The sequence below is a fragment of the Spodoptera frugiperda genome, chromosome 24 (genome assembly GCF_023101765.2).
Source record: "Spodoptera frugiperda isolate SF20-4 chromosome 24, AGI-APGP_CSIRO_Sfru_2.0, whole genome shotgun sequence".
NCBI classification, from domain to species: Eukaryota; Metazoa; Arthropoda; class Insecta; order Lepidoptera; family Noctuidae; genus Spodoptera; species Spodoptera frugiperda.
In genome coordinates this window covers 7,017,350-7,068,167 of record NC_064235.1, presented here as the reverse complement: position 1 = coordinate 7,068,167, position 50,818 = coordinate 7,017,350, and the positions used below count along the sequence as shown (strand labels likewise).

General features: G+C 40.5%; 6 protein-coding genes across 8 annotated transcripts in view; 4 read left to right on the top strand and 2 right to left on the bottom strand.

Moving 5' to 3' along the window:
- Positions 1–4,073: 4,073 nt before the first annotated feature.
- Positions 4,074–11,069, top strand: LOC126912237 (uncharacterized; the record flags this gene model as incomplete). Its single annotated transcript, XM_050703390.1, has 2 exons — positions 4,074–4,190; positions 4,522–11,069. Coding segments are annotated over 2 exons (2,951 nt in total), but the record flags the coding sequence as incomplete, so codon positions are not given.
- Positions 7,425–11,069, top strand: LOC126912302 (uncharacterized). The gene is made up of 2 exons (XM_050703885.1): positions 7,425–8,982; positions 9,082–11,069. Exons 1-2 carry the CDS (start codon positions 7,839–7,841, stop codon positions 9,123–9,125), a joined length of 1,188 nt encoding a protein of 395 aa, XP_050559842.1. The 5' UTR covers positions 7,425–7,838; the 3' UTR covers positions 9,126–11,069.
- A 2,401-nt stretch (positions 11,070–13,470) lies between these two features.
- On the top strand, positions 13,471–20,424 carry LOC118278459 (cell surface glycoprotein 1-like). Of its 2 annotated transcripts, none has more exons than XM_050703857.1 (3): positions 13,471–13,588; positions 16,665–16,781; positions 17,437–20,424. In XM_050703857.1, the coding sequence occupies exons 1-3, from the start codon at positions 13,534–13,536 to the stop codon at positions 20,367–20,369; spliced, it is 3,105 nt and encodes a 1,034-aa protein (XP_050559814.1). In that variant the 5' UTR covers positions 13,471–13,533; the 3' UTR covers positions 20,370–20,424. The 2 variants fall into 2 exon arrangements, with proteins under 2 accessions (XP_050559814.1, XP_050559813.1); XM_050703856.1 differs by having other exon boundaries at positions 17,434–20,424.
- A 9,721-nt stretch (positions 20,425–30,145) lies between these two features.
- LOC118278471 (uncharacterized) lies at positions 30,146–31,979 on the top strand. The gene is made up of 3 exons (XM_050703897.1): positions 30,146–30,306; positions 30,818–30,883; positions 31,552–31,979. Exons 1-3 carry the CDS (start codon positions 30,252–30,254, stop codon positions 31,923–31,925), a joined length of 495 nt encoding a protein of 164 aa, XP_050559854.1. The 5' UTR covers positions 30,146–30,251; the 3' UTR covers positions 31,926–31,979.
- A 4,664-nt stretch (positions 31,980–36,643) lies between these two features.
- Positions 36,644–38,081, bottom strand: LOC126912304 (uncharacterized). Its single transcript, XM_050703899.1, has 3 exons — positions 37,921–38,081; positions 37,290–37,355; positions 36,644–36,911 (listed from the first exon to the last, which is right to left on the bottom strand). The coding sequence occupies exons 1-3, from the start codon at positions 37,973–37,975 to the stop codon at positions 36,661–36,663; spliced, it is 372 nt and encodes a 123-aa protein (XP_050559856.1). The 5' UTR covers positions 37,976–38,081; the 3' UTR covers positions 36,644–36,660.
- A 2,831-nt stretch (positions 38,082–40,912) lies between these two features.
- Positions 40,913–50,818, bottom strand: part of LOC118278673 (serine protease snake) — a 10,401-nt gene continuing 495 nt past the window's right edge. Inside the window, exons 2-10 of one of the 2 annotated variants that reach the window (XM_050703883.1) lie at positions 49,922–50,019; positions 48,901–48,971; positions 47,923–48,050; positions 47,155–47,294; positions 45,876–45,988; positions 44,944–45,102; positions 43,803–43,929; positions 41,917–42,048; positions 40,913–41,156 (exon numbers count right to left, since the gene is read on the bottom strand). In XM_050703883.1, coding sequence (XP_050559840.1) covers positions 40,986–41,156; positions 41,917–42,048; positions 43,803–43,929; positions 44,944–45,102; positions 45,876–45,988; positions 47,155–47,294; positions 47,923–48,050; positions 48,901–48,971; positions 49,922–50,019 — 1,139 coding nt within the window. In that variant the 3' untranslated portion in view covers positions 40,913–40,985. Of the gene's footprint in view, positions 41,157–41,916; positions 42,049–43,802; positions 43,930–44,943; positions 45,103–45,875; positions 45,989–46,975; positions 47,116–47,154; positions 47,295–47,922; positions 48,051–48,900; positions 48,972–49,921; positions 50,020–50,818 lie in introns of both variants that reach the window. The other variant, XM_050703884.1, reaches the window with a different exon arrangement.

Here is a 50,818-nt window from a genome sequence, read left to right as displayed (position 1 = left end):
TATATTGAAAAAATCGTTGACAATTGTATAACATTGACTTCAGGGTCCGACATTGCAAATAGATTTAATAACTTTTTCATTGATATAGCAAAAAACAACTGTTCAACTACAACTAATAGTAATGGAAATTATATGCATAACATAGATATTCACAATAACAGTATATTCCTTGAACCTACAAATACATTAGAAATCTATCGGATCATAATGGCGCTGAAAAATTCTAAGTCAGCAGGGTATGACAATATATCAACAGAGCTGCTCAAATCTATATCTAAATATATCTCTTCTCCTTTAGCTCATATTATTAACTTATCTCTACAACAAGGATGTTTTCCAGAAAAATTAAAACTGTCACTAATCAAACCATTACATAAAAAGGGCTCGAAACTAAATGTAGATAATTATAGACCGATAGCATTAACTCCGGTGCTCTCGAAAATATTTGAAAAAGTTATGTATAGTCGTGTTCTTAAATTTCTTGATAAACATAATATACTAGTCAATCAACAGTACGGTTTTAGGCAAAATAAATCAACTACACTAGCGATTTATGCATTAGTAAAAGCCATTATTAGTAATATTAATGATAAAATACCTACTTGTGCTCTATTTCTTGACCTAAGTAAAGCGTTTGATCTTGTTAACCATGACAGGCTCATAGAAAAAATGGAAAAATATGGCATTAGGGGTCCTGCCAAGGATTGGTTTCAGTCATACCTAAGCAACCGTAAACAGATTACAAGAATAACCAAACTCAATCAATCAACTAATTGCCTAGAATACTTTGATTCTAATCCAGATACCAATGACTGTGGCGTTCCTCAAGGTAGCATTTTAGGTCCTCTACTTTTCCTTCTCTATATTAACGACCTGCCAAAATCAATAAAGCATCAGAGTGTCTTATTTGCTGATGACACCACAATAATTGTTAAATTTAGCAATCCTGAAAACTACGATATGGAGATTAATCAAACTTTGAACGATGTAATACAATGGCTAGATGCTAATAAACTAAAAATAAATATTTCTAAAACTAACTTGCTTCACTTTAAATCGTGTCAAAGTAAACCTATACGCTTTAATGTAATATATAATAATAGTAAGATTAATCAGGTCAATGCTTCAAAATTTCTTGGAGTCACACTGGATGAATGCTTCACTTGGAAAAACCACATCGATATAATTAGTAGGAAAATCAATCAATTTGTATTTGCATTACGGAAAGTAAAAGATGTAACGTCTCGACAAACCGCCTTGATGGTGTATCACGCCTACATCTGCTCAGTGATTCGCTATGGTATCGTGGTATGGGGAAACTCTTGCGAAATAGAAAGAATCTTTATTGCCCAAAAAAAATGCATCCGGACAATTTTTAACATGCAGTGGTCCGAATCCTGCCGGCCTGTATTTAAGTCAGAGAGCCTTTTAACGGTACCCTGCATATACATTTACGAGGTTGCTAAGTTCTTACGATCCTATCCTATGCTTTTTAAACCGAAAGATAACACAAATAAAAGGAAGGTTACACATTTGTTATATGAAATGCCTGTTCCTAGACTACAAATCTTTCGAAAAAACTGTGTTTACATGGCTCCTTTAATATATAATGCACTACCTAAACGTATAACGCAACTTCCTTTTAAAAAATTTTGTGATGAACTCCGAAAATGGTTGGTATCTGAAAGTTTTTATTCAATTAATGAATTTTTTTACAAATATCCATGTAAAAACTACAGTCTTGACCTAGCCTCTAAATATCGGCCTAAATATATAAGCATAAGTCCAAATAAATAATAGTTCCTACTCTAGTATATAGCTATTAATTTAAATATGATGTTCCTATTCTAGTATAAGGCATAATGTATTGTTTTAAACAATGTATGTAATCTGGCTTCATGTTTGTTACTAAAATGTTTGTGTCAATAACTATAGTCAGATTAGGAATAGTTTAATCTCTTGACCTATTCTGTGTTTAATATATTAGTTTTTAAGGAAAATAACTTTCAAAATTTGCATGCTGCTGTGACAGCGAAACATGTCGATCTTTAAATATATACCTATGTAAGAACTTTGTATTTACCGTGTTTCTGGCAAATAAATATATTATTATTATATTATTAAAAGTTGTCGTTCGTAAAAATATTCTGTGTTAAATGTTATAACAAAACTGTATGAGGAAATAAGACACCCAAATGAAATAATACTTAAATACATTTTGGATAAAATTAAAAAAAATTTTTTTCTTTTATTAAAAAAAATACATACGTACATACATACATATCGTCACGCCTTTAATCCCCGAAGGGGTAGGCAGAGGTGCACATTATGGCACGTAATGCCACTGTACAATGTACACCCACTTTTCACAATATATGTTGTAAGTCCCATGTAATAGGTGGTGAGCCTATTGCCATATACCGGGCACATTTCCAGACTCCGTGCTACCACTGAGAAATTTTCGAAAAACCGAAAAAAGCCCAGTAATATTTTGCCCGACCCGGGAATCGAACCCGAGACCCCTTGCCCGGCAGTCGCACTTGCAACCACTCGGCCAACGAGGCAGTCAATTCGAGGCAGTCAAATCAGTTAAAAAAAATATTTTGTAAAATTATTAATAATTTTCAAATTATCAGATTAACCGAAACATATACATGCATATACATAACACAACAACGTCACGCCTTTTATCCCCAACGGGGTAGGCAGAGGTGCACATTACGGCACATAATGCCGCTACACAATGTACACCCACTTTTCACCATTTGTGTTATAAGTCCCATGTGGGTGTAAGTCAATAGGGGGTGAGCCTATTGCCATATACTGGACACAATTCCAGACTCCGTGCTACTACCGACAAATTTTCGTAATACTTTGCCCAACCCGAGAATCGAACAGGAGACTCCTTGTTCGGCAGTCGCATTTGCGTCCACTTGACCAACGAAGCAGTCACATAGGTATATATAAATATAACATAAATATAATATACAATGTGATATGGGGTAATGGTGGGACTTCTAACCCGTTAAGGCTGAGTACTACATCTAATTGTATCGACAAAAAAAATATAGGGGTTGAACCCCCTCCCCCTAATAAAAAATATTAAAATAGCCATGTGGCTATTTTAATATTTTTTTACTTTATGTGATATCAAAGGTTGTATGCGTCGTAGAAACAAAAGAAAATCGACAAACGGTAGCTAATAACCTTGGCTAACTAATTCATTGCTCTTTTCATATGTTTGATAATATTTTGGTGAGAAAAAAATCATTTCTGAATATTTTTACCGAAAAAATCGCTATTTTTCAATATTTTCAATTGGGGTTTCAACCCCCCCTATATTTTTTTTGATGGATAAAATTAGATGTAGTACTCAGCCTTAACGGGTTAGAAGTCTCACCCCTATCACATTGTATATACCCGCGCCACAGCGAAGATGATGACAGATAAAGTCAAATGAGTGTCGTGCTGCGGGGTGACCCTACGATCACACACCTACCCACAATATTATATTTTTCTTTTATTATGTTCTTTTTAATTGTTATCATTTATTTTTATTTTATCAAATCGTTATTGGTATTCAATTATTTATTTATAAATGTATTTTAAAATATATGTATGTATGTTTATTTTAATATTCTCCTTTTTATGTTTATTTATTCTGTTAATTTTTTTTAATTTTACTATATTACTTTTGTGTTTTGTTTTGTGCGTTGTCTCCGTCCGTGGGTCACTGCAAAGGGTGCCAACTGAAAACCAGTGCTGGGTACTTTCGGTGCCCAGCTCATACTGAGGTGGCAACCCTTTTGGCTTGGGCACGTTGCCACCTTGTCTTTTTTTTACCTATTGTGTGTTTGTATGTTTTTTTTTATATATATATATAATTTAAATAGTGCTTTTTTTGTGTTTTTAAATGTATTAATTAATTTTACCATTTTTTTTCTATTTTGTTTTGGTGCATCGTGCCCGTTGCCGAATAAATGATTTTTCTTTCTTTCTTTCTTTCTTTCTTTAGATATATTCTAGTTCACTGATCATTTTCCCTGACATTAAAATCGTCATTTCTTCCGCAGTGTTGGGAGACGGATCTGTTTCAGCGAGTCCAACTCCACAAGAAGTAGCCCCGACACCACAGGACCCGCTGAATACTGGAACTGTTAATGGAAACCCGAATCCAGCGCCTCCAAACGGTAAATAAGTTTTATAAAAATTCGATCGTGCCTGGCGGGCTTTCTGCCCAACTGCTATTCGTTGGGATTGTCTATCCATGTTTATTCGCATGTAAACTTCACTTATACATACGATGTAGGACTTATGACGTCATCCGTTGATTGATTCGTCGATCGTTTATGTGCGACTTCTGTGATCTGTCCCTTGCCATGTCATGTGTCGCGACACTCTTCACACAAGTAAATAAAATAAAATTTAAATATATTTTATTATGTTTAAAAGAACTTTTTCGTTCGATATCGATATATCTGACAGTATTATTCATTACTAATTTACAATTTTGTCTTTCAGCAGAGTCCGAACAACCACAGCAACAACCCGAGACGTTTTCACAGCAACAACCCGTGACTACCCCTCAGCAACAACCCGTGGCTAAACCTCAACAACAACCAGTGGCCAACGGGCAGCAATCTCCAGCGTCCTACGGACAGCAATCACCAGTGTTTAACGGACCGCAATCACCAGTTTTTATCGGACAGCAATCACCAGTAGCCAACGGGCAGCAACCACCAGTGTCCAACGGGCAGCAACCACCAGTGGCCAACGGGCAGCAACCACCAGTGTCCTACGGACAGCAATCACCAGTGTTTAACGGACAGCAATCACCAGTTTTTATCGGACAGCAATCACCAGTGTCCAACGCGCAGCAATCACCAGTGGCCAACGCGCAGCAATCACCAATGCATCAAACCGTGGCTAACCCTCAGCAACAACTCACGAGTAACCTTCAGCAACAACTACTCATGACTTTTTTACAGCAGCTACAACCCGTGGCTACCCCTCAGCAACAACCCGTGGCTAATCCTCAGCAACAACCCGTTGTTAACCAACAGCAACCACCAGCGTCGAACACAAACCAGTCATTTGTGTTGAGCACAAACCAATCACCAGTTTTAAACATACAACAAGCACCAGTTTTAAACACACAACAATCACCAGTGGCCAACGGGCAGCAATCACCAGTGGCCAACGGGCAGCAACCACCAGCGTCCTACGGACAGCAATCACCAGTGTTTAACGGACAGCAATCACCAGTTTTTATCGGACAGCAATCACCAGTGTCCAACGGGGAGCAATCACCAACGCAACAACCCGTGGCTAACCCTCAGCAACAACCCGTGGCTAAACCTCAGCAACAACCCGTGGCTACCCCTCAGCAACAACACGTAGCTAAACCTCAGCAACAACCCGTGGCTACCCCTCAGCAACAACACGTAGCTAAACCTCAGCAACAACCCGTGGCTACCCCTCAGCAACAACACGTAGCTAAACCTCAGCAACAACCCGTGGCTAAACCTCAGCAACAAAGCGTAGCTAAACCTCAGCAACAACCCGTGGCTAAACCTCAACAACAACCCGTGGCTAAACCTCAACAACAACCAGCGGCTTACCCTCAGCAACGACCCGTGGCTAAACCTCAGCAACAACAGTTTTACCCACAGCGACAACCAGTGGCTTACCCACAGCAACAACCAGTAGCTAACCCTCAGCAACAACACGTGGTCAAGCCTCAGCAACAACCGGTGGCTAAGCCTCAGCAACAACCCGTGGCTAAACCTCAGCAACAACCCGTGGCTAAACCTCAGCAACAACTCGTGGCTAAACCTCAGCAACAACAGTTTTACCCACAGCGACAACCAGTGGCTTACCCACAGCAACAACCAGTAGCTAACCCTCAGCAACAACACGTGGTCAAGCCTCAGCAACAACCGGTGGCTAAGCCTCAGCAACAACCCGTGGCTAAGCCTCAGCAACAACAGTTTTACCCACAGCGACAACCAGTGGCTTACCCACAGCAACAACCAGCGGCTTACCCTCAGCAACAACCCGTGGCTAAACCTCAGCAACAACCCGTTGCTAAACCTCAGCAACAACAGTTTTACCCACAGCGACAACCAGTGGCTTACCCACAGCAACAACCAGTAGCTAACCCTCAGCAACAACACGTGGTCAAGCCTCAGCAACAACCGGTGGCTAAGCCTCAGCAACAACCCGTGGCTAAGCCTCAGCAACAACAGTTTTACCCACAGCGACAACCAGTGGCTTACCCACAGCAACAACCAGCGGCTTACCCTCAGCAACAACCCGTGGCTAAACCTCAGCAACAACCCGTTGCTAAACCTCAGCAACAACAGTTTTACCCACAGCGACAACCAGTGGCTTACCCACAGCAACAACCAGTAGCTAACCCTCAGCAACAACACGTGGTCAAGCCTCAGCAACAACCGGTGGCTAAGCCTCAGCAACAACCCGTGGCTAAGCCTCAGCAACAACCCGTGGCTAAGCCTCAGCAACAACAGTTTTACCCACAGCGACAACCAGTGGCTTACCCACAGCAACAACCAGTAGCTAACCCTCAGCAACAACACGTGGTCAAGCCTCAGCAACAACCGGTGGCTAAGCCTCAGCAACAACCCGTGGCTAAGCCTCAGCAACAACAGTTTTACCCACAGCAACAACCAGCGGCTTACCCTCAGCAACAACCAGTAGCTAACCCTCAGCAACAACACGTGGTCAAGCCTCAGCAACAACCGGTGGCTAAGCCTCAGCAACAACCCGTGGCTAAACCTCAGCAACAACCCGTTACTACCCCTCAGCAACAAACCGATGCCATCCCTTATCAACAACAGTTTTACCCAAAGCGACAACCAGTGGCTTACCCACAGCGACAACCAGTGGCTAACCCACAGCAACAACCCGTGGCTAAACCTCAGCAACAACCCGATGCTAACCCTCATCAACAACAGTTTTACCCACAGCGACAACCAGTGGCTAACCCACAGCAACAACCGGTGGCTAAGCCTCAGCAACAACCCGATGCTAACCCTCATCAACAACAGTTTTACCCACAGCGACAACCAGTGGCTTACTCACAGCAACAACAGTTTTACCCACAGCAACCAGTAGTTTACCCACAGCAACCAGTAGTTTACCCACAGCAACCAGTAGTTTACCCACAGGAACCAGTAGTTTACCCACAGCAACCAGTAGTTTACCCACAGGAACCAGTAGTTTACCAACAGCAACAACAGTTTTACCCACAGCAACAACCAGCAGCTTACCCACAGCAACAACCAGCAGCTTACCCACAGCAACAAAATTATTTTTTTTTGTGTTGCATCTAGGGTAAACAGCTGATTTGTAGTTGCCCGTGTTATTTTTTTAAATAATTAATGTTTATTTGCATATTATTTCCCTAAATACATCTCAACACTGAGGAAATATTAAATATATAGTGCTTGCTATTCAGTTTTACAATATTTTACGTATTACTTGTGAAATTAGTGAAGTTGATAAATTCACGGTTACCGGCGTTGAGGATTTGCTAAATTGTCATCTCGATATAAGGTAAAATATAGCATTATTTTAGCGAAATCGGCTATTTTGCGTCATAATACTTGTGTTTACAAGGAAACCAGTAAATATAGCTTAAGTATTAGGCCGTATAAGTTAATAATATTAATGAACATAACCTCTTCGAGTTTGTTGACACAACTCCTTTGTTTAAAACTACTTAACCTTTCTACTAATTTTCTTGACTAATTAGCTTCACATCTCTTAATTATTATTATAACTTCCTTCTTACTGTCTCTGTCTCCATTTCCAATATGATTCTCACACGTAAAGTCCATGCTCGCCAGGAGGAGTCAAAGCTTAACTTGGCTTTGAGCGAACTAAAGGCCTCAAGGGAGTTGTGTGAACAATTAATGAGGGAAAGAGATGACAATGAGAGGGAATTCTTAGACGTGTTAAACAGTAATAAGAAGCTTAAATGTGAAATGGCTCAGTTACATACTCAACACACTGAAGCCATTGAGGCCCGGGATAGACTCCAATTCGTTGTGGACGGATTCAGTCAATGCAGCAGTGAGTACGAACAAACATTACATGATAAAGCTCATTTGGAACAGCAGCTGCATGAGGCCAATAATCAAATTAGCCACCTTGAAACGATTAATCATAACATCACGGCCAGTCTGAATAACAGTCTCTTCAGCGAATTGGTGTCAGCCCGTGCTTCTCAATCACAACATATAGACTTGAATCCATTGACTATAGACTTAACTTGTGAAAGTGATTCATGTCATTCCTCAAGAACTCTTTGTTACAGTAATAAAAAACTAAAGAAGTATATTAAAATAAACAAATTCATAACAAAGACTAACAGATTGGTGAAAAGACAAAAGTTTTTCATAAAAAATGTAAAATTAAACAAAGAACGGTTCCGGCTTTTAAATCAACTAAATATTTATTCTAACAAATTAAATCAAAGGAATAGGAAATATGAAACTGACACACAGAACTTACAACTAGAAATAGATCATTTAACAGCAAAGTTGCACACAATGACCAATAAATATAGTGCATCAGAAAAACAAATGAGGGAATACATGTTGGCTATGGATGAGTTAGTGCGGTCACAGTCACAGGAAAACCCATGTGAAAAATGTGATTCTAGTAATGTGCTGCCTGCTTGTACTGTGCCAACGTGTGATACCACCTTGCCTCATGGTGCCAGTTTATTACTTCCTAGCCAATGTAATAATAACTCTAGCTGTAATAACAATAATGTTGTGATCTTCAGTGATGAGATTGGTAAAAACTTAGGTTCCTTATTGACAAGTAAATACCCTGGACAATCAATAATAAATCACTGTATGCCCGGCTGTACTTTTGGTAATATTTTGGAGAGAATTATTAATTATAATTTTAATCATGATGCTACCCTCATAATTATTTGTGCAAATAGAGGTAGTTTGAATAAAAATAATTTTCTTAAATATTCAATAATATAGGTTCACTTGTAGCACTTAAACTAAAGCAAATAATTTTGTTTACATTACCTTACAGCAATAGCTTGCCACAGGAAGAAAATAACCATAGATATAAATTAAATGTTGCAATGTGTAATTGCATAAATTATAATTTATGCAATTGCACAAATGTACATATTATTGACACCAACAATTATGTTGGTAAACATGTATGTTTGACGAAAGATAGGTACTATCTTTCCAGGTATTATTTAAGACAGATAGCTGTGTCGCTATCATATTTTATTAATATAACAGCCAAAAACTTGGCTAAACAGGTTGCTCCTATTGAGCAACATTCAAAGATTGACATAGCTCAAAATAATTCTATTGACATTCCCTATAATTTAAATTAAATTAAAAATTTAAAAAACCCCCGACATAAAAATTAATTTCCCTTTAAAAAGTAAAAAAATAATAAAAGAAACTTAATCTTAAATTACCTAAGAAGGTACTAATAATTCTAAAAAAAAATACGTCGCGTTGAGGGACCGCTCCTAATTATTTCTTACTTATCTACGATTTGTTCATAAGTATCACATGCTTGGTGTTAACATTAAAGTAAATTATTGGTGTTTAAGTACTTAACTATAACGCAGAAAATAGAAATATAGCGGCGCGGGCGGCGGTGTGCAGTCCGTATTCATGCAGTCCCCCAACGAGACGAATTTTTTTTTAGAATTATTAGTACCTTCTTAGGTAATTTAAGATTAAGTTTCTTTTATTATTTTTTTACTTTTTAAAGGGAAATTAATTTTTATGTCGGGGGTTTTTTAAATTTTTAATTTAATTTTTTATTTTATACTTTTAATTTCGATTCTTGTTAAGGTAAAGATTACATCTAAGGTCAAGCTCGTTCGCTTTTTTTTTGACTTATTAATTACTAGTTTTTGTTTCATTAAGTAGGCTAAAGATTACATTGGTGCAAGATTTTTTGTTTATAATAAAACGTTAAATTAAAAATTTTATATTTTTGTTATTAAATTTTTATTTTTTTTATTTTTTTATTTAATTTTTTATTTTTGTTAATACGAAAAAATAATATCTTTCAATATCTTCTTTCAGTGCGGTTTAATTTGAGACCCCATCCCAGTATATTTGCAGACCTTCGGCTAATCTCCCCACTTTCACCGCCCATAACTTTAAAACGGCTCAACCGATTTTCATCAAACATGTCTAAGAACACTCGCACATAAGTCCCCTTTCATACGAAAAAAACTAAATTGAAATCACTGCATCCGTTCGGGAGTTATGATGCCACAGACAGACAGACAGACACGTCAAACTTATAACACCCCTCTTTTTGCGTCGGGGGTTAAAAAAAAGACAAGAGAGTCCACCTCTTGCAAATATAACAGTAATGTTATCAATCTGGTTCACCAAAATATTCAAGGTTTTATGAGCAAGGAATTAGAAATAGAACTATTTTTAAATTGTAATAATGTTGATATTCTGTGCATTACTGAGCATTGGTTGAAATCTCATCAACTAATGTTCAACTTTGATAATCATCAGATTGGTAGCTCGTTCAGCAGGGAAAACGCTATACATGGTGGTTCACTAATTTTACTAAATAACAAACTTAAATTTAAAGAACGCAAGGATATAGTTAGTTACTCTGTTGAACGTACTGTTGAAATAGCCTGTGTGGAATTAGAGCGGTTTATTGTTTTAAGTGTATATAGACCACCTACTGGTTTGTATGACTGTTTTGAAACAGTATTAGATGAAGTGTTAAATAAACTCAGTAGTTCAAATAAATTCATCATTACTTGTGACGATTTTAATGTAAATTTGTTAGAAAATTCTAGTTTAAGTACAAAAATTGTAAGTTTATTTGCCTCATTTAACCTCACGAACCTGTTTCTGGAGCCCACTAGGATAACTCCTACTAGTGCCACTTGCCTAGATAATATTTATACTGATATTGTACCAACTAATAAACAAATTATATCATTGCTTGATTCAGATCATTGTGGACAATTAATTTCAATAACAAATAAAGTAAATAAAGTGTCGAAACCACATATTATTGTTAACCCAAAGACTGAAAGACGCATTGAAACTTTCAAATCTAAACTCACTGACAAAATACCTTCATTTATTTCTTATACTTTTGTTACATTTTTAAATATTAAATTAAAAAGAAAAAAATAAAACATTTAAAAATATAAAAAGCAGTAGCCAAAAAATACAAAATACCTTTATTATTAAGGAATAAAATTTCTAATAACTTGTGTGATGAATTTTTTAACATTTACCATACCGAGTTTAAGTCCACCTTCACACCTAAAACTATACCAGCTCATGGCAATGCGTCTTTCAACCAATGTGCAACTACTGGCATCTATAAGAGTAGGAAACGCCTATATGAGCTTTATAGCGAGAGGACATATATTAATACAACTGAATTTAGTGAATATGTAAAGAAATATTCTAAATTATTTAAAAAAGTTTGCTCAATTGCAAAATCGTTATACTTGAGCTCTAAAATATAAAACAGTGACAATGTAATTAAAGCGACCTGGAGTATTATTAACAGTGAAACAGGGAGGTCTAAAGAGAAGAGTAGTGAATTTAGTCTTATAATTGATAATAATGTAATTAAATCGGATGCAGAAGTCGCAGCTGCATTTGAAAACTTCTTTTCGGACGTTCCTGTGTCCACTACTAAGTCTTTGAACTCATCTCCCACAGTTGCAGAATCTTTACTAAAAGAAAATGTTGCAGCTTGCAATTTAGGCTTCTCTTTCGAACACATAGATTATACAGATATTGTCAAAACGTTCCATACCTTGAACAAGAAAAAGACTGCAGATCTGTGGGGTAATTCTGTGTACATTACCGGCTCTGTAATAGATATTGTAGCACCCGTATTAGCTCTAATCTTTAATAACTGTGTCGATCGTGGTGTGTTTCCTGATCTTATGACGAATAGTAAAATAACTCCGTTATTTAAATCGGGTAGTACTTCTGACCCCACTAACTTTAGACCTATTTCAGTACTACCTACATTCAGTAAAATTTTTGAAAAAAATATACTACATCAGTTGCAAAGATTCTTTAATAGAAATAAATTATTACATGGAAATCAATTTGGTTTTACAAGGGGTCGTTCAACAACTGATGCCGGTGTTGAACTTCTTAATCACATTTATGATGCATGGCAGGACTCGGCCGACGCATTGGGTATTTTTTGTGACTTATCCAAGGCGTTCGATTGTGTCCCTCATGAAACACTGATCAGGAAGCTATCCCATTATGGAATACGGGGCAGCTCTCTGAATCTTCTTAACTCATACTTGAGTGATAGGATTCAGAGAGTCGACATTAACGGAAAAGTTTCCTCCGGGTCTATTGTTAGGATGGGTGTTCCGCAGGGGTCAATTCTCGGCCCGTTTCTCTTTCTTATCTATATTAATGATTTACCTTACCTTGTGAAGGATGACCATGGGATAGTACTGTTTGCTGATGATACATCTTTATTGTTTAAACTCAAACGCGGACAATTAGTCAGTGATCATGTAAATAGTGCTCTCTCAAAAATAGTACGCTGGTTTGGTGCCAATAATTTGTTACTTAATGAATCAAAAACTAAATACCCCTCTTCCCAATCCCCGATTCCCCAACAACCCTTAAATTCCTAACCCCCAATAGGTCGGCAACGCACTTGTAACGCCTCTGGTGATTCAAGTGTCCATCGACGGCAGCGATAGCTTACCATCAGGCAATCCGTCTGCTCGTTTACCGGCTTATATCATAAATCAATGGAAGTACAAAACTTTTTAGAGTATTTCGCCAAAGAACTTTGCAAGTAGTGTAAAGGAGGCATTTTTTAATGATAAATGATATTTACTTCTGTAAGTAGGTTATAAAATAACAGTTTTACACGTCAATATTTCAAATAGCATTAAAATGTAAACAAATTTAAAATATCTGATCGATCTGTCTTAAGGAAAGAGGAAAAACTCTAATTATTTATTTTTCAAAGACTGTCTCGTTGGTCGAGTGGTCGCAAATGCAACTACCGGACAAAGAGTCTCGGGTTCGATTCCCGGGTCGGGCAAAGTATTACTTGGCATTTTTTACCTTTTCGAAAATTTCTCAGTAGTAGTACGGAGTCTGAAATTGTGCCCAGCATATGGCAATAAGGTCATCCCCTATTACATGGGACTTATAACACAAATGGTGAAAAGTGGGTGTACATTTTACAGTGGCATTACGTGCCATAATATGCACCTCTGCCTACCCCTTCGGGGGTAAAAGGCGTGACGTTATTGATGATGATAAATTGAACCCAAACATTGGAAAACAGTATGTATATTTATGTTGTGTGTGCCGATATTTTAAAATGGAAGGATTTATTAATAACAATATCCTTAATATTTGATGATGGTATAATCAGCGCGTCAGTGGCGAGTGGTGGGGAAATAAAAGCGCACCCAAAGCTCTTCAGAGCACAGTCGACTCCGAGATCTAGAGAGCCAACATGTTCCTGAGCAAAGCGTCCGTCGTTTTGCTCGTCGCTTTCTTGGGGACCTCTTGTAAGTAAACATTTTATATTTGATGACAATTTATTTTATAAATGACGTGAAATAACGCCTGCGTTGTGTGAGTGAGATTGCCAGAGGCCCAATTACCCCCTTCCCAATTTTCCCAATCCCCGATTCAACAACAACCCTTAAATTCCTAATCCCCAAAAGGCCGGCAACGCACTCGTAACGCTTCTGGCATTTCAAGTGTCCATGGGCGGCGGCGATTGCTTACCATCAAGTCATCCGTCTGCTCGTTTACCGGCTTATATCATAAAAATGTTAGTATTATATTACCTTTGATCACCATCATCAACACAGCTGTCATAGACATCTATAATCTAAACCGTCGCGAATCTCTCAGGGAAAAGTTTAAGGAGATCTATATTATGACCGTTCCATGTCAATTTATTTATGAAAATACTAACTACTTAAGCATGGTTTCACCCGCTATGCTCGGCTCCTATTGAATGTGGCGTGATGTTTTATAGCCTATATAGCAGGGGTGGCCAACTTATATGTACTCGCGATCGACTTTTTTTCTAAAAGTTCCTTTCAATCGACTTTTTTTCTAAAAGTTCCCCGCGATCGATCTTTTATACAAAATATTTATGTGTACACAGACTTTAGTACCAAAAAATTTTAAGCCTTTTTCTTTTTTCTGGTCCGTGATTGGTCAAAAATGCTCTCGGGATCGACCGGTCGATCGCGATCGACCTGTGGCCACCCCTGCTATATAGGCTTCCCCGATATATGCACTATTCAACACAAAAATAATTATTCAAATCGGACCAGTAGTCTAAGTGATTAGCGCGTTCAAACAAACAAACTCTTCAGCTTTATATATTAGTGTATAGATTATGTATTTATTTTAATCCAACATAAATTACATTTACTTTATATATACAACTAAAAAATAACTAAAAAAAGCGTGTTAAAAAGGAATAAAAACTAATTTAAAACTAAAATAAAGAAAAAATTAAATAAATGATTATGTGTTAGAAAAAATCTGAACTTGTTTGGTAAAATGTCTGACAGACACAATTATCAAACTAGACATAAGAATAGACTGAACCAGCCATTTTTAAATTGACAAAATAAATCGTGGAATTCTGTGTTAAATGTTATAACAAAAAAGTATGAGGAAATAAGACACCTAAATGATACGAAACTTGCCTAAATATGTTTTGGTTAAAATTAAAAACATTTTTTGTTTATCGGTGCCTCACACTAGGATTTTCTCCTGTGTCGTGAGTGCGTTTACAAACATACAAGTTCGCATACACATGACACCCAGACTCGAAACAACAATTTGTGGATCACACAAAAAGTTGCTCCGTGCGGGAATCGGACCCGCTACACGTTGCGCGGCAGCCAGTTGCCCAGCCACCGCAACAACCGTGCAGTCTGAACATGCAATTATGACAGACTAAATTAAAATTAACTACATTAATATTAATAAATCCTTTATCTAAATCCTAATTTTTATAGAATAAGTTATGAGGTAAACCAAACGATATAATATATTATATAAGTATATAACACATTAATATACACGGTGTAACAAAAAGGGGATATACCGTACATACATATCAAGTGCACGGTTTCTAGATAACATAACAAACGATACGGGAAGGGATTTTTAAACTCATGTTTTCATGGAACGAAGTTATGAATTTTTTTAATACATTAAATTCCAGAAACCGAACATCAAAATTAGGTAGGATACAGGTAGGTACTAGGTGATCAGATTTACAGAAGAAATGTTTTGTAATTAGCAAATGACCCCTGTAGTGTTGTGACACGTTTGTATGATTTATAAAATCAAGAACCATGCTACACCAAGTATTTGGTGTGATTTGGTGCCAATTTTTTTTTACGAATTTTAAGCTGAAACTTTGTGTAGAGATTCTATTCAACCTGTATTCTTCAGTGCTTCTTGATGTATATGGGTATTTTGTTACACGCTGTATATATAACATAAAATATATATGTAGCTATATATTAGAAACAGGTAAACAAGCAGAGAGTTGTTAAATTTCATTTTGTTTATTTTTGCATTTTGTGCTATTTTGTGATTTATTTTTAATTAAAAGCACTAATTGGACTTAGGTGTAAAAATTTTCCTTAAAATCGTAAATCGAATTTTAATTTGGTTTAACTAATTGTTAATATTTATTGTAATAAAATTATATATTCGTATAATTATATAATCGTAACAGTTTGGCGGGTTGTTTTTTTAAGGGAGGAAAATCATCCAATGACATTTGAGGTTTCAAAAGTGCCTTATTTAGGATTAATTGAAATAAATGCTTTGACTTTGAGTTTGACTTTCTCTCGCCTTGAGCGAGGCGAGAGGTAGTGTCAGACTCTTACTGACTAAACACCACCCCGTTCCTACTCCTGCTTTCGAACCGGAGCCCCGGTAAACCCGCTAGGTAGTCCGCAGCTCTGGATCAGGCATCAGCCCTACTGGGCCCCATCTGTGGTGGTTAGATGGCTCTTTGAGGCGCGCGCGGAACGCGACGCGCCGCACGCACGGGTCTGGTTCTGGTCAGGCGGCGAGCTACCCTTGCTCGCCATCCGCAGGCCCGCACTTACGGTGGCCGGAGATCGTAGTGCGATCCCCGACGCCCGGAGTGTCTTCTGCGGGCGGCTAGGATGTGAGGAGGTTCGTTCCCTCACGCGCCCCGCCTCCTCCTTAGCTAGCATGACTGCTTCGCAGAAGGAAGAGACGGCAACCCAGTCCCCCTCGCTCCGCACCATGGCCTGAACCAATCACAACTGATACTGCCGTAATGTTGGGAATTCAGTTATACGGCCATTAATCAGCATCTTTATTTTGTTATTATAATAATTTATGTACATTTAAAAAAAAATACAAAAACTATCATAGCTGAGCTGACTCCTTTTCTACCAGTGCTAAGCTATGTGTACCAATGAATATGATTGGTGGAAGCCAAACGCATAGTGGAAAAGCAGCCTTAGTCTACTCTTACGACGCTCGCGCCGTTGCGAAGATGATGACAGATATATTCTAGTTCACTGATCATTTTTCCTGACATTAAAATCGTCATTTCTTCCGCAGTGTTGGGAGACGGATCTGTTTCAGCGAGTCCAACTCCACAAGAAGCAGCCCCGACACCACAGGACCCGCTGAATACTGGAACTGTTAATGGAAACCCGAATCCAGCGCCTCCAAACGGTAAATAAGTTTTGATAAAAATTCGATCGTGGCTGGCGGGCTTTCTGCCCAACTGCTGTTCGTTGGGATTGTCTATCCATGTTTATTCGCATGTAAACTTCACATATACAGACGATGTAGGATATAATATATGACGTCATTTATTGATTAATTCGTCGATTGTTTATGTGCGGCTTCTGTCATCTGTCCCTTGACATGTCATGTGTCGCAACACTCTCCAAACAAGTAAATAAAACTAAATTAAAATATAATTATTTAGATTTAATTATACTGCCTCGTTGGCCGAGTGGTTGCAAGTGCAACTGCCGGGCAAGGGGTCTCGGGTTCGATTCCCGGGTCGGGCGAAATTATATATTACTGGGCTTTTTTCGATTTTTCGAAAATTTCTCTGTAGAGTAGCACGGAGTCTGGAATTGTGTCCAGGATATGGCAAAGGGCTCTCAGCATAAAAGAAAAAGTGGTGGGAAAAAGTTGTGAAAAGTGGGTGTACACAGCGGCATTACGTGCCATAATGTGCACCTCTGCCTACCCCTACGGGGATTAAAGGCGTGACGATATGTATGTATTTAATTATGTTTAAAAGTTTTTTCTCGTTAGATATCGATATATCTGACAGTATTATTCATTACTAATTTACAATTTTGTCTTTCAGCAGAGTCCGAACAACCACAGCAACCACCAGTGGCTACCCCTCAGCAACAACCCGTGACTACCCCTCAGCAACAACCCGTGGCTACCCCTCAGCAACAACCCGTGGCTACCCCTCAGCAACAACCCGTGGCTACCCCTCAGCAACAACCCGTGGCTACCCCTCAGGAACAAGCCGTGACTACCCCTCAGCAACAACCCGTGGCTACCCCTCAGCAACAACTCGTGGCTACCCCTCAGCAACAACCCGTGGCTACCCCTCAGCAACAACCCGTGGCTACCCCTCAGGAACAAGCCGTGACTACCCCTCAGGAACAAGCCGTGACTACCCCTCAGCAACAACCCGTGGCTACCCCTCAGCAACAACCCGTGGCTACCCCTCAGCAACAACCCGTGGCTACCCCTCAGCAACAACCCGTGGCTACCCCTCAGGAACAAGCCGTGACTACCCCTCAGGAACAAGCCGTGACTACCCCTCAGCAACCACCAGTGTTGAACACAAACCAATCACCAGTGTTTAACGGAACACAATCACCAGTGTCCTACGGACAGCAATCACCAGTGTATAATGGACAGCAATCACCAGTTTTTATCGGACAGCAATCACCAGTGACCAACGGGCAGCAATCAGAAGTGTCTAATGGGCAGCCATCACCAATGCAACAACCCGTGGCTAACTCTCAGCAACAACCCGTGATTTTTTTACTGCAACAACCCGTGGCTACCCCTCAGCAACAACCCGTGGCTAACCAACAGCAACCGTCAGTAATTTACGTACAGCAACCATCAGCGTCGAACACAAACCAATCACTTGTGTTGAGCACAAACCAATCACCAGTATTAAACACACAACTAGCACCAGTTTTAAACACGCAACAATCACCAGTGCCTAACGGGCAGCAACCAGCAGTGTTTAGTGGGCAGCAATCACCAGTGTCCTACGGAGATCAATCACCAGTGTTTAACGGGCAGCAATCACCAGTGTTTATTGGGCAGCAATCACCAATGCAACAACCCGTTACCAACCCTCAGCAACAACCCGTGGCTACCCCTCAGCAACAAACCGTGGCTACCCCTCAGCAACAACCCGTGGCTAACCAACAGCAACCGTCAGTAATTTACGTACAGCAACCACCAGCGTCGAACACAAACCAATCACTTGTGTTGAGCACAAACCAATCACCAGTTTTAAACACACAACTAGCACCAGTTTCAAACACACAGCAATCGCCAGTGCTTAACGGGCAGCAACCAGCAGTGTTTAACGGAACGCAATCACCAGTGTCCTACGGTAATGAATCACCAGTGTATAATGGACAGCAATCACCAGTGTTTATTCTACAGCAATCACCAATGCAACAACCCGTGACCAACCCTCAGCAACAAACCGAGGCTACCCCTCAGCAACAACCCGTGGCTACCCCTCAGCAACAACCCGTGGCTACCCCTCAGCAACAAACCGTAGCTACCCCTCAGCAACAACCTGTGACTTTTTCACAGCAACAACCCGTGGCTACCCCTCGGCAACAACCCGTAGCTACCCCTCAGCAACAACCTGTGACTTTTTCACAGCAACAACCCGTGGCTACCCCTCAGCAACAACCCGTGGCTACCCCTCAGCAACAACCCGTGGCTACCCCTCAGCAACAACCCGTAGCTACCCCTCAGGAACAAGCCGTGATTACCCCTCGGCAACAACCCGTGACTTTTTCACAGCAACAACCGGTGGCTACCCCTCAGCAACAACCCGTGGCTACCCCTCCGCAACAAACCGTGGCTACCCCTCCGCAACAACCCGTGGTTAACCCTCAGGAACAAGCCGTGGCTACCCCTCAGCAACCACCAGTGTTGAATACAAACCAATCACCAGTGTTTAACGGAACACAATCACCAGTTTCCTACGGACAGCAATCACCAGTGTATAATGGACAGCAATCACCAGTTTTTATCGGACAGCAATCACCAGTGGCCAACGGGCAGCAACCACCAGTGGCCAACGGGCAGCAATCAGCAGTGTTTAGTGGGCAGCAATCACCAGTGTCCCACGGAAATCAATCACCGGTGTTTAACGGACAACAATCACCAGTGTATATTGGGCAGCAATCACCAATGCAACAACCCGTGACCAACCCTCAGCAACAACCCGTGGCTACCCCTCAGCAACAACCCGTCGCTACCCCTCAGCAACAAACCGTGGCTAACCCTCAGCAACAACCCGTGGCTACCCCTCAGCAACAACCCGTGGCTACCCCTCAGCAACAAACCGTGGCCACCCCTCAGCAACAACCCGTGACTACCCCTCAGCAACAACCCGTGGCTACCCCTCAGCAACAATCCGTGGCTACCCCTCAGCAACAACCCGTGGCTACCCCTCAGCAACAACTCGTGGCTACCCCTCAGCAACAACCCGTGGCTACCCCTCAGCAACAAACCGTGGCTACCCCTCAGCAACAACCCGTGACTGCCCCTCAGCAACAACCCGTGGCTACCCCTCAGCAACAACCCGTGGCTACCCCTCAGCAACAATCCGTGGCTACCCCTCAGCAACAACCCGTGACTGCCCCTCAGCAACAACCCGTGGCTACCCCTCAGCAACAACCAGCGACTTACCCACAGCAACAACAGTTTTACCCACAACAACAACAACAATTTTACCCACAGCAACAGCCAGCTGCTTACCCACAGCAACAACAATTTTACCCACAGCAACAACCAGTAGTTTACCCACAGCAACAACCAGTAGTTTACCCACAGCAACCAGTAGTTTACCAACAGCAACCAGTAGTTTACCCACAGCCACCACAAGTGGTTTACGTCCAGCCAGCCTACCAGAGTACCACGACGCCCAAACCTCCTTTTCTAATGGTGTGGGATGGGATCCGCGATTGGAAACAAAATGCCTTCCAAGCGGTTGTGGGGCAAAACCCTCTATTAGGTTAACATTTTTTTTAATTGAAGAGTAAAAATAATACTCATTAAAATGTTTAATTCCCAACAGTCTGTTTTAATTTGTGTCCTTAGTATAACGTAGTTTTCTAATTTTAGTTTTAATGTCCGTCTGGTAGATTAATTTAAAACATTAGAGTGCTTTTCCACCAGAGAAGTTAGGTTAGGTTAGGCCTGATTCCACAGCAACTCTTAAATTCCTAACCCTCAAAAGGACTTATAAGGCTGTTATGGTTTTCCACCATTAAAATGGCAATTGGACGGAGTGACGACGGTCTACCCCGGTCAGGATGGCATCAGTCATGTCGCAAACATCAGGACGGGATGTGGAGTGGTTCGTTGTCTTTTCAGCAAAATATGTCCGTTAGATACCTCAAGAGGACAATTCTGGTTGAGACACAGGCTCTCAACGCCTGGGGGTATGTTTTGGATAATAGGTTACTTTACTGCCGCACTCAGAGTCATTTAATGGTTACATAACCCAGTCCTTAGCAATTGTTTTCCATACAAAATCGTTAATCGTCGTTTTCATTTCTTCTCCTCTAATAATATCGTCTGATTTATTTCGTTGCGGGTTCCAAGACATTCATTCATGTCCCTGGGACGCGCCAGACTTCAGTGTTCCGGTGTTTTCATGGTTGTATCTACTGTAGATCCTGGCTTACAGGAGTTGCAGCGGTATGGGAGGTTGTGGCGGGCTTGTCCCAAAAAAAATACATAATCGATACTAAGGAATAGCTTAAGCAATCATTAAATGTCTCTGAGTGCGGCAGTTTGTTATTAAGATTAGCTACTAAGAAATATTGGTTAACATAGCGCCTACAACCTTTCCAATAGCAATGTCGGAGACACGCAACATAGCCTCAGTGTAACTTTAGTTTTTATGAATCTTAATTTTAAGCATATAACGCCTAATTTATAGTTTACTCTTCACCTTTGTAATTTGCACGGAATACAAGCTCTAGTCGCAACTGGAAGATTTACATTTAAAACAAACCTCTAAGTCAAAGTCAAAGCATTTATTTCAATTAATCCTAAATTAGGCACTTTAGAAACGTCAAATTGTCCGTCAGTCTTTCCGTCAGTGAAGCTAGGCGCTTTTTCCAAAGTGTTGCTTTGAATGGAGAAGAACGAACAAGAAACTCCATCGTTTTTTTAAAAAAAAATATTTTTACAATATCTCTGATACATAATTTGATCATTTACCTATCTATACTAATATTATAAAGCTGAAGAGTTTGTTTGTTTGATTGTTTGTTTGTTTGTTTGAACGCGCTAATCTCCGAAACTACTGGTCCGATTTGAATAATTCTTTTTTTTTGGATATTTATCGCATTTATCGAGAAAGGCTATAAATCATTACGCTACGATCAATAGGAACCGAGCAGAGCGGGTGAAACCGCGCGGAAGTAGCTAGTTGTATATATATATGTAGGAACAATGTAACGACAATACAGCGTCAAACCTAATAAAGGAACAATAGTTTTACCCGCAGCAACTAGCGGCATATCCATTCCGGCAATTTTCTTAAACAGTAGTCGTTACTCAAATAGTCGTTAATGAAATACCGAAAAAATAATGCCGCAAATAACTAAAGCCAACCCGTTAATTTGTTCTGCTTTTAGAAATAATGCAATAATAAATAAATAAATTCTTTATTTTCTCAAGCTTTTACAATTTAACATTAAATTTATAAAGTTCTACAGCTATGAGACTGGTGTCTGTTAAAGGTTGAACCTGTGTTACAGATCACCAGGCCCGGGTGACCCCCGGAGACGTTAAACTGCGTATTATAACATCACATATCGCGGTATAAGAACCAGATGAACGTATCTACAAAAAATAAAAAAACACTTTTTTTCCATAAAACGGTTCACAATATAGTCCTTTATGAATTGCCAAAACGACGTAACTGTAAAGTCAATATTTATCAAATTCCAAAAAAACGAAATAGCTTCAGAATCATTTTCAATGGAACCAGAAAAACGTATTATGAATACCGTTTAAATAGCTCTAATTATCTTCCTACTTCTTTAGAGCTATAGGAACGTATTTATAAAAACGACATTTAATTCTTAGACTATAGTTTGTTTTTGTTAGATAAATAATACAAGTTAATGGCCAAAACGATGTATTACTATTTACGTTTTTGTGGCAGTACTTGATTACAACATACGTTTAAAAATAATTAAGGGCCACACTAACGTATGTCAACCGAATTTAAAAAATATATATATTGCGTCTATGTAAGTATATATACATAAATAATTTCTAATTTTTTCGAAGCTCTACGATTATGGCAATACATATAAAAAATATTTTTTTTCCATACTAGTTTTTTATTTGTATTAAAAAGCTGGTAAAGTTTAAAGAGCCAAATTTTCACAGTATTTTTGCTGTCCTGGAAAATTGAGAAAATGTAGATACGTTTATCTGACTTTTACACCGCGATATAGTATTAAATATTAAATTACAAAAAAAAAACAATACAAAAAACAAACAATATTCTGGACAACTTACAACAAATTCAGCTTAAGTTAAACCTAGAAATAGCAAATAAAGTAAACTAAAAATAAAACATGGACAAACATTTTGAGTGAGTGAGTGATAAATAAAAATATAAAATAAAATGAGATTAGTGTAAACTATATGATTGTAATATTGTAATGTGAGCGAGTGTGTGTGTATATGTGAGTGAGTGATTGTGTATCTATGTGAGTTAATATCATTAATTAAATCTTATGAAAGAGGTTTCAGAATGCGCTCAGTCGTCTCATAGTCCAGCTTATTTAGCCATGCGCTGACCTTTTTTTTCAGTTTAGTTTTGGTGAGTGAGTGAATAATTAGTTCATTATTTATTTTATTATACAAGGTGTAGCAAATAGGGGGTATACATATCAAGTGCACGGTTTCTAGACAACATAGCAAACGATACGGAAAGGGTTTTTAAACTCATGTTTTCATGGAACGAAGTTAATAATTTTTTCAATACATTAAATTCTAGACTTCACTTCACTTCTTGGCCGGTCGCTTCTGGAAGAAGCGACCGGCCAAGAAGTGGACATGGATAAGCCCTGATGGTTTTACCAAAAATGAGATCGACTTCATCATGGCGACCGAAAGACGTATATTCAGTGATGTCTCTGTGATAGCGAAGGTGAAAACCGGTAGCGATCACCGTATTGTCAGAGGCACACTGAACATCAATGTAAAACTAGAGCGGTCACGCCTGGTGAAGTCCACGCTCCGCCCTGGACGTGCCCAGATCCAAAACCCCGAGCAGTTCCAACTCCAACTGCAAAATCGCTTCCAGTGTCTAGCTGATTGTGGAAACGTGGACGAGATAAATAATGGGTTGGTGGAAACTGTCCGAGCAGTGGGGTCAGACTTCTTCAAGACCCCCGCCGAAACAGGCCCCAAAAGCTCTCCGACGGAACCTTAAAACTTCTTAAGGATCGTAGCGAGATGAGGCTGCAGTCTTCAGACGATATATCTGAATACGGCAAGCTCAATAGACGAATCTCGAAATACATGCGACGTGACCTGCGGGCCTATAACGCCGCAAGAGTCAGAGACTTAATTGACCGAAACAAGGGCTCAAAAGTCTTCGCAAAGAATTCGTCTGTTGGGCAAAGCCAAATGACGAGGCTGAAGACCGAGGATGGCAGCGTCATCTCGTCGAAGTCCGAGATCCTCGGAGAGCTCGAGAGGTTTTACGGACAGTTATACACCTCAACACGGCAACCCATCGTCGATACAGCTCGGGACCCAAGAGCTAAACTGACGCGGCACTACACTGAGGATATCCCAGACATCAGCCTGTACGAGATTAGGATGGCTCTCAAACAGCTTAAAAACAACAAGGCGCCGGGCGATGACGGAATCACGTCGGAACTTCTGCGAGCGGGTGGAAAACCGATACTTTTAGTCCTCCAGAAGCTATTCAATTCCGTCATACTCGAGGGAACCACGCCGGCAGCATGGCAACGGAGTGTGGTGGTTCTGTTCTTTAAAAAAGGCGACAACTGTCTGCTAAAGAACTACAGACCTATCTCACTTCTGAGCCATGTGTATAAGCTGTTTTCGAGGGTCATCACGAACCGTCTCGAACGCAGGCTTGATGACTTCCAGCCTCCCGAACAAGCCGGATTCCGAAAAGGTTTCAGTACCATAGACCACATTCATACGCTGCGGCAGGTTATACAGAAGACCGAGGAGTATAACTTGCCACTATGCTTGGCGTTTGTGGACTATGAGAAAGCCTTCGATTCAATCGAAACCTGGGCGGTGCTGCAGTCTCTCCAGCGGTGCCACATCGACTATAGATACATCGAGGTTTTGAAGTGTTTGTATAACAACGCCACCATGCGCATCCGACTCCAGGAAGAGACTACGAGGCCAATCCAGTTGCGGAAGGGCGTGAGACAGGGAGACGTTATATCTCCGAAACTGTTCACGAACGCACTGGAGGACGTTTTTAAGCTCTTGGACTGGAGCGGACGCGGCATCAACATTAATGGCGAATACATCACTCATCTCCGTTTCGCCGATGACATAGTCGTAATGGCAGAGTCGCTGGAAGAGCTGAATACCATGCTCAGCGACCTCAATACCGTTTCCCAACAGGTGGGCCTTAAAATGAACATGGACAAGACGAAAATCATATCAAATGTCCATGTTGCACCTATACCGGTTGTCGTTGGGAACGATATACTCGAAGTTGTAGACCACTACACATACCTGGGTCAGATCATCCAGCTAGGTAGGTCCAACTTCGAGAAAGAGGTCGCCCGAAGAATCCAACTCGGATGGGCAGCATATGGAAAGTTGCATGAAGTCTTCTCGTCAAAAATCCCGCAGTGTCTGAAGACCAGGATGTACAACCAGTGTGTGTTGCCAGTGATGACGTACGGTACCGAGACATGGTCCCTAACTGCTGGCCTTTTAGAAAGGCTCAGAGTCGCCCAGCGCGCGATGGAGAGAGCTATGCTCGGAGTATCTTTGCGCGACAAAATCCGAAATATGGAAATTCGCCAAAGAACAAGAGTTACAGACATAGCTCTCAAAATATGCAGGCTGAAGTGGCAATGGGCAGGCCACGTCGCTCGGAGGACTGATGGCCGCTGGGCCAGGAAGGTGACTGAGTGGCGACCGCGGACCGGAAGACGCAGCGTGGGCAGACCTCCCACTAGGTGGACCGACGACATCGTCAGAGTGGCGGGGAGCCAGTGGATGCAGGTGGCGGCTTGTCGTTCTACGTGGAGGACCAAGGGGGAGGCCTTTGTTCAGCAGTGGACGTCTCTCGGCTGATGATGATGATGATGATGAAATTCTAGAAACCGAACATCAAAATTAGGTAGATACAGGTACTAGGCGATCAGATTTACAGAAGAAATGTTTCGTAATAATATTAGTGAGTGACCCCTGTAGTGTTGTGATACGTTTGTATGATTTAAAATCAAGAACCATGCGAAACCAAGTATTTGGTACCAATTTTTTTTAAAGGTATTTTGAGCTGAAACTTGGTGTAGAGAAACTATTCAACCTGTATTCTTCAGTGCTTCTTGATGTACATGGGTATTTTGTTACACGCTGTATAGAGAGAGCGCCATGCTTCAGCACGAATGGGCCGGCTCGACCGGAGTAATACCACGGCCTCACAGAAAACTGACGTGAAACAACGCTTGCGTTGTGTTTCGTTGTGTGAGTGAGGTTACCGGAGGCCCAATTCCCCCCTTCCCAATCTTCCCCATCCCTATTCCCGAACAACAACCCTTAAATTCCTAACTCCCAAAAAGCCGGTAACGCACTTGTAAAGCCTCTAATGTTTCAAGTGTCCATGGGCGGCGGCGATTACTTACCATCAGGTAATACGTCTGCTCGATTACCGGCATGTCCCATAAAAAAAAAAAAAAAAAAAATAGCAACAACAATCTTTCCTCCATGACTACGTTCAGTCAAGCTGTGTTACCTCTACTAAAGTTGGAGTATAACTGCACATGACCACGTCGCAACAACAGCGACAACGCAACCACATCGACATTTTGTCGGTACCACAACGCAACTGCAAAAAGCCGCTGCGGCACTATTCACACGTAACCACAGCTTGGCCACATTATGTCGCTGCGACGTGGGTACGTGTGAATTGACCCTTACTGGTTAATATGCGCTGAGATTATTTTGCTACGAAATATGAAAAAATTGCTGTGCAGTTAGTATTTCTGACATGTATAAAGTATTTTTGTACAAAAATAAATTTAACTGTATTGCATTATGAGGAAAAAAGTAATGTCATATTGATGTATAATTTCGAATTATCTGCAGTTTGAGTTTTGCTAAACATTTACTTAGTTTATTTGTAGTGAAGCACTCATCACACATCAAAATGATGTAGAAAACAATAAAAATGATGAGTATGTATTGATAGACGATTCTTTTATTTGATATGCAATTTATAATATCCCAAAGATTTTTAGCAATATTTTCCTCAAAATCTATACATATAATTAATCTGTAGAAGGGTCAATTCTGTACATTGAAAATATTGAAAAAATAAATAAATAGTTACTGGATCGATACCAAACCCAAATATGTGATTAAAAATGTTTTTCTCAGTCTGTCTGTCTGTATGTCCAGGCATCGCGTGAAAACTAACGGTTAGATTTCGATGAAACTTAGTATAATTATACCTTATTATCCTGGGCCTAAAATGGGATATTTTTTATCCTGGAAAAATACGTAGAAAAAATATTCTTAATTTTTCAGTTTTATACTACAGAACGCGAGCTCAACAGCAGTAGCTCAATAGAGGAATCTCCTTAATTATTATGGGCCTCGCCGTATTTGGGTCCATTAGATATTAATTATAAGATGTCATTGTCAGAGTTACTCAAAATGGGAAAATAAAACATCCACGCGAAGACCGACATCCGCGCGGACGGAGTCGCGGGCGGAAGCTAGTGATAAATATAAATGTTTTTGAACTTAGTTAACTCTTATAAACAATTAGAACGTAAGTGTTTACTCCGATTTGGTTCCACAAAAAATGAGAGGATTATTTGAACAAATAATAAGAGATCCCACAAAAACATTTCATGTTAAATGTTGCCAAGACGAGACCATATAGCTCGCACTGTCAAAAAGTAATCAGATCCCGTGTAGAGCCAAGTTTCTAACCCTACATGCCCAGACCTAAATCGATAAGCCCTAATTTCACACTCAAGTTACGGGGAAATTCTACAGCCATAGCTCGTACTGCGTGGTTCGTAGCGCGTAGCAGAGTTTTTACGCTATAATCTCGTAGGCGTGCAAACCTTGGACGTAACTGGCGAGTCGGCCGCACGGAAAGAGTTGCCACGGTTTGCACGCCTACGAGATTATAGCGTAAAAACTCTGCTACGCGCTACGAACTACGCAGTACGAGCTATGGCTGTAGAATTTCCACGTAACTTGAGTGTGAAATTAGGGCTTATCGATTTAGGTCTGGGCATGTAGGGTTAGAAACTTGGCTCTACACGGGATCTGATTACTTTTTGACAGTGCGAGCTATATGGTTTCGTCTTGGCAACATTTAACATGAAATGTTTTTGTGGGATTTCATTTCTTTTTGTAGGTTGCTTATGATAGAAAGATAAAATGAGCGACAAATACAAGTATTTTTTTGTCGCTCATTTTTTCTTTCTTTTTTTGGGGTATATCGTAATTTTCTACCTACTATACAATATTCAAACCGTACGTAATCCTAAACTACTTAAGTTAAACCTATTAACAATGAAAATTAAACAATGACCTACGTATCAAATTATTCTCACTAAGTCGTACCTACATAAACAACTATAAACATTTAACTTTACCTACTAACCTATACTACTTAATTGCAAATACCTACTTATTCAATCTTTGAATTTCTTAATTAAATTTGTGAGAAAATTGCAAACGTAATGCTAATACTTTTTATCAATGAAAATTAAAACACTAGTACCTAACTAAACCTTCACCTACTAAACTACTAACAATTAAATATTAGGCAAATGGTTTTTTTCTCCGCGATAGCAAACTTTTAAATCACCGAAATATTTCGAAAATTTTTCATTCAACGAGACAACCGTCAACGACGTCTGCTCTCGCGCGTCTGCCCGCGTTCGGGTGCCGCGCTCGCTGACGGGCCGATTAATTATTTTTAGCTACTGCGCGGGGGTACGAGGGGGCAGGCGGCGGGCGTTGGCGCATACTATACTTACGATGCCTATGTTCAAAAGTATAGGTTGATTAATAAACACTTACCGAAGTGAAGTGTAGTAATATTATTCATATCTAAGTACTTATGGGTAGGATAATGTTTTGATTTGATGAAAAGTTTGTGTTCTATGTACTTGTGTATAATTTTCAGATCTCAAGCAGGAAATAGGGAATTAAGTTTCCCTATTTCAGATTTTTACCCTTCCGCGGCCGCATTCAGACCTCTAGCGTCAAAAGTTGCGGAAGTCTCGAACAAACTTTCACCCCCTAGTTTAAGGGGTTGGGGGTAAAAGTTCCAAGTTTTAGGATTTTTTTGTTGTTTGGGTACTAATACTAGCTTACATACCAAATTTCAGTTTTCTAGGACTTCAGAAAGTACCTTAAGAATTTTGTTGATCATCAGTGAGTGAGTGAGTGAGTGACGAAATCGGGGTATTTTAGATATCAATAAAATCTAAAGTATAAGAGCTATGCAATTGAAACTTTAGAGGTTTATTAAGTCTACCACTGACATTATATCCTGAAAATTTTGTTTATCTGGTATAACCCAAACTCAAGTTATGAAGGTTCAAAAATACGACGAAGCGCTTCGAGAAAAGGTAGGTAGTGCCCTTGCGCTTGCGCTTCGCTTGGCTCGTCTTGGCGGGGGCACTACCGTGCCCCCAGATTTATAAGGAAATTTTCTATATATAGGAGGTATGATAAAATTTGTTCTTTCAAAATACGTTTTTGAATATGTTTCCTTAATAAATATGTTTCCCGTCCATTAATCACGAAAGACTCAAAACCATTTTATAAAAAAAACTAAATTTAACGGTTGTTTGGGAATCGAGGATTAGGAAGATTGGGAAGAGAAGCATGGCTCTCCAACACAGTATCACGTGTGTTAATTTTATTTTAAACGTTGCACAAGACACCCAGACCCGAAACAACAACTCGGGGATCACACAAAGAGTGCTCCGTGCGGAAATCGAACCCCCTGCACATTGCACGGCAGCCAGTTGCCCAGCCCTCGCGTCGTTCGTACTCCTGCTTTTCGAGCCGGAGCCCCGGTAAGCCCGCTACGTAGTCCGCAGCTCCGGATCATGAGCCCTACTGGTCTGATGGCTCTTTGAGGCGTTTGTGAAAAAGATGGAAGGCTGATGAATTAGTTTTAAGTATAAGTTTTTAAACTGACATGGTCACTAACTTAAACAATATTTTAACAACAATATTTTACATTAGATACATTTTATCCGTGATCATGGCGCTTGCAACAGTGCCGAAATATCGGAAACTCGTGAATAAACATGGTAAATATCCCGTCATAAGTTCTAATAATAGTTTTAAGTAATAAAAATTATTGTTCTTTTTGTGTCAGATAGGTGGAAATATATGTGAAGTATTTTATATCACTATAATTGTATAAACTATTGGTTTAAGCTGTAAAATTTAGCATTTTTTTCTAATAACAAATAAACAAATAAGGTAACTTTAAAAGGTTGCAGTTTTCAATTTGCACGATGGAAATCCCGTCAAAGTCAAGCCCAATTAACTTGTTGTTTTTTTTTCAAGTAGTAGGTACTTATGTCATCAGTCAATAAAAGCGGACTCGAAGCTCTTCAGAGCACAGTCGACTCCGAGATCTAGAGAGCCAACATGTTCCTGAGCAAAGCATCCGTTGTTCTCCTCGTCGCCTTCTTTGGGACCCCATGTAAGTACACATTTTTAACCGACTTCAAAGAACCGGGGTTTTCATAGTTGGACCTGTATGTATGTATGTTTGTGCGGGATTATCTCACGTTTGGCTGAACCGATTTTGATTTGAAGTAGGAAAAGGATTTAGGAGGGATATTATATTACTTAAATAAATAGATAATTAAAATGTTCATACTTAGAAAGCAAGGATTGGAGACCGCAGTATAAAAGGTTCAGGTTTATCAGAGAGCGCTGCTGCCCGGTCTCTGTCTAATGTGTAGTCCCTTAGTCGGGTATACCACACCCACGGGGAGAGTAGGGGTGATGTATTCTAGTCGACTGGTAATCCTACTAATCCTACTCAATGTTATAAAAGCGAGAGTTTTTATGTTTGTTTCTTACTCTTTCACGTCAAAACGGCTGAAGGAATCGGGATGAAATTTTTATCCCACGGCAATGCGGGCGAAGCTGCTGGTAGGAGCTAGTTTTTTATATTTATGAAACTAAAATAGTTGTTTCTTCTGCAGGGTTTACGGGAGATGGAGGTGTTTCTGCGAGTCCGTCGCCACAAGTACCAGCAGCGGCACCGCCAGGTCAGTACCTCAATCCGTGTGTATTCGAATGGTACCTAACTCCCTGTTCATCACACATCACATCTACAGCCTATAAGTCGCCACTGCTGACCAAAGACTCTTCTCGCACGGATAAGGTTTGAGCATTAATCACCACGCTTGCTCAATGCGGTTGGTGATTTCAAACTTTTATTCAGAAATTATAAGCCCAGGTTTCCTCACGATGTTTTCCTTCACTGTTAGTCAGTGGTGTCTAAATAATCTTAGAAAGAAGCGGGCGTCTTGAACCTCCGGGCGACCACAAGATACCACCTATATCCTACTAATATTATAAATTCACAAATTTATATGTTTGTTATTAAGTTTTAATTATTAATTTATTTAAATAATGATTAGACAGCGACAAATAAATATAAAAAGTTCCCTTAATCAACAAGCATGCATGAAAAGACTGATAACTGTTGATGAAGCGAAAGATGTGTAAGAATCGTAGCAATTGGTTCCATTGTCTCTGCCTACCTCCATGGGAGACAGGCGTGAGGTTATGTATATATGTATGTACATCGATCAATTATCCAGGATCATTTAATTTTACTGTATTTTTTTAAATCAATAACAAATTAGTATCTTTATGGAATTATGTAATTGCTTAGTAAAATGAATTAAATTTTAAACATCATTATTTTCAGCTGCGGCCGCTATCAACCCACCTCAACAACCACCCGTGGCTAACCCACAGCAACAACCCGTGGCTAACCCACAGCAACCCGTGGCTTACCCACAGCAACCAGTAGTTTACGCACAGCCACCACCAGTGGCTTACCCACAGCAACAACCCGTGGCTTACCCACAGCAACCAGCAGTTTACCCACAGCAACCAGTGGCTTACCCACAGCAACCACAAGTGGTTTACCAACAGCCACCACAAGTGGTTTACGCCCAGCCACCCCCCGCGACTGCCGCGCCAGCTAAACCTGCTTTTCTAAGTGTGTGGGATGGCATCCACAATTGGAAACAAGGCGCCGTCCAAGGCATTTTGGGGCTAAACCCTGTGACAGGTTGACATGTTTTTAAATGAAGAGTAAAAATATTACTCAATAAATATTTAATTTACAAACGGTTGTTTTAATTTTTGTCCTTAGTATAAGGTACCTAGTTTTCTAATTTCAGTTTTATTATAGGTAGATTAATTTAAAACATTAGAGTGCTTTTCCACCAGAAAAGTTAGGTTAGGTTAGGCCCGATTCCCCTTCCCAAACCCCGATTCCCCAACAACCCTAAAATTACAAACCCCAAAAGGCGCCCACTGTAAGGCCACACCTTCTTTTTATAAAAGAATAATTTATGAATAATGTTTTAATTTTTAAATTGTCTTTTGGTGCATCGTGCCCGGTGCAAAATAAATATTTTATTCTTTCTTTCTACTTGTAAGGCCACGCCTGTAAGGCTTCTGGTGTTTCGGGCATCAACAGGCGGTAGCGTTTGCTTACCATCAGGTGATCCGTCTGCTCGTTTACCGGCTTATACCATAGAAAAAATACTGGAGGCCAAATCTTCAATAGCCTAATCCCAAATTCCCTACTTATATGCAAAACCAAAATCCCATCCCAAACTCAAATCCTCAAAAGGTCGGCAATCTTCCACCAGCTTCCACTAGAGGATTTTACCCCAGACACACTTTTGACTTATAGCCGACTTCAAAAAAAAAGGGTGTTCTCAGTTTGACTAGTATGTATGTATATTTTGCGTGCGAACTTCCTTGTGCGAACTGCTAGGGAGTGGAACTCCTTGCCGGAGTCTGTGTTTCCTGATGGGTATAACCTGGGTGTCTTCAAAGCCCAAGTGAATAAGTTGCTAATGGGCAGACGTGCTCCATCGTAGGCCACATCATCACTTACCATTAGGTGAGATAGCGGCCAAACGTCGACCCATTAAATGTAAAAAAAATATTTTTGTTTGTTTGTGTGCGATTATCTCGCGTTTGGCTGAATTGATTTTGATGCGGTTTCTAGCATAGTATATTTCAGACTTTTTGAGGGGTTGCACATAGAACCAGGCTTGATTATACTGTTAGAGGTAAGCCTTTCCGGAGCTGCGGACTACCTAGCGGGTTTACCGGGGCTCCAGCTCGTAAAGCAGGAGTAGGAACGGGGTGGTTTTTAGTCAGTAAGAGTCTGACACTCCCTCTCGCCTCGCCAAAGGCGAGAAAAGTAATTGGATGATTTTCCCCCTCAAAAAAAAGAGGTAAGCCTTGTGACAGTATGGCTACGTCACGTCACCCCTCTATTGGAATTGGGTGCTGTGTCCAAATTGTACAAGTAGACGTCCGTTTCGCATCGGGGATCAGGCGACGATCTCCGGCTACCGTAAGTGCGCGATCTGCGGACGGTAAGCAAGAGGAGCTCGCCGCCCGACCAGAATCAGACCCGTGCGTGCGGCGTGTCGCGTTCCGCGCGCGCCTCAAAGAGCCATCAGACCACCACAGATTGGTAGCCCAGTAGGGCTGATGCCTGATCCGGAGCTGTGGACTACCTAGCGGGTTTACCGGGACTCCGGCTCGACTAGCAGGAGAAGGAACGGGGTGGTTTTTAGGAAGTAAGAGTCTGACACTCCCTTTTGCCTTGCCCTGGCGAGGGATGTCATTGGATAATAATTTTCTCCTTAAAAAAGCTTTCGGTTCGTTGTAAGTAACTTTACATGCCAAACAAAAATAAAATCAAAGTCAAATCATTCACGCAACGTCACGCCTTTTATCTGCTCACACAGAATTTAATTCTTGCTTATTTTTTTTTTAAGTTTTTCAGTTTTTAGTTGTATTATGCTTCTGTGGATGAGTACTTTCGGTAGTTTAAATTGGCAATAAATCCAACGTATTTTAAAATCTGTTATGATTTTTTTTTTAAGTGTGGGAGAGCTATGGTTTATCACGAATGGGCTGGCTCGACCGGAGTGATACCACGTCCTCACCGAAAACCGACGTGAAACAACGCTTTCGTTGTGTGAGTGAGTTTATCGGAAGCTTAATTACCCCCCTTCCCAATCCCTGATTCCCCAGCAAGTCTTATATTTCCAACCCCCAAAAGGCCGGCAACGCACTTGTAACGCCTCTGGTGTTTCAAGTGTCCATGGGCAGTGGCAAATGCTTACCATCAGCTGATCCATACGCTCGTTTACCGGCTTATACCATTAAAAAATCTAGAGACCCATTCCTCCTCCGATTCTTCAAGGATCAATATTAGTTATTAACTGACTTCAAAAAAGGACTCTCAGTTAAACCTGTATGTATACATGGATGTATGTTTGTGTGCAACTATCTCTTTGCTTACTAACGAGTAATAACGTCACGCCTTTTATCCCCGAAGGTAGGCAAAGGTGCTCATTACGACACGTAATGCCGCTACACAATGTACACCCACTTTTTACCATTTGTGTTATAAGTCCCATGTTATAGGGGGTGAGCCTAATGCCATATACTGGGCACAATTCCAGACTCCGTACTACTACTGAGAAATTATCTAAAAACCGGAAATACCCCAGTAATACTTTGCCCGAGCCGGAAATCGAACCCGAGACCCCTTGCTCGCACTTTCCACCACTGGACCAATGAGGCAGTCACTAACGAGTAATCTATTCCTTAATAACGAGTTTGTTTGTAAAACAATTGCTAAGGACTGGGTTAAGTAACCATTAAATGACTCTGAGTACGGCGGTTAGATGCAGTAAAAATACTTTTGATGTTGAATATAAACCATATTTACAATGCAACCTGCCACTTCATGCCATTTACCCCCAAAGGGGTAGGCAGAGATGCACATTGCGGTACGTAATGCCACTGTCCAATGCACACCCATTTTTCACCATTTGTGTCGTAAGTTCTACGTGAATGAGTGAGATAAATGCCATATACTGGGCACAATTCACAATACTGAGAAATTTTCAAAAACTAAAGCAAATCTATTATATGTTTCGTGAGACATACTAAATTAATTATTATGCTATCGGCTTACTCACACACACGACGCGGCGATTGTCGCGGAATACTGCTCATGAATATGAACCTCTAGCATGGCTTGAAACTACTCGAATTCCTCGTCAAACGATGCGTGAGTAAGCCGATAACATAATAATTTTATTAACAAATCAATCGAAGGAGAGTTTTTTTTTATGAAACTCGCCGGTAAACGAGCTGACGTATCACCTGATGGTAAGCAATAGCCGCCGCCCATGAACACTTGAAACACCAGAGGCGTTACAAGTGCGTTGCGGCTTTTTGGGGGTTAGGAATTTAACGGTTGTTGTTCGGGAATCGGGGATTTGGAAGATTGGAAAGGGGGGAATTGGGCCTCCGGTAATCGGTAAGGTAGTTTACAGGGTAAATGAAACGAAGTCCAGTTTAGGAGCTCTGTCATAAAACGTTTATAAAATGTAGTATATCGTGACGTCACACGATGTTTCAAATCAATGTATCGTGGAAAGTATTTAATTCTGCAAGTAAAAATACGTGTCTAAGGGTGCTTTGCTACCAGAGATGTGCTATGAACATGTAATAGCTAAGCGGTGAAACTATGTGACCGTTTCCACTGATATTAAGATATGTAGCTGTGCGAGGAAGATGCGCAGCTCGAGTATACGGTCTATCGATAGTAGGGAAGCCATCTATCGGGTGTCCCAACAAGAACGCAAGATTTAAATTTGGCGGCATTCGAAGTGTCATTGTTTGACATTTGAACAAGTGTTATTGTTTGTTAGTATAAGGTACGAGGTTACTAAAAATGAAGCGCTACACGATTGAAAATGAGGCAGGTCAAGCGCAAACAGTCAATGATTGTGTTCGGTATCGTAAAATGATAACCAGTTTCTTCATACCTCGAATTGAAGAAATGGATTTGGAGGGCATGTGGTTTCAACAAGATGGCGCCACATGTCATACAGCCAGAGAAACAATTGAATTGCTGCATCAGTCATGTCCCGGTCGTGTTATTTCACGTTTTCGAGACCAGAATTGGCGGCCTAGATCATGTGATTTATCAACATTACACTTTTTTCTTTTGGGTTTCTTAAAGTCGATGGTTTATGCGAATAAGCCGACGACGACTCAAGCCTTAAAAAGGAAATTGGACGCTGTATTAATGAAATACCGCAGCATTTATGCAAAACGGTCAATGAAAATTTCGTCAAAAGATCGCGTATGTACCGCAATGCCGCGGCGCCCATATGCCCGATGTATTGTTCCATAGATAACCTCATCCTCTCTACTTTACGATATTATAAAGTTTTCACGATTTTTTTAAAAATATCTTCGTTTTATTTAAAATTTAAATCTTGCGTTCTTGTTGGGACACCCTATATAGCACACATCCATAGCACGCATCCACAGCACGCCTCCATAGCAAGCATCTTTCACATAAAATCATAGCTTAGCTCTAAGTCCGTTTCCATCATTACTATGCTATGTGTCCCAATGAATGATTGGTGGAAGCCAAACGCATCCACAGCAACTTAGCATAGCACATCTTCTGTAGCTACGAACTACCTAGGGAGCTTACCGGGGCTCCGGCTCGAAACGCAGGAGTAGGAACAGGGTGCTTTTTAGTCAGTAACATTCTGACACTCTCTCTCGCCTCGCCCATGGTGAGAGAAGAGATTGGATGATTTCCCCCCCTTAAAAAAAACACTTCCCTGTTGAAAAGCACCCTAATGTTTTAAATTAATCTACCAGACGGACATTAAAACTTAAATTAAGAAACTGCCTTATACTAAGGACACAAATTAAAACAACCGTTTGTCAATTAAACATTTTATTGAGAAATTTCTTCAATTAAAATGCTTTCCGTCAGCCTTAGTTTGGTTGGCAAGGCATTTGGATTGGCTGGCTGGAGATACACCTGCTGTGGTACTTGCGGGTAAGCCACTATTTGCTGTGGGTGAGCCACTAGGCGTTGCTGTGGGTAAAACTGTTGTTGCTGTGGGTGAAACTGTTGTTGCTGTGGGTGAAACTGTTGTTGATACGGGAAAAACTGTTCTTGATGCGGATTGTTAGTTAACCCATCTGGAATAATGATTTTAAAGTTAATACATTTTATTAAACAATTACATAATTCCATAAAGATACTAATTTGGGATTGATTTTAAAAAATACAGTAAAATTAAATGATCCTGGATAATTTATCGATGTACATACATACATATTATAACCTCACGCCTATCTCCCATAAGGGTAGGCAGAGACAATAGAACGCCAATTGCTACGACTCTCACATACCTCTTTCGCTTCATCAACAGTCATCAGTCTTTTCATGCATGCTCGTCGGTTAAGGGTACTTTTAATTTTAATTTATCGATGGCTAATCATTATAGGCTGTAGATGTGATGTGTGATGAACAGGGAGTTAGGTACCATTCGAATACACACGGATTGAGGTACTGACCTGGCAGTCCCACTACTGGTACTTGCCCCAACGGACTCGCAGAAACACCTCCATCTCCCGTAAACCCTGCAGAAGAAACAACTATTTTAGTTTCATATTTTTTTGGGACAAGCCCTCCACAACCTCCCATGCCGCTATAACTCCTGTAAACCAGGATCTACAGTAGATACAACCATGAAAACACCGGAACACTGAAGTCCGGCGCGACACAGGATCATCATCGGTCTTGGATCCCGAAACAAAAAAAACAGAAGATATTATTAGAGAAAAAGAAAACGATAGTTTCCACTTCCCTCGGTGAATTTAATGCAAGAGACAGAATGACTTAAGCCTAAAGGCACAAAAGAGACTGCACAACTGGGAGAAGCCCAGTTGCCAAGCACCACGGAAATTGGACTTAATACTAAGTGGGTCCTATGCGTGAGCTGTTATACTTGCTTCCAATAATAGGCAAGTATGGCAAAAACGTCTAAACGCATGAAAATTTGTTCTAGACTCCACAAAGTCCGTATAATAAACTACACCTGATGAAAAGGGTGAAAACGCGAGATAATCCCGCACAAACAAATATACATACAGTTCCAACTATGAACCCCCCGGTTCTTTGAAGTCGGTTAAAATGTGTACTTACATGGGGTCCCAAAGAAGGCGACGAGGAGAACAACGGATGCTTTGCTCAGGAACATGTTGGCTCTCTAGATCTCGGAGTCGACTGTGCTCTGAAGAGCTTCGAGTCCGCTTTTATTGACTGATGACATAAGTACCTACTACTTGAAAAAACTACGAGGTAATTGGGCTTGACTTTGACGGGATTTCCATCGCGCAAATTGAAAACTGCAACCTTTTAAAATCAATTTGATTTGTTATTTATTAGTAGAATGATGATGAAACATCAATAATTTTACAACTTAAGCCAATACCAACTAAAATACATTATACAGTTAAAGTGATATAAAATCGAAGCAAACGGCGATCAACAATCGGCGAAGCGCCACCGCTTCATGGTAGATATCCCACCCACTCGCACGAAGCGCTTCGCTTCAAGCTTCCGTGTCCGAACTGCTAGAGAGTGGAACTCCTTGCCTGAGTCTGATGAGTATAAACTGGGTATCTTCAAGGCCCGAGTGAATAGGTTACTTACGGGCAGACGTGCTCCATCGTAGGCCGCATCATCACTTACCATCAGGCGAGATAGCGGCCAAACGTTGACCCATCAAATGTTTTTTTTTATTACATTAAAATCTTTGTTAAATAATTCTATTTGTATTTTTGTTTGTAAAATCAAATAAAACATTCATATAGAAATATGTCTGTATGGCAGCATCGTTGGTCGAGTGGTCGCATGTCGCGGGCAAATTATTGCTGGGCTTTTTGTCGGTTTTTCGAAAATTTCTCAATTGTAGCACGGAGTCCGGAATTGTGTCCAGTATATGGCAATAGGCTCACCCCTATTACATGGGACCTATAACACAAATGGTGAAAAGTGGGTGTACATTGTATAGCGGCATTACGTGCCGTAACGTGCCTACATTGCCAACGTGCCATTTCAAGTGTAAAATTACAATGATATAAACCACAGCTGGACTGCCTCATTGGCCGAGTGGTTGCAAGTGTGACTGTCGTGCAAGGGGTCTCAGGTTCGAATCCCAGGTCGGGCGAATGATTACTGGGCTTTTTTCGGTTTTTCGAAAATTTCTCAGTGGTAGCACGGAGTCTGGAAATGTGGTACAACAGGTTCACCACCTATTACATTGGACTTACAATATACATTGTAAAATGTGGGTGTACATTGGCATTGTGTGCCATAATGTGCACCTCTGCCTTCCCCTTTCGGGGAATAAAGGCGTGACGTTAAATATATATAAAAAAAGTTATAAACTACATTCAGTTTTAAATGTGGGAGAGCCATACTTCAGTACTGCTGACCGGCTTGACCGGAGTGATACCACGGCTTCACAGAAAACCGACGTGAAACAACGCTTGCGTTGTGTTTCGTTGCGTGAGTGAGTGTGGGCCCAATTCCCCCTTCCCAATCTTCCCAATCCCCGATTCCCCAACTATCTTTAAATTCCTAACCCCCCCCCCCCTCCCAATATGCTGGCAACGCACTTCTAACGGCTCTAATGTTTTGGGTATTCATGGGCGGCGGCGATTGCTTACCATCAGGTGATTGGTTACCGGAGGCTCAATCACACCCTTCTCAATCCAACAACCCTTAAATACCGAACTCCCAAAAGGCTGGCAATGCACTTGTAACAACACCTCTGGTGTTTCAAGCGTCCATGGGCGGCGGCTATTGCTTACCATCAGGTGATCCGTCTACTCGTTTACCGGCTCATACCATAAAAAAAGAGTAGGTACACTTTTAGACCTCTCGTGATGTGTGAATTTTTGTAGACCTACCTTATTTAGCTTTATGTGATTAACACTTTAAAAGACACGGGGGTCACCGGTGACCGACGTTAGCTGAGGATTTGCCTTCAACAGTTTTCTATTGGCAATCAAAGACTCTGTGAAGGTTAAAGGAAAAATATTCAATAACGTATTTTAAAAGGAAAAATGGTGCCTCCTATATTTAGAATATTTCTTCATAATTTATTTTCCTTTTACTTTTTTTTTCAAAGAATCCTCATATTTTTTGTGAACATGTATGCAATCGGTGTGACTAAGGTTCTAATTGGCTATAAGAGTTTACTGATAATTATCCATAAAACGTTTATATTTGTCATTGTTTATTTGTTAAAACTATTGGCCGAATCAATTGGACATTTTGAGGAAAATAAAGCTAAAAATGTTATGTAGTTAGTTAGTTTACACTATGTAAACTAGCTTTTTCCCGGATTTGGCACATTTAGGCATTTAGCAAGAGGTATTGTTTATGTGACAAACTCGCCACAACCTACCAAAACCGCTGCAACTCCTGTGCACCAGGATCTACAGTAGATACAACCATGCAAACACCGGAACACTGAAGTCCAACGTCCCAAGGATATAAATGACAGTCTTGGATCCCGCAACGAAATAAATCAGAAGATATTATTAGAGGAGAAGAAAAAGAAAACGATAGTTTCCACTCCCCTCAGTGAATTTGAGTGGAGGTGAGCGAAGGAGACTGAGATGTCGTCTTTTCCTTTTTATTCATGCTAGCTCAGGAGGAGGCGGAGTGCGAGGGGGAGCGATCCTCCTCATATCCCAGCCGCCGCAGGAGACACTCCGGGCGTCGGGATCACGCGACAATCTCCGGCCACCGTAAGTGCGGGTCTGCAGACTGCTAGCAAGGGTAGCTTGCTGCCCGACCAGAACCAGACCCGTGCGCAAGGCTCGTGGCGTTCAAAGATACATCAGACCAACACAGATGGAGCCCAGTTAGGCTGATACTCGATGGGGGTAGCGGAGAGCTACATGGGTTACCGGGCTCCGGCGTTTAAAAAAAAATAGTACCAAATACTTGGTATCGCATAGTTCTTGATTTCAAATCATACAAACGTGTGTGTGTATGTATACCTACTCCCTTTTTGTTACACGTTGTATACTGTTTTTTCCAACACCTGTGTACATTATGGATGCTATAAATACTTGAAAAATCTATTCTATAGTCCGTCAGTTAGGTAATGAAAAAATAATAGACACGTATTTTTTTATTTTGTCATATAAGATTAACAATAGGTAACAATAGGTGCTAGTAAAGAGGTATGTTTAGGACCACACAACGCTTTCAATCCATGTAACATAGTGAGGGACCTTGGTGTACACTCCGGGAGTCCCGATTTGTCCGCACCGAAATTTGCCAAAAGAGGTCACTCCCAGTATCAGATGGGTGCAGAATACATTCTCGTTTCTGATCTGTAGAGGTCCACCGCTGTCACCCTGCAAATGATTTAAAATTAGTCTTTGATCTCTATTAACAGATTATTATCAACAAGAACAGTCTGTACAGGGTGACTGGTAAATTAGTGAACGATATTTAAACACGTGATTGTACACATGATAACAAACAACTTTCCCGAAGATACTTTTTTTTGTATATTCTTTAATTTTTTTTAATCACAATAACAAAACAACAAAATTTTAATGAGATTTTTTCTAAAAATCGAAAAAATGCCCAGTAATCCTTTGCCCGTCCCAGGAATCGAACCCAAGACCCCTTGTCTGGCACAAGGTCGCACATGCAACCATTCGACCAACGAGGCAGATTACACAATACAAGTGTCCTATAAATCCAAAATGGCGCTCGGTGACAGTAGCTCTCTATTTTTGGCGGGTCGACGACTTTTTCACTCAGGAACCTTTTAGTTGAAGCTGGGAATCGAACCTGAGATCCCTTATCCGGTAGTCACACTTGCTCTCAACCAACGAAGCAGTATTTTTTCGGAACTTATTATACAGTATATTAACTAACAGAGGGCGTTCCTTTAAACTCGTTAATCTATATCATTAATAGATTAAAATAAAAATATCAACATAGAAAAATAAGCAATAATTTTTTTTTGTGAATATTAAAATATTTAAAAAATAAAATTGTTTTGTTTTTGAATGGTAATATTTTTAGCATGTATGGATGCTATACTATTGCGGGTTAACAGGAACGCCCTCTGTTAGTATTATTATAAATTCTCCCAAAACTTACTGAGCATGTATCTCTGACTAATCCGTCGTCTCCATAGCAGATTTGCGTCGCATTATCCAGTCCATCTTTAAACGTCCTATGTGTCAAGTACTTGGCCTTACAATCCTCATCCGTGACCCTCCACAAAGGTATCTGGCAAAAATATAAGTATTATTACATTGTGGCGAGAAGATAGTACGGAGATTCATTCATAGATGGCGGTTTACTCAATATAGCTTAATGTAATTGGGTACTATCCTCGGTCAAAAATAAATTATTACAACTTTTCAATACAATAAAATATTCAAAAATAATCACACTCTCATTCATAAAGGACATCAACCAAAATGGGCTAGAGTTTTGAACAGCTGTATTGAGAAAAAAGAAGTTCACAAATAATTTAATAATAATATTTAATGAATTTTGATTTCTATTCGGGAGTGTAAATATAAATAATATTAAATAAGAATAAAAACAGTTTTGTAATTGATTATTGTTATTATTGGTGACACTGCCATGACAACAGTTTTGTGACAGTTCTTTTTCGTATTATATTGTGAATATTATTTCGATTTTGGCTATTTTTGACGACTGTGCTATTCAAAATGGATTCTGGTGATTTTCTATCCGATGACCCCGGCTCACTCTTGGACTCAGTACCCGCTCAAACGTTAACCCTGGCAACGAAGCCGCTTTACATGACGACGACCCCGTAAACTTGGACTTTCCGATTTTGCCTAGTGAATCTATATATTGTGTCAATTGTGGAACTGAAATCACTCACAGGAGAAGACACAATGTTAATCTTGTGGAAGTGCAGCGAGTTATACTGCAATGGATCGCACCACAAGTGGTAAGTCATTAAGTAAGTAAGTGTAAGTGGTTGCTGCGCTCATATCATGTCTGTGATATGGTATTTAAGTTGGGCAAGGCATGAAAATGTAACTCCACCAGCTCAGTTTTTAGAAAATGTTTTGTTAAATGAATAGTTTCACAAATAAACGATTTATTTTAAAGTGTTGAAGTTTTTTCATATATTATGTTTAATTATTAATTTGATACAAAGTTTCTTATCTATACGTTTTCTTTGTACTGTAAGCCGCTCAATAAAGTAAAAAATAGTACAATATTTTCATGTTCATGTTCAAGCCCAAACGCCATACAAAGTGGTTGATGTCCTTTGATGAACTACTTAATTTTCGATTTTTTCTAGCTAAATTTCTAGAAATAAGTCTGCTATTTGCCGTCAAAAACTTATGACGTCATAATAGAGAGTTTCATACAAAGTTCATAGAACATATCTTATTTGACGTTTCGAAAAAAGTATTGAATTTGACTAGTAGGAAACTACGGTATTCTGTATCACGCATGCGAAGTTTGCACATGAGTAAAGAAAATCGGATGGATTATTTTTATAATATAAGCTGGTAAACGAGGAGACTTGATGGCAAGCATCGCCGCCGCTAAGCAAGCGGCGATTGCTTACCATCTCGCCATATCAAGCCATCCACAACGCTTCTGGAGTATCGAGTGTCCACTCGCAACACCAGAAGCGTTACAAGTGTTTTACGGGCCTTTTGGGGCTTAAGAAGCTCTCCCACACCTAAAGTTCCACAGGGAGAGGCGTTGTAAAATTTGCCATACAAAAAATTTACGTCGTTAAAAAATTACGGCCGACTAACCAATTCCGGCCGGAAACTATCGATCGACATCGACCAAACCATTCCACCATCGACAGATAGTATCTGTCGGCTATCGATCGATTGGTGTAGTACAAACTATCGATCGTCGTCGACTAATCCATTCTACCATCGATAGATGGCATCGATCAGCGATCGCTCTCGCTCTTACAAGTATGGCTTGTCAAGAACGGAAATAGAAAATCAAGTTTGCCAAAGAAGACTTACGTTTTGTAACACATTCGCGTTGGACTGTCTGTACCCCAACAGGCCCCAGCCTGAAGCGTACGCTCTCTGCTCGAAGACATCCTCGACTTGCAAGCACGCAGGCCTGATGCTTGGACTGAAGATGATCCTGGAAGAAAATAAAATTAACTGTATTAGGTAGGACTGCCTCGTTGGTCGACTGCCGGAGAAGAGATCTCGGGTTGGGCAAAATATTGCTAGGCTTTTGTCGGTTTTTCGAAAATTTCTTAGTAGTAGCACGGGGTCTGGAATTGTGCCCAGTATATGGCAATAGGCTCACCCCCTACTACATGGAACTTTATAACACAAATGATGAAAAGTGGGTGTACATTGTTTAGCGGCATTTGTTGCGAGCCGTAATGTGCACCTACCCCTTCGGGGATAAAAGGCGTGTCGTTTCTATTATTAGGTATCATCATTATCACCGCAAAAGTGCTCAACTACTGACCAAAGCCCTCTTCTTACACGAAGAATAGGATTATTAATCATCATTTGCGCCCTCATTCATTTGTCTATATACTCATTCAAATATAGTCCTTTTTACCGATTTCGTTAATGGCGACATTGCATAAGCTATTTCCTGTCGTGTGCCCTGGTGTGACTGGCCAGACCGAACTTAGTTTTAAAAATCCGATCACAATTAGAGCAGTAAAGCTGACCGGCAGAGTCGTATGTATAAATAATGATCCGGAGCTGCGGACTACCTAGCGGGTTACCGTGGCTCCGGCTCGAAAAGCAGGAATAGGAACGGGGTGGCTTTTAGATAGTACGAGTCTGATACTCCTTCTCGCCTAGCCCAAGGCGGGAGAAGCCACTGGATGATTTTCCACCTTCAAAAAAATAATAATATTAAAAATGGTATGAGCACTTCCTTCGCATGAAAGAAAACCATTTGCCCAAAAGGGTCTTTTACTCATTCAATAAGAAGTATTTTTTTATTTAGGGACAAGCCCGCCACAAATTTCCATTCCGCTGCAACTCTTGTGCACCAGGATCTACAGTAGATACAACCATGCAAACATCGGAACACTGAAGTCCAGCGCGGCCCAGGGAAATGAAAAACTGTCTTGGATCCTGCAACGAAACAAATCAGAAGATTTTAGTCAATAAGGAGTATAATTACTCTCTATCCAGTTCTAGCAGCGATATGTCGTGGTACGTGGCGGGTGGCTTGTGGTCTGGATGTCTGATAATCCGCTGCACTCCTCGAATATTGCCCTCGGGTGATCTGTGCATCTCTTCAGAACGGAGCAGGCCAAATATGGCGAACGAAACTGGAACCCTGAAATCACATATGGAGGTGGAATTAGTTTTAAGTTTTTTATGGTATAAGCCGGTAAACGAGCTGATGGATCACCTGATGGTAAGCAATTGCCGCCGCCCATGGACATCTGCAACACCAGACGCGTTACACCAGACTTTTCGGGGTCAGGAATTTAGGGGTTGTTGGGGAATAGGGGATTTGGAACATTGGGAGAGGGAGTAATTGGCCTTCCGGTAACCTCACACTACGGAGAAACACAACGCAAACGTTGTTACCCGACCAGAGTGATACCACGACCTCACAGAAAACCGACGTGAAACAACGCTTTCGTTGTGTGAGTGAGATTACCGGAGGCCCAATTATCCCCCTTCCCAATCTTCCCGATTCCCCAACAACCCTTAAATTCCTAACCCCAAAAAGCAACGCACTTGTAACGCCTCTGGTGTTTCGGAAACCACCATCACCGGACATGTTCCATAAAAAAAATACAAGATGGACATTAAAATAAAAAGTTGTTTTCAATTGCTTACCATCAGGTCACCCGTCTGTAAAATTTGCCATTTGCTTTTGGTGTTGCATAGCGCATTTATCGAGGAAGGCTATAGGCTATAAAACACCTCGCTATAAAAAAAACGGTTATAAACGGTTTTGTGGGGCTTAGTATATAAAAATGTAATCTGTGTGGAAATTGAATAAATAAATAATAAATAATAATGACCAATAGGAGCCAAGCAGAGCGGGTGAAACCGCGCGAAAGTAGCTAGTAAAAAATAAAACCAATGTGTACTAACCCTTTAGCAGTAGCACTGCAGTGACCAGCGGTCAGAACATACTTCTCGCTTATCAGAGAGCCTCCACACCCAAACACTGACGTCATAAACTCTTTACCGTACGTCAGCAACGCCTGAAACAACAACAACAACGTCACGCCTTTTATCCCCGAAGGGGTAGGCAAAGGTGCACATTACGGCACGTAATGCTGCTATACAATGTACATCCACTTTTCACCATTTGTGTTATAAGTCCCATGTAATAGGGGTGAGCCTATTGCCATATACTGGGCACAATTCCAGACTCCGTAATAATATTACTGAGAAATTTTCGAAAAATGCCCAGTAGTACTATGTCCGGACCGGGAATCGAACCAGAGACCCCTTGTTCGGCAGCAGGTAGGTCGAGTGGTCTCAAGTGCGGTTGCCGGTCAAGGGATTTCGGGTTTGATTACCGGGTTGAGCAAAGTATTACTGGGCTTATTTCAGTTTTTCGAAAATTTCTCTATAGTAACACGGAGTCTAGAATTGTGTCCAGTATATGGCAATAGGCTCACCCCCTATTACATGGGACTTATAAGACAAATGGTGAAAAGTGCCATTGCACAGTAGCATTAAGTGCCGTAATGTGCAAATGCACTTCTGCCTACCCCTTCGGGAATAAAAGGCGAGCCGTTGCATTGCATATAAAATTAAAATACATTATACTATGTAGTGATAAAGCTACGAAATGCTACGCTAAGTTCAAGGTAGCTAGGCGGGGCTACGACTTGCTACGTAGCGCTACGCAAAGTGTAATGTGGCTACGAGACGCTACAATTTGCTACGCAGCGCTACAGCTGTCTACGTAACGCTACGCGAGGCTAAACACTTTTTTTTATATTTAATGGGTCGATGTTTGGCCTCTATCTCGCCTGATGGTAAGTCATAATGCGGCCTACGGTGGAGCACGTCTGCCCATAAGCAACCTATTCCCTCGGGCTTTGAAGACACCCAGGTTGTACCCATCAGGAAACACTGACTCCGGCAAGGAGTTCCACTCCATAGCAGTTCACACAAGGAAGCTTGAAGCGAAGCGCTTCAAAAGACTGCTCTTTTACTTATATCAAAAATATGTTTACCATATGAGGATATTCGTCTTTCTCAGCATCTATCCCCCCTCCTCCCACAATCAGTTGCTCCCGTCTTCCACAATATGGGGCAAACTCTTTGGTACCATTTTTACATGGTAGTTTTATTTTTGCTTGGTACTCGAGGCATTCTAAGACTGCTCTTTTACTTATATCAAAAATATGTTTACCATATGAGGGTATTCATCTTTCTCAGCATCTATCCCCCCTCCTCCCACAATCAGTTGCTCCCGTCTACCGCAATACGGGGCAAACTCTTTAGTACCATTTTTACATGGTAGTTTTATTTTTGCTTGGTACTCGAGGCATTCTGAAACGTAAAAATACCTCTTATAAGTTACTAGCTACTTCCGCGCGGTTTCACCCGCTCTGCTTAGTTCCTATTGGTCGTAGCGTGATTTTTTATAGCCTATAGCCTTCCTCGATAAATGCACTATTCAACACAAAATCAATTATTAAAATCGGACCAGTAGTTTAGCGCGTTCAAACAAACAAACAAACAAACTCAACTTTATAATATTAGTAAGTATAGATAATAAAATAACTTAGTGTATGAATGTATGACAGACACTCCGGGCGTCGGGGATTACGCGACGATGTCCGGCCACCGTAAGTGCGGGCCTGCGGACGGCGAGCAAGGGTAGCCAGAATCAGTTTCGAAAAGCTATCAGACCATCACACATAGTGCCTAGTAAAGCTAATGCCTGTTCCGGAGCTGCGGACTACCTAGCGGGTTTACCAGGGGTCAGGCTCAAAAAGCAGGAGTAGGAACGGGGTGGTTTTTAGTCAGTAAGAGTCTGGCATTCCTTCTCGGGAGAAGGCTTTGGATGATTTTCACTCCTCAAAAAAAAAGGAACATAATTATAAAAATCTTATTTTCGAAAAAACGGTAATCGAACTCAAGACTACTTGAGGCAAGTTTCCAAAGAAATACTTACTATTCCAAGCTTTTGATGTTTCTGGCACATTTTTTGGTTTCTTACTGTAGTATGGTGCGTCGGAGACAAAGAGAGGACAGAGTCCCTGGTCATCTGAATTTGATGTCTTCGCGTGTGGACCCAGGATCCTGAAAACATACATCACACACACACAACGTCACGCCTTTTATCCCCGAAAGGGTAGGCAGAGGTGCACAGTACGGCACGTAATGCCGCTATACAATGTACACCCACTTTTCACCATTCGTGTTATAAGTCCCATGTAATAGTGGGTGAGCATATTGCCATACCCTGGACACAAATCCAGACCGACCCGGGAATCGAACCCGAGACCCCTTGTTCGGCAGTCGCACTTGCGACCACACGACCAACGAGGCAGAAAACATACATATGACATGACTATTTTAACAATATAGGGTGACTGGTAATTAGTGAACGATATTTAAACACGTGATTGTACTCATGATTACAAACAATTTTCCCGAAGAAACTTTTTTTGTATACTCATTAGTTTTATTTTTATCGCAATATAAAATCACGCATGATCAGCTGTTAGCAGTGAGGCGCCCGCTCCGCGTTATCATAGTAGACTAGTAACTAGGTAAGTATTTTAGAACTTTATTTACTTTACTTTACTTTACTTTGTTATAGTAATAAAAATAAAACTAATGAGTATACAAAAAAGTTTATTTGGGAAAGTTGTTTGTAATCCTATATCGATAGTAGACACCCATCTATAGCACGCATATTTCTATATAAAAAACATAGCTTAACTGAGTCCGTTTCCACCAGTGCTAAGCTATGTGTACCAATGAATATGATTGGTGGAAGCCAAACGCATCCACAGCAACGTAGCATAGCACATCTCTGGTGGAAAAGCATCCTTAGAAGTGTGTGTAACTTAGATTTTATTACTGTATAGTTCGCTACACGTCGACCCAATAAAAGCATGATAATTAAAGAAAATAATATACATACGCTGTAACATTCTTAGCTTCTTCCAGACAACAAATGTTAGGTATTTTTGATGATCCGTTGAATGAACAAATCTGAAAAACAACAAAGTCAAAGTCAAAATTATTTATTTCAGATAGACCGCGAAGACACTTTTGAACTTCAAAGCAAAATATTACAATATAAAGAAAACAAAATGTCTGTCTGTCAGTCAGTCCTCTAGTTGTTCTATTTGCTCGTTCCAAAGTGTAGATTCCTATGGAGAAGAACGAGCTAAAAAATCCATAGGTTACTCTTTTTCAATCAGTTTCACTATTAAATTATGTGAGAACAATGTAACACCAATATTCAGCCAAAAAAAAACAATTAAAGCTAATGGAGTTTCTTGCTCGTTCTTCTCCATTCGAAGCTACAATTTGGTATGAGCACCTAGCTTCACTGACGGACAATCCAATTTGACGTTTCAAAAGTGCCTAATTAAGGATTAATTGAAATAAATGCTTTGACTTTATCACGTTGATCATCACCTATAAGTGGCCATTGCTGACAAAGGCTTCTTGTCACTTGGAGAAGTATTGAGCCTCATGACGCGTGTTCCCGATTTCAAACTTATAATTAGAAATTATAAGCCCAGGTTTACTCGCAATGTTTTCCTTTCTCATGTCATAATAATTCTTTTTTTAACTTAACATTAACATATTATGTTATTATTTTTTTACAAACATTAACATAACATATTATGTTAATGTTAAGTTAAAACAAGAAGTGTGGGAGAGCCATGCTTCGGCACTGCTGGGCTCGACCGGAGTGATACCACGGCCGAGCAGAAAACCGACGTGAAACCACGCTTGCGTTGTGTTTTGCTATGTAAGTGAGGTTATCGGAGGCTCAATATTCCCAATCCTCGATTCCCCAACAACCCTTAAATTCCTAACAGCTAAAAGGCCTCTGCTGTTTCAAGCTATGGGCGGTGGCGATTGCTTACCATCAAGTGATTCGTCAGCTAGTTTACCGGCTTACACCATAAAAACAAATTGTTACTAACCTGAGGATATATTTTGAATTTCAAATCCCTGACGGCAGTCGGACAATCCTTCATATTCACACATCTTCCTTTCTGACCGTTGCCTGTGTGTGTGCATTCTGTAACGTACATATTATAGTAATATTATTCATTACTAGCTGATGCCCGCGGCTTTACTCGCATGGATTACGGACTTTATGACTAATAAAAGAAGCCTAAGTTACTTCTTATGAAATTAGCCACCTATCAATAAAAATTCCGTCAAAATCGGTCCAGCCATTTCCAAGATTAGCAAGAACAAACAGATAGACAAAAATCGTAAAAGAATATTATTTTGGTGTATGTGTCGTATGTTCGACATTCATCATCAACCGTCCGTATATTCATAATCATCAGCCAATAAGTAACTGGCCACTGCTGATCAAAAGCCTCTTCTAGTATGGAGAAGGTTTGATTCATGACATTAATCACCACACATGCTCAATGCGGGTTGGCAATTTCAAACTTATAATCAGAAATTATAAGTCCAGTTGTATTTCAATCTTCCCCATCCCCGATTCCCGAACAACAATCCTTAAATTCCTAAACCCCAAAAAGCCGGCAACGCATTTGTAACGCCTCAGGTGTTTCAAGTGTCCATGGGCGGTGGCGATTGCTTACCACCAGGTAATACGTATGGTCGATCAGCGGCGTGTTTCATAAAAATAAAAAAAAAAGATCTGGTAAGGAACTTCACTGCTTAAGGAAACTCGTGGCAATATTTAATTTGTTATAGCACTTGTAATAAACGAGAATGTGGGAAGAGACTAACACGTATAATATACTGATCTTGAAGATTAGATAGTAGATATAATAATTGACCAGATGTATGAATGTGATAGAAACTAGAAGCGAACATAAAGAAGTTAAATAAACATT

Coding starts and splice junctions, on each gene's coding strand:
- LOC118278459 (XM_050703856.1), top strand. CDS start 13,534: ATGTTCCTGAGCAAAGCGTCCGTCGTTTTGCTCGTCGCTTTCTTGGGG. Junction 13,589..16,664: donor CGCTTTCTTGGGGACCTCTT/GTAAGTAAACAT, acceptor TTTCTTCCGCAG/TGTTGGGAGACGGATCTGTT. Junction 16,782..17,433: donor GAATCCAGCGCCTCCAAACG/GTAAATAAGTTT, acceptor TTTGTCTTTCAG/CAGAGTCCGAACAACCACAG.
- LOC118278471 (XM_050703897.1), top strand. CDS start 30,252: ATGTTCCTGAGCAAAGCATCCGTTGTTCTCCTCGTCGCCTTCTTTGGG. Junction 30,307..30,817: donor CGCCTTCTTTGGGACCCCAT/GTAAGTACACAT, acceptor TTTCTTCTGCAG/GGTTTACGGGAGATGGAGGT. Junction 30,884..31,551: donor ACCAGCAGCGGCACCGCCAG/GTCAGTACCTCA, acceptor CATTATTTTCAG/CTGCGGCCGCTATCAACCCA.
- LOC126912302 (XM_050703885.1), top strand. CDS start 7,839: ATGATTCTCACACGTAAAGTCCATGCTCGCCAGGAGGAGTCAAAGCTT. Junction 8,983..9,081: donor AATTATTTGTGCAAATAGAG/GTAGTTTGAATA, acceptor ATTACCTTACAG/CAATAGCTTGCCACAGGAAG.
- LOC126912304 (XM_050703899.1), bottom strand. CDS start 37,975: ATGTTCCTGAGCAAAGCATCCGTTGTTCTCCTCGTCGCCTTCTTTGGG. Junction 37,356..37,920: donor CGCCTTCTTTGGGACCCCAT/GTAAGTACACAT, acceptor TTTCTTCTGCAG/GGTTTACGGGAGATGGAGGT. Junction 36,912..37,289: donor ACCAGTAGTGGGACTGCCAG/GTCAGTACCTCA, acceptor TCATTATTCCAG/ATGGGTTAACTAACAATCCG.